Source organism: Triticum urartu, chromosome 2A, assembly GCF_056163025.1.
Source record: "Triticum urartu cultivar PI428250 chromosome 2A, HENAU_Tu73, whole genome shotgun sequence".
Classification (NCBI taxonomy): domain Eukaryota; kingdom Viridiplantae; phylum Streptophyta; class Magnoliopsida; order Poales; family Poaceae; genus Triticum; species Triticum urartu.
Window position 1 is genome coordinate 79,564,915 of NC_141874.1, and position 71,188 is coordinate 79,636,102.

The 71,188-nt window shown below is 47.0% G+C and overlaps 6 protein-coding genes across 7 annotated transcripts; 1 reads left to right on the forward strand and 5 right to left on the reverse strand.

The window, feature by feature from the left end:
• Positions 1-6,452: 6,452 nt before the first annotated feature.
• Positions 6,453-10,469, reverse strand: LOC147983900 (uncharacterized). Its single transcript, XM_087543208.1, has one exon. It carries the CDS (start codon positions 8,942-8,944, stop codon positions 8,255-8,257), a length of 690 nt encoding a protein of 229 aa, XP_087399334.1. The 5' UTR covers positions 8,945-10,469; the 3' UTR covers positions 6,453-8,254.
• A 2,272-nt stretch (positions 10,470-12,741) lies between these two features.
• Positions 12,742-13,884, forward strand: LOC147983901 (uncharacterized). Its single transcript, XM_087540905.1, has one exon. The coding sequence runs from the start codon at positions 12,742-12,744 to the stop codon at positions 13,882-13,884; it is 1,143 nt and encodes a 380-aa protein (XP_087397031.1).
• Positions 13,885-28,155: 14,271 nt separating this feature from the next.
• Positions 28,156-30,606, reverse strand: LOC147983902 (uncharacterized). Its single transcript, XM_087539626.1, has 3 exons — positions 30,226-30,606; positions 29,750-30,059; positions 28,156-28,649 (listed from the first exon to the last, which is right to left on the reverse strand). Exons 1-2 carry the CDS (start codon positions 30,604-30,606, stop codon positions 29,751-29,753), a joined length of 690 nt encoding a protein of 229 aa, XP_087395752.1. The 3' UTR covers positions 28,156-28,649; position 29,750.
• Positions 30,607-34,825: 4,219 nt separating this feature from the next.
• Positions 34,826-38,491, reverse strand: LOC147983903 (uncharacterized). The gene is made up of 3 exons (XM_087539627.1): positions 37,823-38,491; positions 37,370-37,673; positions 34,826-35,005 (listed from the first exon to the last, which is right to left on the reverse strand). Exons 1-2 carry the CDS (start codon positions 38,210-38,212, stop codon positions 37,371-37,373), a joined length of 693 nt encoding a protein of 230 aa, XP_087395753.1. The 5' UTR covers positions 38,213-38,491; the 3' UTR covers positions 34,826-35,005; position 37,370.
• A 354-nt stretch (positions 38,492-38,845) lies between these two features.
• Positions 38,846-41,662, reverse strand: LOC125515810 (uncharacterized). Its single transcript, XM_048681314.2, has 3 exons — positions 41,183-41,662; positions 40,353-40,663; positions 38,846-39,231 (listed from the first exon to the last, which is right to left on the reverse strand). Exons 1-2 carry the CDS (start codon positions 41,549-41,551, stop codon positions 40,406-40,408), a joined length of 627 nt encoding a protein of 208 aa, XP_048537271.1. The 5' UTR covers positions 41,552-41,662; the 3' UTR covers positions 38,846-39,231; positions 40,353-40,405.
• Positions 41,663-43,754: 2,092 nt separating this feature from the next.
• LOC125512320 (uncharacterized) lies at positions 43,755-52,700 on the reverse strand. 2 transcript variants are annotated; one of them, XM_048677409.2, is made up of 3 exons: positions 52,309-52,699; positions 51,754-52,045; positions 43,755-44,050 (listed from the first exon to the last, which is right to left on the reverse strand). In XM_048677409.2, the coding sequence occupies exons 1-2, from the start codon at positions 52,594-52,596 to the stop codon at positions 51,782-51,784; spliced, it is 552 nt and encodes a 183-aa protein (XP_048533366.1). In that variant the 5' UTR covers positions 52,597-52,699; the 3' UTR covers positions 43,755-44,050; positions 51,754-51,781. The 2 variants fall into 2 exon arrangements, with proteins under 2 accessions (XP_048533366.1, XP_087399335.1); XM_087543209.1 differs by lacking the exon at positions 43,755-44,050 and having other exon boundaries at positions 51,523-52,045; positions 52,309-52,700.
• Between the last annotated feature and the right edge of the window lie 18,488 nt (positions 52,701-71,188).

Sequence of the window (71,188 nt, forward strand, 5' to 3'; positions counted from 1 at the left end):
ATGGTGCCTCCGCGTTCAACACACGTACGGAACGGATGACGTCTCCTCCTTTCCTGATCCAGCAAGGGGGGGAAGAGAGGTTGATGAAGATCCAGCAGCACGACGGCGTGGTGGTGGATGCAGGGCGTCACAGTAGCAGGGCTTCGCCTATACTGCGAGAGAGAGACGTAACGGGGAGAGAGGAAGCACCAAAGGCTGAGGTATGAAGTCCCTCCTCTCCCCCACTATATATAGGAGGGCCAAGGGGGGGTGGTGTGCAGCCTAGGAGATCCAATCTCCTAGGTGCGGCGGCCAGGGGAGGTTTCCCTCCCCCCCAAGGCACCTCGGGGTGCCTTCCACCACTTGGACTCCTCCGTGGTGGAAACCCTAGGCGCATGGGCCTAGTAGGGCTGGTGCCCTTGGCCCATATAGGCCAAGGCGCACCCCCTACAGCCCATGTGGCCCCCCGGGACAGGTGGCCCCACCCGGTGGGCCCCCAGGACCCCTCCAGTGGTCCCGGTACAATACCGATAACCCTGAAACTTGTCCCGATGGCCGAAACAGCACTTCCTATATATAATTCTTTACCTCCGGACCATTCCGGAACTCCTCGTGACGTCCGGGATCTCATCCGGGACTCCGAACAACATTCGGATTACTGCATATACATATCTTCATAACCCTAGCGTCACCGAACCTTAAGTGTGTAGACCCTACGGGTTCGGGAGACAAGCAGACATGACCGAGACGACTCTCCGGTCAATAACCAACAGCGGGATCTGGATACCCATGATGGCTCCCACATGCTCCACGATGATCTCATCGGATGAACCACGATGTCGAGGATTAATCAACCCCGTATACAATTCCCTTTGTCAATCGGTATGTTACTTGCCCGAGACTCGATCGTCGGTATCCCAATACCTTGTCCAATCTCGTTACCGGCAAGTCACTTTACTCGTACCGTAATGCATGATCCCGTGATCAACCACTTGGTCACCTTGAGCTCATAATGATGATGCATTACCGAGTGGGCCCAGTGATACCTCTCCGTTATCCGGAGTGACAAATCCCAGTCTCGATCCGTGTCAACCCAACAGACACTTTCGGAGATACCTGTAATGCACCTTTATAGTCACCCAGTTACGTTGTGACGTTTGATACACCCAAGGCACTCCTACGGTATCCGGGAGTTACACGATCTCATGGTCAAAGGAAAAGATACTTGACATTGGAAAAGCTCTAGCAAACGAACTACACGATCTTTGTGCTATGCTTAGGATTGGGTCTTGTCCATCACATCATTCTCCTAATGATGTGATCCCGTTATCAATGACATCCAATGTCCATAGCCAGGAAATCATGACTATCTGTTGATCAACGAGCTAGTCAACTAGAGGCTTACTAGGGACATATTATGGTCTATGTATTCACACGTGTATTACGATTTCCGGATAATACAGTTATAGCATGAATAAACACAATTATCATGAACAAAGAAATATAATAATAATGCTTTTATTATTGCCTCTAGGGCATATTTCCAACAGTCTCCCACTTGCACTAGAGTCAATAATCTAGTTACATTGTGATGAATCGAACACCCATGGAATTCTGGTGTTGATCATGTTTTGCCCTAGGGAGAGGTTTAGTCAACGGATCTGCTATATTTAGGTCCGTATGTACTTTACAAATCTCTATGTCTCCATTTTGAACATTTTCACGAATGGAGTTGAAGCGACGCTTGATGTGCCTTGTCTTCTTGTGAAACCTGGGCTCCTTGGCAAGTGCAATAGCTCCAGTGTTGTCACAAAAGAGTTTGATTGGCCCCGACGCATTGGGTATGACTCCTAGGTCGGTGATGAACTCCTTCACCCATATTGCTTCATGTGCTACCTCCGAGGCTGCCATGTACTCCGCTTCACATGTAGATCCCGCCACGACGCTCTGTTTGCAGCTGCACCAGCTCACTGCTCCACCATTCAACATATACACGTATCCGGTTTGTGACTTAGAGTCATCCAGATCTGTGTCGAAGCTAGCGTCGACGTAACCCTTTATGACGAGCTCTTCGTCACCTCCATAAACGAGAAACATTTCCTTAGTCCTTTTCAGGTACTTCAGGATACTCTTGACCGCTGTCCAGTGTTCCTTGCCGGGATTACTTTGGTACCTTCCTACCAAACTTACGGCAAGGTTTACATCAGGTCTGGTACACAGCATGGCATACATAATAGAACCTATGGCTGATGCATAGGGGATGATACGCATCTCTTCTATCTCTTCTGCCGTGGTCGGGCATTGAGCTGAGCTCAATCTCACACCTTGCAAAACAGGCAAGAACCCTTTCTTGGACTGATCCATTTTGAACTTCTTCAAAATCTTATCAAGGTATGTGCTTTGTGAAAGACCTATGAGGCGTCTTGATCTATCCCTATAGATCTTGATGCCTAATATATAAGCAGCTTCTCCAAGGTCCTTCATTGAAAAACTCTTATTCAAGTAGGCCTTGATGCTGTCCAAGAGTTCTATATCATTTCCCATCAAAAGTATGTCATCTACATATAGTATGAGAAATGCTACAGAGCTCCCACTCACTTTCTTGTAAACGCAGGCTTCTCCATAAGTCTGCGTAAACCCAAACGCTTTGATCATCTCATCAAAGCGAATGTTCCAACTCCGAGATGCTTGCACCAGCCCATAAATCGAGCGTTGGAGCTTGCACACCTTGTCAGCATTCTTAGGATCGACAAAACCTTCCGGCTGCATCATATACAACTCTTCCTTAAGGAAACCATTAAGGAATGCCGTTTTGACGTCCATTTGCCATATCTCATAATCGTAGAATGCGGCAATTTCTAACATGATTCGGACGGACTTTAGCTTCGCTACCGGTGAGAAAGTCTCATCGTAGTCAATTCCTTGAACTTGTCGATAACCCTTAGCGACAAGCCGAGCTTTATAGATGGTCACATTACCATCCGCGTCTGTCTTCTTCTTGAAGATCCATTTATTTTCTATGGCTCGCCGTTCAACGGGCAAGTCAGTCAAAGTCCATACTTTGTTTTCATACATGGATCCTATCTCGGATTTCATGGCTTCTAGCCATTTGTCGGAATCCGGGCCCGCCATCGCTTCTTCATAGTTCGAAGGTTCACTGTTGTCTAACAACATGATTTCCAAGACAGGGTTGTCGTACCACTCTGGTGCGGAACGTGTCCTCGTGGACCTTCGAATTTCAGTAGGAGCTTGATCAGAAGTATCTTGATCATCATCATTAACTTCCTCTCTAGTCAGTGCAGGCACCTCAGGAACATTTTCTTGAGTTGTGCCATTTACCGGTTCAAGAGGTAATACTTCATCAAGCTCTACTTTCCTCCCACTTACTTCTTTCGAGAGAAACTCTTTCTCTAGAAAGAATCCATTCCTGGCAACAAAGATCTTGCCTTCGGATCTGAGGTAGAAGGTATACCCATAAGTTTCTTTAGGGTATCCTATGAAGACGCATTTTTCCGACTTGGGTTCGAGCTTTTCAGGTTGAAGTTTCTTGACATAAGCATCGCATCCCCAAACTTTTAGAAACGACAGCTTAGGTTTCTTCCCAAACCATAATTCATACGGTGTCGTCTCAACGGATTTCGACGGAGCCCTATTTAAAGTGAATGCGGCAGTCTCTAAAGCATAGCCCCAAAAAGATAGCGGTAAATCGGTAAGAGACATCATAGACCGCACCATATCTAATAAAGTGCGATTACGACGTTCGGACACACCATTACGCTGAGGTGTTCCAGGCGGCGTGAGTTGTGAAACTATTCCACATTTTCTTAAGTGTGTGCCAAATTCGTGACTCAAGTACTCTCCTCCACGATCTGATCGTAGAAACTTGATTTTCCTGTCACGTTGATTCTCAACTTCACTCTGAAATTCCTTGAACTTTTCAAAGGTTTCCGACTTGTGTTTCATTAAGTAGACATATCCATATCTACTCAAGTCATCAGTGAGGGTGAGAACATAACGATAGCCACCGCGAGCCTCAACACTCATTGGACCGCACACATCAGTATGTATGATTTCCAATAAGTTGGTTGCTCGCTCCATTGTTCCTGAGAACGAAGTCTTGGTCATTTTTCCCATGAGGCATGGTTCGCACGTGTCAAATGATTCATAATCAAGAGACTCTAAAAGTCCATCTGCATGGAGCTTCTTCATGCGTTTGACACCTATGTGACCAAGGCGGCAGTGCCACAAGTATGTGGGACTATCATTATCAACCTTACATCTTTTGGTACTCACACTATGAACATGTGTAGTAATACGCTCGAGATTCATTAAGAATAAACCATTAACTATCGGAGCATGACCATAAAACATATCTCTCATATAAATAGAACAACCATTATTCTCGAATTTAAATGAGTAGCCATCTCGTATTAAACGAGATCCTGATACAATGTTCATGCTCAATATAGGCACTAAATAACAATTATTGAGGTTTATCACTAATCCCGTAGGTAAATGTAGAGGTAGCGTGCCGACGGCGATCACATCAACCTTGGAACCATTCCCGACGCGCATCGTCACCTCGTCCTTTTCCAGTTTTCGTTTATTCCGCAGCTCCTGCGGTGAGTTACAAATATGAGCAACGGCACCGGTATCAAATACCCAGGAGTTACTACGAGTACTGGTAAGGTACACATCAATCACATGTATATCAAATATACCTTTGGTGTTGCCGGCCTTCTTATCCGCTAAGTATTTGGGGCAGTTCCGCTTCCAGTGACCCTTCCCTTTGCAATAAAAGCACTCTGTCTCAGGCTTGGGTCCATTCTTTGACTTCTTCCCGACAGCTTGCTTGCCGGGCGCAGCAACTTCCTTGCCGTCCTTCTTGAAGTTCTTTTTACCCTTGCCCTTTTTGAACTTAGTGGTTTTATTCATCATCAACACTTGATGTTCCTTCTTGACTTCTACCTCTGCTGATTTCAGCATTGCAAATACTTCAGGAATGGTCTTTACCATCCCCTGCATATTGAAGTTCATCACAAAGCTCTTGTAGCTTGGTGGAAGCGACTGGAGGATTCTGTCAATGACCGCGTCATCCGGGAGATTAACTCCCAGCTGAGTCAAGCGGTTATGTAACCCAGACATAGTGAGTATGTGCTCACTGACAGAACTATTTTCCTCCATCTTACAGCTAAAGAACTTATCGGAGACTTCATATCTCTCGATCCGGGCATGAGCTTGAAAAACCATTTTTAGCTCTTCGAACATCTCATATGCTCCATGTCTCTCAAAACGCTTTTGGAGCCCCGGTTCTAAACTGTAAAGCATGCCGCACTGAACGAGGGAGTAGTCATCAGTACGTGTCTGCCAAGCGTTCATAGCGTCTTGGTTTTGTGGGACGGGTGGATCACCTAGCGGTGCTTCTAGGACATAATCTTTCTTGGCAGCTATGAGGATGATCCTCAGGTTCCGGACCCAGTCCGTATAGTTGCTGCCATCGTCTTTCAGCTTGGTTTTCTCTAGGAACGCGTTGAAATTGAATACAACGTTGGCCATTTGATCTACAGGACATATTGTAAAGATTTTAGACTAAGTTCATGATAGTCAAGTTCATCTAATCAAATTATTAATGAACTCCCACTCAGATTAGACATCCCTCTAGTCATCTAAGTGTTACACGATCCAAGTCAACTAATCCGTGTCCGATTAACACGTGAGACGGACTAGTCATCGTCGGTGAACATCTCCATGTTGATCGTATCTTCCATACGACTCGTGTTCGACCTTTCGGTCTCTGTGTTCCGAGGCCATGTCTTCACATGCTTAGGCTCGTCAAGTTAACCCTAAGTGTTTTTGCATGTGTAAAACTTCTTACACCCATTGTATGTGAACGAAAGGATCTATCACACCCGATTAACACGTGGTGCTTCGAAGCGACGAACTGTAGCAACGGTGCACAGTTAGGGGAGAACACTTCTTGAAATTGTTGTAAGGGATCATCTTATTTACTACCGTCGTTCTAAGTAAACAGGATGCAAAACATGATAAACATCACATGTAATCAAATAATAATAGTGACATGATATGGCCAATATCACACAGCTCCTTTGATCTCCATCTTGGGGCTCCATGATCATCCTTGTAGATCGTCATACTCATCGACATATAAGTCGTGATTCCTTGTACAAGAACATGATCAATCTCATACATCACATATATCATTCATCACATCCTTTTGGCCATATCACATCACATAGCATACCCTGCAAAAACAAGTTAGACGTCCTCTAATTGTTGTTTGCATGTTTTACGTGGCTGCTATGGGTTTCTAGCAAGAACGTTTCTTACCTACGCAATGACCACAACGTGATATGCCAATTGCTATTTACCCTTCATAAGGACCCTTTTCATCGAATCCGATCCGACTAAAGTAGGAGAGACAGACACCCGCTAGCCACCTTATGCAACTAGTGCATGTCAGTCGGTGGAACCTGTCTCACGTAAGAGTACGTGTAAGGTCGGTCCGGGCCGCTTCATCCCACGATGCCGCCGAATCAAGATAAGACTAGTAACGGCAAGCATATTGAACAAAATCAACGCCCACAACTACTTTGTGTTCTACTCGTGCAAGAGAACTACGCATAGACCTAGCTCATGATGCCACTGTTGGGGAACGTTGCAGAAAACAAAAAATTTCCTACGGTTTCACCAAGATCCATCTAGGAGTTCATCTAGCAATGAGTAATTAGATGCATCTACGTACCTTGTAGATCGCGAGCGGAAGCGTTCAAAGAACGGGGATGATGTAGTCGAACATGACGTGATTCAAATCACCGATGATCTTAGCACCGAACGGACGGTGCCTCCGCGTTCAACACACGTACGGAACGGATGACGTCTCCTCCTTTCTTGATCCAGCAAGGGGGGAAGAGAGGTTGATGAAGATCCAGCAGCACGACGGCGTGATGGTGGATGCAGGGCGTCACAGTAGCAGGGCTTCGCCTATACTGCGAGAGAGAGACGTAACGGGGAGAGAGGAAGCACCAAAGGCTGAGGTATGAAGTCCCTCCTCTCCCCCACTATATATAGGAGGGCCAAGGGGGGGTGGTGCGCAGCCTAGGAGATCCAATCTCCTAGGTGCGGCGGCCAGGGGAGGTTTCCCTCCCCCCCAAGGCACCTCGGGGTGCCTTCCACCACTTGGACTCCTCCGTGGTGGAAACCCTAGGCGCATGGGCCTAGTAGGGCTGGTGCCCTTGGCCCATATAGGCCAAGGCGCACCCCCTACAGCCCATGTGGCCCCCCGGGACAGGTGGCCCCACCCGGTGGGCCCCCGGGACCCCTCCGGTGGTCCCGGTACAATACCGATAACCCCGAAACTTGTCCCGATGGCCGAAACAGCACTTCCTATATATAATTCTTTACCTCCGGACCATTCCGGAACTCCTCGTGACGTCCGGGATCTCATCCGGGACTCCGAACAACATTCGGATTACTGCATATACATATCTTCATAACCCTAGCGTCACCGAACCTTAAGTGTGTAGACCCTACGGGTTCGGGAGACAAGCAGACATGACCGAGACGACTCTCCGGTCAATAACCAACAGCGGGATCTGGATACCCATGATAGCTCCCACATGCTCCACGATGATCTCATCAGATGAACCACGATGTCGAGGATTAATCAACCCCGTATACAATTCCCTTTGTCAATCGGTATGTTACTTGCCCGAGACTCGATCGTCGGTATCCCAATACCTTGTTCAATCTCGTTACCGGCAAGTCACTTTACTCGTACCGTAATGCATGATCCCGTGATCAACCACTTGGTCACCTTGAGCTCATAATGATGATGCATTACCGAGTGGGCCCAGTGATACCTCTCCGTTATCCGGAGTGACAAATCCCAGTCTCGATCCGTGTCAACCCAACAGACACTTTCGGAGATACCTGTAATGCACCTTTATAGTCACCCAGTTACGTTGTGACGTTTGATACACCCAAGGCACTCCTACGGTATCCGGGAGTTACACGATCTCATGGTCAAAGGAAAAGATACTTGACATTGGAAAAGCTCTAGCAAACGAACTACACGATCTTTGTGCTATGCTTAGGATTGGGTCTTGTCCATCACATCATTCTCCTAATGATGTGATCCCGTTATCAATGACATCCAATGTCCATAGCCAGGAAATCATGACTATCTGTTGATCAACGAGCTAGTCAACTAGAGGCTTACTAGGGACATATTATGGTCTATGTATTCACACGTGTATTACGATTTCCGGATAATACAGTTATAGCATGAATAAACACAATTATCATGAACAAAGAAATATAATAATAATGCTTTTATTATTGCCTCTAGGGCATATTTCCAACAAATACGGGGGCAGAGGCGGTGGCCGTATCCAGGAGGGATGAAGTGCTCCGGCACTTCGTCTGATGGCGTCGGAGACGGCTTCCGCGGTGGTGCGCCCGTACGCGCTGGGCACGATTCGAACCCATACGGGGGCAGAGGCGGTGGCGCGAGTTCGCAAGGGAACATCTCTTCTTCTCCGAGGAATGGCGCCGATGGACCTCCAAGGAGCCAATCCATCGGAGGGATGGTGAAGACAGATGGCGGCGGAGTCGTTGGTACGATGTAGTCGTCGGCGACGGCCGGAGCCGGAGCCGAAGGCCCAGCATGGTTTGCAGCGGTGGTCGGAGCCGAGGGTCCAGCCTGGTGCACCGTTGGTGCTCGCCCATGGAGCGGGCGGTTGCCTTGGCGTGCGTACCCATGGCGGCGGTTCTGGCGGTGGTTCCAGGCGAAAAAGCGGCGGCGAGGGCCACTCCTTGCGCCAAGTCCTTGACGGCAACGGCGACTTGCAGCACGGTGGCGATGGGTGCATGGACAGCGACGGTTCTCTCTCTGGAGGAAGCGTGCAATGGCGAAAGCAATCGACGGCAGGTCCCTCCCTGCCATTCTTACCTTTCTTGTGATGGCTCTCTGTCGCTCTCGGCAGAGCGAGTACTGATAACGTATAAAGTGAAAAAGTGATTTTTCCAGAAGTAAATGATTCTCATTGATTGGGCACTATATATACAGGGAGCGGTTACAAATTTGTGAGAGTATTTCTAACCGCAAGCAGCGGTTGCTAATGCGTGAGACATAACAGTAACTGCACTAAGCAGTTGCTAACATGAGAGAGGAAGTACAACTGCTTCTAGCAGTTAGAGAATACATAGTCGGTTCCTAAGTCGGTTCCTTAATTAGGACTTGATAATTAGTAAATAATCAAGTGCTCTAATTCTATTCCTAACAGGGCTGATAGAGGGCCCAGTCAACTGCCCAGTCAGCAGTTGACTGGTCAATGTTGACTGGTCAAAGGCCCGTGTGGGACCCATGTGTCATTGACTGAACAGTTAAATGATTTAAATTAATCTAATTAAATCATGGGGCCGAGCTGTTAGTACCTAATAACTCAATTAAATTTAGCTATTAGTTAATTAACTAATAGTGCGGGGTGGGGCCACCTGTCATTAGGCCAACTCTAAGTAATTATAAAAAAAACAGGGGCTAATCCCCATCGAACAGAGCCGGCCCCTTCGAGCGATGGCTCAAAGCCATGGCTGGGACGCGCGGCCGCTACAGAGGAGCACCGGCGGACGGTGCCCAGCGCGCGGGGCGGGGAGCAGCGCACGGCGCCGGGCCGCAACGGCCGGAGGCGGCGAGCAGCACTCGGCGCGGTGTCGCGCGGGAAGCAGTGGGGCGGCGGAGGCGAGAGGCTCGAGCGGCAGAGAGCATGCGGGGGAGGCGCGGCCTGGGGCGCGTGGCCAAGGCAGGGCCTTGCCGTTGCCGGAGCTAGGCGTGGCGCGACGGGCGTCGTCAGGGGAGCAGCAGAAACAAGCGGCAGCAGCAGCAGCAACAGCATCAGGCAGGGCAAGTAGCAACGGCAGTAGCATCGCAGGAACTGCGGGAGCACGTACGCAGACGCTGAACTACGGCCATGGCAGCCACCTGTTCGTACAGGCGATACGACGAGGGATCTGAGACCGGGGTGAGGGGGATTCGGAGGAGCAGCTCACCGGGGAGGCACAAGGGGGCCCGGTGACGGCTTAGTAGCTGCAGGCTCGCCGGAATCGCCGAGATTTGTCGGCGACCCGAGGAAGAAGAGGGCGGCGTCAAGGGCGATGCAGGGGCTCCGGGCTCGAGGTCGTGGACGAAGAGGAAGCAGAAGACGATGGCAATTCTCCTGGTGCATTCCTAGCCAGCGGGGAGGTCAGTGGCCGCGCGATGACGATGGCCATGGCAGCAGCAGCGCTCGGCGTCAAACAAATCGCAAGAACGAAAGAGAGGGAGAGCGATTGGGCGGCTAGGGTTCGTCAAGGGAGGGAGGAGGGCGTCGGGGCGTCCTCTTATCCACAGGGAGAGAGCGGGGATGACCGCCACGGGACCAGGGGCGCCATGGGATGGCCGCCACGACCCCCCCCCCCCCCCCCCCCCCCCCCCCCCCCGCCTCCTGTAGCGAGGTTGGGGATGAGGTGGAGGTGGGCTGCCCAATGTTGTTAGACGGGCCAAAGTGCACAAAGGCACTAGAGCCCATTAACACATAGTAGTTAGGCCTTTCCCTTTTATTTATTTTACACTGATTGCAGAATCCGTTTGTAATGTTTTGAGCTGTTAATTGGTTTTTGTAAAAATGTGGAACTTGGCCACATAAATACATTACAATATTTGGCACTACCACAAAAAGTTTGGTAGGAGATTGAATTGATTTGGATTTTTCACAAATGGAGAAGTATAAGAAAAGGGTGATTTGGAACTATTTTAATTTCCAAGGGAAATTAAATATCTCAAATGATGTTGAATCATTCATGAAAATTAGTTAGCGAATATCTTCAACCCACCGAACATTTTTACTTGACAGTTTGAAGAAATAAAAATTTGACTTGTTTTTGGAATTTGAATTTGACATGTGTTTGAAACAAGTGGGTTTAGCAAGAGTAACAGTGGTGACATGGCATCATTAACAGAGGATTATTGTAGTTTAATTATCCGGGCATCACAGCTACCCCCCCCCCCAGGTACCCCGTCCCGTCTAACCTTGACACAGACGACCGCCGGGTCTAGCCCTTTGACTTTCACCGGACGGAGTTTGACCGGTGGACCTTTTCACCTGGTTGTCATAGCCCAGCCATAGCTACACCCCCCAACACAGTCCCGGCATAACCCACCCCAAGATTCCCTCCGCGTCGGCCCGAGGTGGCCGTTTCCCCCCTACGGGACACGGCGGCAGCGACGCCCGGCCGTGAGGGGGGGCACACCCCGGAGCCACGTGCTGGGTGCCTGCACTGCCACCATGTTTCCACAACCGTAGGAGGGCCCACCGCAACACCTGGCAGCATTGCTAACCCCCCCCCCCACACACACACACACACAGGTACCCCGTCCCGTCTAACCTCTCCGTGACACGACGGAAGCAAGGCCCGTGTGGGGGCAATCGATATATTTTTTCTGTACATTTAAGGCACATTTAAGTTAATGAAATTAGTTTTGGAAAAAATAAAAAATAAAAAGAGAAAATAAATAAAATATTAAAATATTATTAGAAATCTATGCCGACGGCTTAGCTACGGCCATGGAACGGTAGAGCCCTGGATCGATGACGTGGCGTAGGGCGGGGATTGATGACGTGACAAGATCCATGGGCCAAGCCTATGCCAACGGCTAGGCCGTCGGCATAGATATGCCACCCCACGGGACCGGCGAGCGACGCGGATCGATGACGTGGTGGGCGCCGCGGATTGATGACGTTGGCATAGCTATGCCGACGGCCACCGTTAGCCCGTCGGCGTAGCCTGACACCGTCATACGGCCGTCGTCCGCCCGGGTAGACGGGGCCGACGGCCTGCCCTATGCCGACGACCGTCGTAGGCATATTTCTTGCGACGCCGACGGCTGATCTATGCCGACGGGTGCCATTGGCATAGATTGATATACACCGACGGCCTTTCTACGCCGACGGCTTTAGCTGGGTCGTCGGGATATGTCCATCTATGCCGACAGCCCCTGTCGGCATAGGTTTGGCCGTCGGCATCGCAAGTTTTTCTGGTAGTGCACAACTGGGCTAGAGTATAAGTTCTCGATTCATAGCATCAATTACAGCTTGTGCATGCACAATTAGATGGTTTGATGCTCCGATGAAGAAGCCTTTAGAGTCTCGCACAATGGCACCTGTGGGACCGATTAAGGTAGCCTCATCAAAGGAAGTGTTGACATTCAACTTCACCATGTACGTCCTTCAGTGGCCGATCGTAGGCATGTCTTCCAATCCCAGTATTCTTCTTTATTAGAGCCGACTCAAAAATAGTTGTGGGCTCCGTAATTGAGATAGTCGATCTCTCAGGGGACTGAACTCGCTCACCGTTCACTCGTTTCCTTCTTTCCCACCAAACGTTCCAAGTACAAACTACAATCAATAGTTTGAGTTGTTCATGGCCAAGAACAGGCGATTTGTGGTTTGCATCACAAATTAAATGTTTCAGCGACACTTGCCATGCTGTATCAACTTGCAACACTTCCTTAATTAGTGGTTGCAGTCCTAGGGCTTTCCGCGCCCAGAGCGCGTCACGTGTCCTGGGGTCAAGCAGCCCCCCGATGGATGCCTGATGAGAGCCTTATTCTGGAACATCCGCGGTTTCGGCCAAGATGGTCGACGCCGCCAACTCATTGAATACATGCGAACCGAGCGTATTGACATAGTAGCCATCCAAGAAACGATGCGTACTGAATTTTCCCTGTCGGAACTGGAGCACTTGAGTTCCGACCTATTCGCCTGGCACTGGCTCCCTTCTAGTGAGAACGCAGGCCACTCGGGGGGCATCCTCCTAGGTGTGAAGGATGCCACCCTTGAGGTTGGGGGCATGGACCGGGGAGAGTTCTTTGTGAGCATGGAGGTTTTCGAACGGTCCCTAAACTTTAAATGGGAGATCATCGCGGTTTATGGCCCGGCCGACCACCGTAGGTCGGAGACCTTCCTTGCTGAGCTCAGGAGGAAGGTTGCGTCGGCCCAGTTCCCGGTGGTAGTTGGCGGTGACTTCAACCTCATCCGGACGGAGGAAGACAAGAGCAATAACCTAGTGAACTTTCCTCGGATGCAATTATTCAATGATTGCATCGCAGATATGGGGTTGCGGGAACTCGATCGTGTGGGGGCCAGATTCACTTGGACTAACCGCCAAGTCGATCCGACTCGTTGGGTCCTCGATCGGGTTTTCGTCTCCCTTGAGTGGGACATCCGATGTCCCCTAGCAACGCTGCGGGCGATCACGCGGATTGGGTCAGATCATGTACCCCTTCTCCTCTGCTCGGAGAATGAACGTCCTCCGCTGCCGCCCCGCTTCCGTTTTGAGACCTTCTGGTTGCGCCAGCCAGGCTTCACTGCTGCGGTGGTCGGCCGCTGGCGTGAGGCGCGGGACGCCCCCCATAGGGCCATGTCGGCCGTTGACTCTTGGCATTTCTGCGCCAAGCGGTCACGGCAGTTCATGAAAGGATGGGGTGCTAACGTGGGTCGGGACATCCGTGAGAGGAAGAAAGCTCTCCTTGACGACATCCAGGCCCTCGACCTACGGGCTGACACTACTGGTCTCTCGACAGACGAATGGATGCGTAGGCACGACTTGGAAGATCAGCTCACGGTCATCTACACTGACGAGGAAGCCTACTGGCGCATGCGAGGTACACAGAATTGGGTCCTTAAGGGGGACGCCAATACTGCCTACTTCCAGGCTATCGCTAATGGTCGTAGGTGCCGCAATTCCATCCCCCTCTTGTGGGATGGCCCGACCCTCCTCCAGCGCCCGGAGGACATCCGGGCGCATGTTGATGGCTTTTACAGAGACCTATTCTCTGCCTCCCCTTGAGGAGGTCTTGCTCTAGCGCAAGACATTTGGCCTGCTCACTGCTAAGTCTCGCCGGCGGACAATGCGGCCATCACGGCCCCGTTCTCCGAGGAGGAGGTCTGGGCAGCCATTAAGGGCATGAACTCCTCCTCGGCTCCTGGCCCGGATGGCCTTCCAGTGAAGTTTTTTTAGTCCTTCTGGGAGGTGATCAAACCCGAGGTGATGGCCCTATTTGACGAGATCATGGCTGGGACCATTGACCTCGGCCGGCTGAATTATGGGGTAATCACGCTCATTCCTAAGGTGCCGGGTGCCTCGGACATCCGACAATTCCGGCCGATTACGGTGATTAACGTCATCTTCCGCATCCTGGCCAAGGGGTACGCCATTAGGGTGGCCCCTATAGCTGATCGGATCACTCACCCTGATCAGTCAGCTTTCATCCAGGGCCATTATATCCTTGATGGGGTCCTAGTGTTTCACGAAGCTCTCCATGAGGTGCGCTCCAAACACCTCAAGGCAGTCTTCCTGAAACTGGACTTCCACAAGGCATATGACACGGTCAGCTGGGCCTTCCTTCAGGAATGTTTGCTTCGGAAAGGTTTCGACGACAGATGGGTGACCAGAGTTATGCAGTTGGTCTCTTCCGGCCGCACAACGGTGAACATTAATGGGGAGATCGGCCCGTTCTTCCTGTTGGAAATATGCCCTAGAGGCAATAATAAATTGATTATTATTATATTTCCTTGTTCATGATAATCGTTTATTATCCATGCTATAATTGTATTGACAGGAAACTCAGATACATGTGTGGATACATAGACAACACCATGTCCCTAGTGAGCCTCTAGTTGACTAGCTCGTTGATCAATAGATGGTTACTGTTTCCTGACCATGGACATTGGATGTCGTTGATAACGGGATCACATCATTAGGAGAATGATGTGATGGACAAGACCCAATCCTGAGCCTAGCACAAAGGTCGTGTAGTTCGTATGCTAAAGCTTTTCTAATGTCAAGTATCATTTCCTTAGACCATGAGATTGTGCAACTCCCGGATACCGTAGGAATGCTTTGGGTGTATCAAACGTCACAACGTAACTGGGTGACTATAAAGGTGCATTACAGGTATCTCCGAAAGTGTCTGTTGGGTTGGCACGAATCGAGACTGGGATTTGTCACTCCGTGTAAACGGAGAGGTATATCTGGGCCCACTCGGTAGGACATCATCATATGCGCAACGTGACCAAGGAGTTGATCACGGGATGATGTGTTACGGAACGAGTAAAGAGACTTGCCGGTAACGAGATTGAACAAGGTATAGGGATACCGACGATCGAATCTCGGGCAAGTACAATACCGCTAGACAAAGGGAATTGTATACGGGATTGATTAAGTCCTTGACATCGTGGTTCATCCGATGAGATCATCGTGGAACATGTGGGAGCCAACATGGGTATCCAGATCCCGATGTTGGTTATTGACCGGAGAACATCTCGGTCATGTCTGCATGTCTCCCGAACCCGTAGGGTCTACACACTTAAGGTTCGATGACGCTAGGGTTATAAAGGAAGCTTGTATGTGGTTACCGAATGTTGTCGGAGTCCCGGATGAAATCCCGGACGTCACGAGGAGTTCTGGAATGGTCCGGAGGTAAAGATTTATATATAGGAAGTCCTGTTTCGGCCATCGGGACAAGTTTCGGGGTCATCGGTATTGTACCGGGACCACCGGAAGGGTCTCGGGGGCCCACCGGGTGGGGCCACCTGCCCCGGGGGCCACATGGGCTGTAGGGGGTGCACCTTGGCCTACATGGGCCAAGGGCACCAGCCCCAAGAGGCCCATGCGCCTGGGGAAACCCTAAAGGAAGAGTCCCAGAAGGGGAAGGCACCTCTTAGGTGCCTTGGGGGGGAAGGACTCCTCCCCTGGCCGCCGCCCCCTAGGAGATTGGATCTCCTAGGGCTGGCACACACCCCCCCCCCTTGGGCTCCCTATATATAGTGAGGTTAGGAGGGCCTCTTGAGACACCCCCTTATGCCTTTGGTGCAGCCCTCCCTCTCTCCCAAGTTCTTCTCCTCTCCCGTGGTGCTTGGCGAAGCCCTGCAGGATTGCCACGCTCCTCCATCACCACCACGCCATTGTGCTGCTGCTGGATGGAGTCTTCCTCAACCTCTCCCTCTCTCCTTGCTGGATCAAGGCGTGGGAGACGTCACCGGGCTGTACGTGTGTTGAACGCGGAGGTGCCGTCCGTTCGGCACTAGGATCATCGGTGATCTGAATCACGACGAGTACGACTCCATCAACCCCGTTCACTTGAACGCTTCCGCTTAGCGATCTACAAGGGTATGTAGATGCACTCTCCTTCCCCTCGTTGCTGGTCTCTCCATAGATAGATCTTGGTGACACGTAGGAAAAATTTTGAATTTCTGCCACGTTCCCCAACAGTGGCATCATGAGCTAGGTCTATGCGTAGTTTCTATGCACGAGTAGAACACAAAGTAGTTGTGGGCGTTGATTTTGTTCAATATGCTTGCCGTTACTAGTCTTATCTTGATTCGGCGGCATCGTGGGATGAAGCGGCCCGGACCGACCTTACACGTACTCTTACGTGAGACCGGTTCCACCGACTGACATGCACTAGTTGCATAAGGTGGCTAGCGGGTGTCTGTCTCTCCCACTTTAGTCGGATCGGATTCGATGAACAGGGTCCTTATGAAGGGTAAATAGCAATTGGCATATCACGTTGTGGTTTTGCGTAGGTAAGAAACGTTCTTGCTAGAAACCCATAGCAGCCACGTAAAACATGCAAACAACAATTAGAGGACGTCTAACTTGTTTTTGCAGGGTATGCCATGTGATGTGATATGGAAAAAGGATGTGATGAATGATATATGTGATGTATGAGATTGATCATGTTCTTGTCAAGGGAATCACGACTTGCATGTCGATGACGAGACAACTTCAAGAAGACACAATGATGCAGATCATGGTGTCATACCGGTGACAAGATGATCATGGAGCCCCAAGATGGAGATCAAAGGAGCTATATGATATTGGCCATATCATGTCACTATTATTTGATTGCATATGATGTTTATCATATTTATACATCTTATTTGCTTAGAACGACGGTAGTAAATAAGATGATCCCTTACAACAATTTCAAGAAGTGTTCTCCCCTAACTGTGCACCGTTGCTACAGTTCGTCGTTTCTAAGCACCATGTGTTAATCGGGTGTGATGGATCCTTACGTTCACATACAACGGGTGTAAGACAGTTTTACACATGCAAAAACACTTAGGGTTAACTTGACGAGCCTAGCATGTACAGACATGGCCTCGGAACACAGAAGACCGAAAGGTCGAGCATGAGTCGTATAGAAGATACGATCAACATAAAGATGTTCACCGACGTTGACTAGTCCGTCTCACGCACAGATCGGACACGGCCTAGTTGACTCGGATCATGTAATCACTTAGATGACTAGAGGGATGTCTATCTAAGTGGGAGTTCATAAGATGAACTTAATTATCTTGAACATAGTCAAAAGGATTTTGAAAATTATGTCGTAGCTCGCGCTTTAGTTCTACTGTTTAGATATGTTCCTAGAGAAAATTTAGTTGAAAGTTGATAGTAGCAATTATGCGGACTAGGTCCGTAAACCGAGGATTGTCCTCATTGCTTCATAGAAGGCTTATGTCCTTAATGCACCGCTCAGTGTGCTGAACCTCGAACGTCGTCTGTGGATGTTGCGAACATTTGACATACACGTTTTGATGACTACATGATAGTTCAGTGCGTAATGCTAAATGGTTTAGAGTTGAGGCACCGAAGACGGTTTTTGAAACGTCGCAAAACATATGAGATGTTTTGAGGGCTGAAATTGGGATTTCAAGCTCGTACCCACGTCAAGAGGTATAAGACCTCCGACGATTTTCTTAGCCTGCAAACTAAGGGAGAAAAGCTCAATTGTTGAGCTTGTGCTCAGATTGTCTGAGTACAACAATCGCTTGAATCAAGTGGGAGTTGATCTTCCAGATGAGATAGTGATGTTTCTCCGAAGTCATTACCACCAAGCTGCTATAGCTTCGTGATGAACTATAATATATCAGGGACATATATGATGATCCTTGAGATATTCGCGATGTTTGACACCAAAGTAGAAATCAAGAAGGAGCATCAATTGTTGATGGTTGGTGAAACCACTAGTCTCAATAAGGGCAAGGGCAAGAAGGGATACTTCATGAAACGGCAATTCAGCTGCTGCTCTAGTGAAGAGACCCAAGGTTGAACCCAAACCCGAGACTAAGTGCTTCTGTAATAAGGGGAACAACCACTGGAGCAGAATTACCCTAGATACTTGGTAGATTAGAAGGCTGGCAAGGTCGATAGAAGTATATTGGATATACATTGTGTTGATGTGTACTTCACTAATACTCCTAGTAGCACCAGGGTATTAGATACCGGTTCGGTTGCTAAGTGTTAGTAACTCAAAATAAAAGCTACGAAATAAACGGAGACTAGCTAAAGGTGAGCTGATGATATGTGTTGGAAGTGTTTCCAATGTTGATATGATCAAGCAACGCACGCTCCCTCTACCATCGAGATTGGCGTTAAACCTAAATAATTGTTATTTGGTGTTTGCGTTGAGCATAGACATGATTGGATTATGCCTATCGCAATACGGTTATTCATTTAAAGAGAATAATAGTTACTCTGTTTATTTGAATAATACCTTCAATGGTCTTGCACCTGAAATGAATGGTTTATTGAATCTTGATCGTAGTGATACACATGTTCATGCCAAAAGATAGTAATGATAGTACCACGCAAATGTGGCACTGCAATTTGAGTCATATCGGTATAAAACGCATGAAGAACCTCCATGTTGATGGATCTTTGGGCTCACTCGTTTTTGAAAAGTTTGAGGCATGCGAACCATGTCTATTGGTGTATATGCATGAAGAAACTCCATGCAAATGGATCGTTTGGACTCACTTGGTTTTGAATCGCTTGAGACATGCAAATCATACCACATGGGCAAGATGACTGAAAGCCTCGGTTTCAGTAAAATGGAACTAGAAAGCAAATTGTTGGAAGTAATACATTTTGATGTGTGCAGTCCAATGAGTGCTGAGGCATGTAGTGGATATCGTTATGTTCTTTCTTCACAGATGATTTGAGTAGATGTTGAGTACATTTACTTGATGAATCACGAGTCTGAATTATTGAAAGGTTCAAGTAATTTCAGTGTGAAGTTGAAAGATCGTCGTGACAAGAGGATAAAAGATCTATGATATGATCATAGAGATGAATATCTGAATTACGAGTTTGGCACAAAATTAAGACATTGTGGAAATCGTTTCACAACTAATACAGCCTGGAACACCATAGTGTGATGGTGTGTCCGAACATCATAACTGCACCCTATTGGATGTGATGCATACCATGATGTCTCTTATCGAATTACCACAATAGTTTATGGGTTAAGCATTAGAGACAACCACATTCACTTTAAATAGGGCACCACGTAATTCCGATGAGATGACACCGTATGAACTATGGTTTAGAGAAACCTAAGCTGTCATTTCTTAAAAGTTTGGGGCTGCGACGCTTATGTGGAAAAGTTTCAGGCCGATAAGCTCGAACCCAAAGCGGATAAATGCATCTTCATAGGACAACCCAAAAACAGTTGGGTATACCTCCTGTCTCAGATCCGAAAGCAATAAATGATTGTTTCTAGAATCGGGTCCTTTCTCGAGGAAAAGTTTCTCTCGAAAGAATTGAGTGGGAGGATGGTGGAGACTTGATGAGGTTATTGAACCGTCACTTCAACTAGTGTATAGCAGGGCACAAAGAGTTGTTCCTATGGCACCTACACCAATTGAAGTGGAAGCTTATGATATTGATCATGAGACTTCGGATCAAGTCACTCCCAAACCTCGTGGGATGACAAGGATGCGTACTACTTCAGAGTGGTACGTAATCCTGTCTTGGAAGTCATGTTGCTAGACAACAATGAACCTAAGAGCTATGGAGAAGCGATGGTGGGCCTGGATTCTGATAAATGGCTTGAGGCCATATAATCCGAGAGAGGATCCATGTATGAAAACAAAGTGTAGACTTTGGAAGAACTACTTGATGGTCGTAAGGCTGTTGAGTGTAGATGGATTTTAAAAGGAAGACGGACAATGATGGTAAATGTCACCATTAAGAAAGCTCGACTTGTCGTTAAGATGTTTTCCGACAAGTTCAAGGAGTTGACTACGGTGAGATTTTCTCACTCGTAGCGATGCTAAGAGTCTGTTGGAATTATATTAGCGATTACTGCATTATTTATGAAATCTTGCAGATAGGATGTCAAAACATTGTTTCCTCGATGTTTTTCTGAGGAAAGGTTGTATGTGATACAACCGAAAGGTTTTGTCAATCCTGAAAGATGCTAATAAGTATGCAAAGCCCCAGCAATCCTTCTGAGGACTGGAGTAAGCATCTCGGAGTTGGAATGTATGCTTTGATGGGATGATCAAAGATTTTGGGTGTATACAAAGTTTATGAGAAACTTGTATTTCCAAAGAAGTGAGTGGGAGCACTATAGAATTTCTGATAAGTATATGTTGACATATTGTTGATCAGAAATGACGTAGAATTTCTGGAAAGCATATAGGGTTATTTGGAAAGTATTTTTTCAATGGAAAGCCTGGATTAAGCTACTTGAGCATTGAGCATCAAGATCTATAAGGATAGATCAAAACGCTTAAAAGTACTTTCAAATGAGCACATACCTTGACATGATCTTGAAGGTGTTCAAGATGGATCAGTCAAAGAAGGAGTTCTTGCCTGAGTTGTAAGGTATGAAGTTAAGACTTAAAGCTCGACCACGGCAGAATAGAGAGAAAGGACGAAGGTCGTCCCCTATGCTTAAGACGTAGGCTCTACAGTATGCTATGCTGTGTACCGCACCTGAAGTGTGCCTTGCCATGAGTCAGTCAAGGGGTACAAGAGTGATCCAAGTATGGATCACAGGACAGCGGTCAAAGTTATCCTTAGTAACTAGTGGACTAAGGAATTTTCTCGATTATGGAGGTGGTAAAAGAGTTCGTCGTAAAAGGTTACGTCGATGCAAGCTTAACACCTATCCGGATAGCTCTGAGTAGAGATACCGGATACGTATAATGGAGCAACAATTTAGAATAACTCCAAGTAGAACAGTTATTTGAAATGGCTCCAAATAGAACGTGGTAGCTACATCTAGGAGATGACATAGAGATTTGTAAAGCACACACGGATCTGAAAGGTTCAGACCCGTTGACTAAAACCTCTCTCACAAGCAACATGATCAAACCCAGAACTCATTGAGTGTTAATCACATAGTGATGTGAACTAGATTATTGACTCTAGTAAACTCTTTGGATGTTGGTTACATGACGATGTGACCTGTGAGTGTTAATCAGATGGCGATGTGAACTAGATTATTGACTCTAGTGCAAGTGGGAGACTGTTGGAAATATGCCCTAGAGGCAATAATAAATTGATTATTATTATATTTCCTTGTTCATGATAATCGTTTATTATCCATGCTATAATTGTATTGACAGGAAACTCAGATACATGTGTGGATACATAGACAACACCATGTCCCTAGTGAGCCTCTAGTTGACTAGCTCGTTGATCAATAGATGGTTACTGTTTCCTGACCATGGACATTGGATGTCGTTGATAACGGGATCACATCATTAGGAGAATGATGTGATGGACAAGACCCAATCCTGAGCCTAGCACAAAGGTTGTGTAGTTCGTATGCTAAAGCTTTTCTAATGTCAAGTATCATTTCCTTAGACCATGAGATTGTGCAACTCCCGGATACCGTAGGAATGCTTTGGGTGTATCAAATGTCACAACGTAACTGGGTGACTATAAAGGTGCATTACAGGTATCTCCGAAAGTGTCTGTTGGGTTGGCACGAATCGAGACTGGGATTTGTCACTCCGTGTAAACGGAGAGGTATCTCTGGGCCCACTCGGTAGGACATCATCATATGTGCAATGTGACCAAGGAGTTGATCACGGGATGATGTGTTACGGAATGAGTAAAGAGACTTGCCGGTAACGAGATTGAACAAGGTATAGGGATACCGACGATCGAATCTCGGGCAAGTACAATACCGCTAGACAAAGGGAATTGTATACGGGATTGATTAAGTCCTTGACATCGTGGTTCATCCGATGAGATCATCGTGGAACATGTGGGAGCCAACATGGGTATCCAGATCCCGCTTTTGGTTATTGACCGGAGAACGTCTCGGTCATGTCTGCATGTCTCCCGAACCCGTAGGGTCTACACACTTAAGGTTCGATGACGCTAGGGTTATAAAGGAAGCTTGTATGTGGTTACCGAATGTTGTTCGGAGTCTCGGATGAAATCCCGGACGTCACGAGGAGTTCCGTAATGGTCCGGAGGTAAAGATTTATATATAGGAAGTCCTGTTTCGGCCATCGGGACAAGTTTCGGGGTCATCGGTATTGTACCGGGACCACCGGAAGGGTCCCGGGGGCCCACCGGGTGGGGCCACCTGCCTCGGGGGCCACATGGGCTGTAGGGGATGCGCCTTGGCCTACATGGGCCAAGGGCACCAGCCCCAAGAGGCCCATGCACCTGGGGAAACCCTAAAGGAAGAGTCCCAAAAGGGGAAGGCACCTCTTAGGTGCCTTGGGGGGGAAGGACTCCTCCCCTGGCCGCCGCCCCCTAGGAGATTGGATCTCCTAGGGCTGGCGCACCCCCCCTTGGGCTCCCTATATATAGTGAGGGTAGGAGGGCCTCTTGAGACACCCCCTTATGCCTTTGGTGCAGCCCTCCCTCTCTCCCAAGTTCTTCTCCTCTCCCGTGGTGCTTGGCGAAGCCCTGCAAGATTGCCACGCTCCTCCATCACCATCACGCCGTTGTGCTACTGCTGGATGGAGTCTTCCTCAACCTCTCCCTCTCTCCTTGCTGGATCAAGGCGTGGGAGACGTCACCGGGCTGTACGCGTGTTGAACGCGGAGGTGTCGTCCGTTCGGCACTAGGATCATTGGTGATCTGAATCACGACGAGTACGACTCCATCAACCCCGTTCACTTGAACGCTTCCGCTTAGCGATCTACAAGGGTATGTAGATGCACTCTCCTTCCCCTCGTTGTTGGTCTCTCCATAGATAGATCTTGGTGACACGTAGGAAAAATTTTGAATTTCTGCTACGTTCCCCAACACTTCCCCACGTTTTGTGGGGTCCGCCAGGGCGACCCCTTCTCCCCATTCCTGTTCAACATAGTTGTTGATGCGTTGGCGGCCATCCTCGATAAGGCCAAGGCGGCTGGACACATCAAAGGGATTGTCCCGCACCTTGTTGGAGGCAACGGGGTCTCCCTTCTCCAATATGCGGACGACACCATCGTCATGGTGGAGGGCTCCGCGAGTGATATCTCGAACCTCAAGTTCCTCCTCCTGTGCTTCCAACAGATGTCCGGCCTAAGGATCAACTTCGACAAGAGTGAGGTGATGATCTTGGGCTACTCCCAAGACGAGCGGCAGAGCATCGCGGATCGGCTTAACTGCCAGCTTGGGTGCTTCCCCACGACCTATCTTGGTATTCCCATTAGCGACACCAGGCTTACCATGGCCGAGCTACGTCCCACGGTGGGGAAGCTCCAACACCGGATCGAGCCCTGGCAGGGACGGTGGCTTTCTAAAGCGGCCCGTACGGTTCTTATTAACTCGTCCCTCGCCAGCCTCCTCTTATTCATCATGAGCTTCTACAGCCTTCCAGAGACTCTTCATCACGAGATTGCCACCATTCAGGGGCGATTCTACTGGGCCGGCGAGGGTGACAAGCAGAAATACCACATGGTCAAGTGGTCCGAGATCTGTAAACCCCGCGACCAGGGCGGCCTTGGGATCATGTCATCCAAACGCATGAATATAGCCCTTTTGACTCGATGGCTCTGGAGGATTAACAACGGAGATGGTGGCCTGTGGCTGCGCATTATTCAGCAGAAGTACCTCCGCGGACAGCCACTCGCCTTTTGTCAACGCTCTGGAGGCTCCCAATTCTGGCAATCTGTCATCCAGCTCCTTCCGGTCCTTCGGATAGGGACCTCGATTGAGATCGGGTCCGGCACCGCCACGCTGTTCTGGTTTGATCGCTGGACTGGGGACGCACCCTGGCGTCCCGGTTTCCGGTCCTGTTCTCCATTGCGGTGGCCCCCCAGATCTCCGTGGCAGACGCCCTTCTCGACCTTGGGCGCCTTGCGTTCGGCAGGCCTTTTGGTCCTGCGGAGAATGCGGACTGGCAGGATTTGCTTGACTGTGTGGCTCTCCATGCGCCGGACCTCTCGACTGACGATGACCGCGCTAGATGGCGCCTTGAACCATCCGGTCAATTCTCCACCAAATCTCTCTATCCGGCCATCGCCCCCTCGCCCGGTCATGAGGCGCTCTCATCTATTTGGGAGATTCGCCTCCCATTGAAGATTAAGATATTCCTGTGGCAGTGGATTCGTGGCCGCCTTCCATCTGGCGTTGAGGTTCTGAAACGCAATGGCCCTGGGGACGGGCGCTGCCCACTCTGTGGGCCTGAAGAGAACTCGAACCATATCTTCTTCACCTGCGTGTCTGCGCAGTTCCTTTGGAGCTGTTTCCGCGAGATTGTGGGTGGAAGCTGGGATCATACCAACTTCCCTGCTCTCTTTGCCGAACTCCAGGCGATTCCCCCCGCATTACGCCGCACTAGGTGGCTGATCATCGGGGTCCTTGCCTGGACGCTGTGGACTGTTAGGAATAAACTTGTGATTCAGCGTATCCCTCTTCGTCGTGCTACTGACGCTTTGTTCAAATGGTCTGGTTACTTGCAGCTTTGGCGGCCGCTTAGCCGCCCCAGGGAGAGAGATGCCATCACCTCCATCATCACTCAGCTTCGCGCGATGGCTCTCCGACTGGCTCCCCCGCTCCCTCCACCACCACCTGAGCCAGATTAGATATGCGTCTTCGTCGACGTCGCCACCGCCGCTTGTTGTATGTGTGTCCTTGGGTGTTGTGTTGGGCTTGTGGTGCTGTGCCCACAGCTGAACCATTGTTGCGTGTGTGTTGTGTTTTGTGCGTCTGTGTTGGACCTTCGTGCGGTGGCGTTTAGTGTGTTCGTGTTTCGAGTGGTACCTTATGAACTTTGTGCTTGGTGGATGCTTTATTTATAAAGCGGGGCGAAAACCTTTTTCGGTAATAGATGTAGCTCGATATCACAGGTTTAGAACATCACAAATCCCCTACTCCATGCCCGCATACCAGCCATTGAGTGTCGACTTTATTAAGAAGTCAATTCGCTAGGATAGCACGACATGGTAGAGTGCCATATGCAAAGCCTTCCAAACAAATATCTACCCCTTGGATATAGCATGGAAGTTCCACCAACACATGATTATTACGGGTAGATTCGATGTCGGCCATTCTACGAAGCTTATGTCCGTATTGATGCTCCGCTCTACATAATATTACTTTACTGTCAACACTCTAGTCTTGGAGTGGTGCCGAACAAGGAACTCTTTCATCGATTTGGAGAAGGAAAATTTGAATACGCTCGGCGTCTACAGGCCAAAGCACATCTATCTCGTATCAACACTTCATTGCAAATTGTTACTAGCTTGTAGTAGTACTATTCAACATAAGAATAGTGCAAACCGACGGCAGTCATACCAATTCATCACCAGATTAATGTCTCGTGGAATCATTGTCTTCCGATATGGCTATTACAAACAGAGAGCAAGAATTCTACCATCATATACACACCAATACTCTGGTGCAAACTTCTAAGCAAGTAGCCCGGAGTAAAACATCATCACCACACCCATAATGACCCACCAAACTTCACAGCTATAGACAATTACGATCTAGTAATACCAGAAATAAGCAAGTCTGCAAACGTGTTCATGGCTAATGATGATTAGGGTCTACTGATAGTAGAAAGGAGCAAGCCTGCAAAGATTCCTTTTCCTCTGAAAACTTGCATCTGTTGGGATCACTCGTTGTTGGAGTTGTGTCGAATATAGTGTATAAGTTAGGTTACAGTTGGACTCTGAGTTGTATTGTGTTTAGATAGGATATGTAGTCGTGTCCTAGTAGGACACTTGTATCCTAGGCCTCTCTTATATAGCGGGGGTAGACACACGATGTAACCTATGCCAACATAATAGCACCGGAACGCAGGGAAAGCCGGCGGCATGTGCCGGTGTCCAGGGCGACTGGGTGCGGTATTGTGACGGTGTCACGGGGAGGAGCGCCCGTAGTCAAGCCTCGGGGATGTAGCCATATCGGTGAACCTCGTTAACAAATCTCGGTGCCGTGCCTTGTGTGGTTGCTTGGTCCTCGGATGATCGACTGTATGCCTCGGATTTATTCTAACAAGTGGTATCATGAGCGAGGTTGAAGAGGTCCGGGAGGCGATTGAGGTTGATCTAGAGGAGGAGGGAAGCATCGACAGAAATCTGCAGGAGCGATCGCGATACGGGAGTGATCCTCGGCGAGTTGTGATCAAAGATGCAGAGTTGGTCGTGTTTTTATCTTCAAGAAGCAATTGGACGCAGCAGGTCGGCGACTCGTGGCACGCAGGCACGAAACCTCAGACGAGATCGATCTGGAAGCGGGTAGCCGCGGAAACTGCTACGGTTGCATGGCTACGAACTGCGGTCGGTAGGCAGGACGTGCGGTGATCGACCCGCTAATCGATCGGGCGTGCGTCAAGCGACGAACGCGAGTTGCGGCAGCAGCAACGTGGCACGTGGCAGATGGTGGCCCAAGGCCCTGGCGTGGATGGCTGAGCAGCCGTGTAGAGGCCAGATGCATACGGTGCGAGGAGTACGTACGAGATTTGTTATTGGAAAAAGGGACCGAGTCCCTGGAGGAGACGCGTTCTCTTGGAGGCCGAGACACGGACGTGCAAACATCAATGGAAAGTACTCCATCGTAAAGGAAAAGGATTGGCAAGGCAAAGCTAGCATCGGAGTTGAGCCACGGGAGCCACTCTACGTGAAGACCAGAAGCAATCTTGTTGGATTTGCAACTAGTATACTCGGTGTACTTGGGATCACGAAAAAAGTGCTCGATATTTTTCACAGGTCAGTTATACAAAGAACCATGGAGCCAACGGGTACTAGGTTTGAGGTGGAGAAGTTCGACGGAACCGAAAACCTTGGGTTATGACAGATAAGTGTAAAAATTGTTGGCACAACAGGGATGCTTGAAGGTGTTGCGGGATGTCAAGCCAGACGGACGATGAGGACTGTGAGGAGTTGCAGATGATTGCAGTCGGGATAGTTCGGCTGGGTCAGACTTGTTAGTCTGACGGGTCAGACTTGTCAGTCTGACGGATCGACGCAAGTCGGTTGGTACAGAAGACGGTGGTGGAATCAGCGACGACGACATAGGTGCGCGATGCTGATAGTGACCGACTTCTGGGGCGTGGAAACACGTGGGGCAGGCCCGAGGGCTTGTGTGGCTTCGACAAGACTATGGCGCGAGGTTGAGTCAAGGTGGTATATACACGGAGCTTGATGTCGACGAGGCGCGGGGTGGCACGTACAACCACCATGGAGTCATGTTGAAGGTGGAGCTGGATTGAGAGGCTACGGCGTAAGTCGACAGAGAGTCGAAGCCTATTCAGCAAGGGAAAAGCGAGTGACATGCAGTTTGGACTGGAGCCCAGTGGTCTGATAGAAGCATGAAACTCGTCATTGATCGGTGATGATCGGTGGTACTCTGCAACGGGGGTTGAGTGGTGTGGGTTCATGACCCTTGAGACTCGACCGGGACAGCGGAGGCTCGACGCGGTAATAGCGGCGAGGCGTGCGGTAGCACGGGACATGGAGACGTGCCAGGGCTCTGGTGGTCATACATGTGGTGAGACAACTGCGAATTTGACTCCGGGTGATTACAAGCAATTGTGAAATTCTTTCAAGTTTCAGACAGACGGTCAAGAAAGAAGCGGTGATGTTGAGTTCAGGTAACTCTTACGTGTGACACCCAATATGTGAGTTGTTCACTTTCACGCAGGTAAGTGATCAGTGTGTGATGGTGTTGGACTGGTGCTCTGGAAGTTGGGAGCGCAAACTAGAGTAATGTGGAACTTAATTTTGCTCGAGTGTTGACTGTGGTCAAGAAAAGAAGGGACTACAAGTTGCAGGTGGAGTCATATGGAGTCTTTGGAGTAGTAGCGGTGCTCATGGGATAAGCTCAAGTTCAATGTACATGGAAGTTTGACGCATCGACGAATTCAAGGTGGTGGAGAATATTCGCCAAGGTGGAGTTTGTTGGAGTTGTGTCGAATATAGTGTACAAGTTAGGTTACAGTTGGACTCTGAGTTGTATTGTGTTTAGATAGGATATGTAGTCGTGTCCTAGTAGGACACTTGTATCCTAGGCCTCTCTTATATAGCGGGGGTAGACACACGATGTAACCTATGCCAACATAATAGCACCGGAACGCAGGGGAAGCCGGCGGCATGTGCCGGTGTCCAGGGCGACCGGGTGCGGTATTGTGACGGTGTCACGGGGAGGAGCGCTCGTAGTCAAGCCCCGGGGATGTAGCCATATCGGTGAACCTCGTTAACAAATCTCGGTGCCGTGCCTTGTGTGGTTGCTTGGTCCTCGGATGATCGACTGTATGCCTCGGATTTATTCTAACACTCGTAAGTCACAACCATCAGCGGAATGGGAACCGTGGCTCCTTGCCACATTCCCTGGACACCTTCTCTTCTTAGCTTCATCTGCAAATTACCCAACGCAAGATTTGATCATATATTCATATTGCCACATTCTCATATCAACGTTAAGCATCCAATAGGATAGTTTCAAGTACTGTAAATCTAATCTAAAGACCATGCCACTCATTTTCCATATGATTGTTCTTTTATGAGTATGAATCTTTCTTCTCCTTTCAATTGGTAGTGCTAACAAACACACAACTGATGACATGAACTTGCAATGTTGGAATTTAACTGTTCTCAAAGGCACGTCTACCAAAATGTAGTGGCATAGCACCAGCTTAAAGTACTAGATGAGCGTCCAGGTACTACTGCCATGTAATTTATTTACATGATCAAACAGTTTACTTCTTTTTATTTTACTAAAGTATAAAAGCATTAAACCGAGTCACAGAACAGGAGACAGAGGCACGATGACACTTCTACCAAAATGTAGTGGCACAGCGCCACATAGAAGTTGATAACTGTTAAAGGAGGTGAGCCATTATACTGACATGTTATTTATTTACATGATCAAACAGTTTACTTCTATTTACCAGCAACAGAACAATGGCACAAGTCACAATCGACAAAAACAGGTAAGTAGAGTAGGCTCATATATGTCATAGCCAAAACTTGAAAACTTTGGATCTTTCCATGGAGTAAATATCGATGACAGGAGTTCACAAGAAAGGTGCTTGCAAACCGTTTGGAGGCATGCAAATATTGTTATAATCTCACTCGCTGCAAAGATATATCGATTACAAGGGATGATGGAGCAAAGGCAATTAAGATTATTTTATTCTAATACGTGGAATTGACCAATTGTGTTTTCACTACTTCGTAACAAAAGCATATGGTAGAACTGCATGCATCAGTTGGCTACTCACAAATTTAAGATCCATAATAACACTCCCAATTTTATAATGAATGCCAATATGCAGTGATTAGAGGAAATAGAAGAATCCTTTTTGGTTTAATATACGACAATACTCCATGTTAACAAATATCAACACCAGTAGGCAGTAAACTAAGATATATGAGTCCATGTACATGTGAGCCATATGATCTTTTGAATTGATATGCATATTTCAAAGCAAAGGGGAAGAGATATATGTATATACCTCAACAAAACTGCGATGGTGCTTTGCTGTCCGCCCGGTCCTCCCTCCAGGCACCCAGTGCTTGAGCTGGAAGGATAAAAAAGCAGGATATTGCGTTGAAACCAATTATCCCCACATCCTTGAGTACAGAACCGACCATTTCTCCATGAGATAACGATCCCTCCACATGCGACAACGCAGGCGTCGCTAACAGAAGACCGGCGCCAAATAGGAGGAAGAATGACACATCTGTGATCAATCCAAGCACCACAACGCGGGGTAGCCTGTACGAGTCTGGGGCAAACTCGCTCTTGATTGCTCCCAAGGCACCCTAAGGACGACAATTTCAGCAAAGCCACGTGGATGGGCATGAGCATTCATGCAGATGAAGTGATGAACTCAAATGGAACACTAGTACTACTGCTACTCATCTGATCTACTAGTGTTGTAATTCGGCCAGAATACATGTTACTAGATTGAGTTAATTTGCATGATACCTTCTTGAATTCTGACCCGGATCCAGAGAGAACTGCCATCGCGTACGCCACGCAGAGGACGCACAAGAGCAGCGCGGCAAGCGCGAGCGAGACAAGGGAGCTGCAGGCCAAGACCAGGAAAGCCCAGTCCGTGAGCGTCTTGAGGAAGAGGAAGGAGGCGGAGCCCTCGCCCCAGGCGCGGTGCGCCACCACCTTGGCAGCCTCGGCCGCAGAGAGAATCCACGCAACGGTGAAGCAAAGGTAGCGGAGAACCCCCGCCACGACGGGGAGGGCGCGCCCGAGCGCCGGCAGCGGGTCGAGGACGAAGCGCACGAGCGCCAGCACCGCGACGACGATCCGCGGCGGCGGCGGCGAGGGCAGCACCGCGTCGGCGACGGCCATCGGTCGGTACGGAAAACCCTAGCTCCTGGAAGCTTCCGGCCTTCGATGGGGGCGGAGTGGGAGTGGACTGTGGTGTGGACAGTGGAGTGGGAGTGGGAGTGGCTGGGTACTTGGGTTGGCGCAGCGAGGTGGCCGGGGGTTTGTAGGAAACGGGGACTCGCGACTTGCTCGGAATTTTTTTTTTCCGCGAGCTCTTCCGTTTGCGGGTTCTTTTCTAAGTTCTAACAGCATCTCTAGCACGCCCCGCAAAATCCCGACCCGCATAAGTCTTTTGCAGTTTGTGGAAAAGGATATATGTAGGCCGGCGTGGGTGAGGACAGACTCAGACCCCGTATAATCAACCCGTAAAAAGAAATATTCTCCGAATATACTGAACAGACCCATAGCTAGCTCTTTTTTTAATCGTCCTTTTCCTCGCGTCAATCCGACGGACAGGCGGACGAGGGAAAACAAGAGACAAGCGCGACGCGGGCGGATACTAGGGTGGCCGGGCGAGCGCGACGCGCGCGGATCGAATGGCCGGCGCCATCGGATTGAGCTAGCTAGCTAGCTCCGTTCGAGAGCCGCAGAGCCACGGGCGAGCGCAGCGGCCTGGACGGAGGACGGCCGGCTATCGGCCGGCCGGCGGGCGAGCGCCATGGCGGGGGCGGCGGCCTGGTGAGCTTCATGGCGTTGGCGGGAGCAAAGATTTCTCAACCGCCAACGTTGATCGGTATGCACGGCTCTGACAAAGTTGCTCTTAAAACTGTATATACGAGGGTTTCGCGTTCGCATTTACAGGACCCTTTAAAAAATTTAAGGATCGGACGATTTTGCGGGGTCTGTTCGGTCTCGTTTTTTCTCGGCTGAAACTGCAAAATACGGTTATTTTGTGGGTTTGATCATTTATGCGGGGTTTACTAGAGATGCTCTAACCCATTTTCTCGGGTTCGGGTTGTAACCGGGTATACGACGATGGTGTTTGCTATTATACACCCGCCTATCTAAAAGTTCTAACCGGGTATGCTGCGATGGATAGTTTCAATTTTTTGCAGGTTCAGTTAAATGCTGGAGAAGAAGCAGAGCAGCGAGGTCAAGGTGGGGTAACACGGCCAACTGTGGCGTCTCTGCGTGGCCTCAGGGGGTACAGTTGTCCCAAGTTCTTTGTTCGTACCAATGGTAAGAATGTCAAGCAATTCTCATGTGTCCATAATCGACTATTGTTCACATCATCATTTTTTGAGTACATTACATTGAAGTATTGAACTGCAACACTATTTGAATATAGTTCCTGAAACTGGGTTATCCCCAACAAGACGGTAGGAAAATTATAACAAACATGTTCCAGGCCACACTTTCCACACATTCTAATCTTCACCTCATGACCTGGACTCCAAGCTATATTCATGTTCATGATGAAACCCTCGGCCGTAAAGTGGTTATGGGTATGAACCCGCTACCACCGCCATCCACTTGACTCCATGTGGCACAAAAATCTCATCTTCAAAAACAAGTAATCCAATTAATGTTCCTCCAATCTCATTAGCTTGAGATATCCAATGATATGATCATCCTTTCTTCTTCGGATTACCGCTACCCCTGCCTCTAGATGAGGAACTCGCCGCCACAAAGGTCATGTCACACACCAAAACCATAATCGTAACACATAATGTCTCGGTCTCCGGAGCACCACCAAGGTCTCACATGGGAGATCGGAACTCACATCGGGAGGACAGAAACCATACTCGCAGGGGACACATGAGGAAAACAATTCGCCCAGCCTTAAAACATAAATTAATTATTATTCTATTACACATGCCTAATGGTGAATTGGTAATGCTTGTCTATGCCATAGTAATAATGGCACATCCACGGGGAGTGAAGGCAGGTGTCAGCCTAGTTTGTCCTAGCCGAAATATGTTCCACTGATTTCTTCTATTGTTATCCACCGGAATGTAAAAAGGAATAGTTGTGGTTGACGAGTGATGCATTGAGCTTACAATCCATCATGGAAAATATATATGCATGAAGCATAGAAGAGTTGGGTAACAAAATAACACAATTTGTATTTAGACAAGCAAGATTATAGTAACACAATTAGTGCAATGCCAAATGTATAATCTGCTTGTGTTCTCCCACGCTTTTTATTTAGATGTGGACATGGTAGGATTTCTTTTTCTTGACATCTAGATTTGGATAATGTTTCTTCTTATTCAAAAATAATAACCAGAACAAGAGCACCCCCACTCGTTGTTGTCGACAACATCATGCTTCTCGGTTACATAGCAGGTAGTCACAGTAGTAGCAGGTTTCCCAGCCAACTGTCTCAACTCTTTTTCCCACGTGCGGCTCCAATTAGGGTTTCCGCCTCCTACCGGTACAACGGCCCATCTGCCTCGTATTTTTTGGCCTTAGGGCCATGGAAGCGTGTGGATCTCGATCCTCGTCGGGGGAGGGTTCCTGCTTCCTTTTAGGTGTTTTTTTCTGTTTGACTAGGCTTTGTGTCCTGCTCGGGAAGGCGAGGCGGCGATGGCTCCCTGGAGATGGAATGAGGTTCTCCCTGACTAGCCACGTCCCGGTGGTGCGCCTAGCATCATCGAAGGGCGTATGGAGGTGTGTCTCCAGCAGATCTCAAGAGATTTGTCGGTGTTTGTCTTCAGTGGATCTGTTTGGATTCGGTCTTCATTGTTTGCATACATATGTCTACATGTCGATGGTACTCACTATCTAGAGGATCAAACTAGGCTAGAAGCTCGAATCCATGGCTATGTAGACGAACTAGTTGTATTATCAGATAAATTCCTCCCAACCTCCCCCACCTTTTGTTATAGTACTGAATTACAAGCCGGCCGAAAGGCCAATTCCTTCTTCGCCAAGTTGATCCCTACGACTAGACTAGTATATAAGGAACGGGCTTTAATGGACCCATTCTCAGCCTGCAATCCGGGCTGGTAGTTTAGCTTTGCGTCTGGGCTGGGCCGCCAGCCCAATATTTCAATTAGAGTTGGCGCCGTTGACAACCCCCTCTTCTTGAGCACCGGTTTGACCCCATGCCACTGATCGAGAAATTTGTTCGCTCAACGAATCCAAATCTTCCCAAATAGCATCTGATGCATCCCTCCCACACCATTGGATGAGAACTTGTGGGACAGTACAGTGACCTGGACGAACACGGCGATGCAAGACTATGATAGGAACCTACAGTAGAGTACATGAGGAGGCCAATTGTACCTGATTTTGACACTAGTGCAGAAATACTTACACACAATCATAATTGGTGGCGCGCCATTTTTTATCCACGACATTGCTATTTTTGAAATGATGATGGCATGGGTATATTTCGTACGCCACCATTATCTCATTACTGGTGGCGTGCAAGCAGGAGACTACACCACAAACGTGTGGGCCCAATAGCCTGCCTATTCGCGAACATAATTGGTGGTGCGTCACGTTACACGGAACGCCACAGATCTAATTGTGCATGCCCAACCGATTTAGCCCGCGCCAAAACACATCTCGTATCAAGGCCAAAGCACATCTCGTATCAACACTATTTCATTCCACTACTTATCTCGTGTCAACAGTACTTCATTCTACTACTTACCTCTGGATTAGGGTTTTGGAGGCACAGCGGATGGAATTGGATCGGGGTCCTTCAAGAAAGTGGCTTGGTTTGACTTAGACGGAGCTTACCGCTGGTTCAGGTTTTTGGTTTCCATCGACTCACCTAAGTGGCATACCCATTTGTATATCCAACGCCAAATTGTTTACTCCCTCCGGGTGTGAACAAGTTAGACACAAGTGTGTAAGTCTTTGGTTCGATTAGCAAAAAATTGGTTTGTCATTAAAAAAATAAAAACAGTTTTACATTCATCGTTGAGTGAAGTTTCTAAACATACTTCTTTTGGCATATTATATATGTTCCACTTGTTAAATTGACCACCTAAGTTCCCGTGCCCATAATGACCAAACATATATTCCCATCCAGAGGGACTAGCTAAATATTAAATACAATTACAAAAGCTAATCATATCTTCTTTCTTTTTATTTAAACTGAAAGCTAATCATTACACCAATACTTCACGGGGTAGCATCAACCATCATCACCAGACCCATAATGACCCAACAAACTTCATGACTATTGACGGTTACGATCTACTCCCTCCGTTCCAAATTACTCGTCTAAAACCACGACGAGTAATTTGGAACGGAGGGAGTAGTAATAGCAGAAATAAGCAAGTCAACAAAAGTTTCATGGCTAATGACGATTAGGATCTACTAATAGTAGAAAGAAGTAGGTTTGCAAAGACTCTTTTTCCTTTCAAAACTTGTGTCTGTTGGGACCACTCACAACCATCAGCGGAATGGGCACTGTAGCTCCTTGGCACATTCTCCGGGCATATTCTCTTCTTAGCTTCGTCTGCCAATATATAACCCAACCAAAGATTTGATCAAATTATACCACATAAAAGAGCATTGACATATCAACATTAAGCATCCAATAGTATAGTTTCAAGTACTATAATCTTAAGGTTATGCCACTCATTTTCCAGCAATGAAGTAACTTCTACCTTGTGAAATGTTATTGAATTTGATTTGTTCTTGTCCTTTCAGTCGGTAGTGCTAAAAAACACACAACTGATGACACGAACTTGCAACGCCAGAAATTAGTTCTCAAAGGAACGTCTACCAAAATGTAGTGGCATGGCACCACCTTGAAGTACTAGATGTGTGTCCATTTACTATCATGTTATTTATTTACACGATCAAACAGTTTACTTCGTTTTACTAAACTGTAAAAAAACATTAAACTGAGTCATAGAACAGGGGACAGAGACATATTGGCACTTGAACCAAAATGTAGTGGGCATAGCGCCAAATGGAAGTTGATAGTCGTTAAAAGGACTAGAGGTGTGCCATTTTACTGTCACGTTATCTATTTACATGATCAAACAGTACACTTATGTTTACCGGACTCACAGAACATGGCACAAAGTCACAATTGCCAAAAGAAGCCAAGTAGAGTATACTCATATGCCATAGGCAAAACTTGAAAACATTGGGTCTTTCCATTACGGTTTCAATGGAGTAATTATCAATGACGAGAGCTCTCAAGAAAGGTGTTCGCAACAATTTGGAGGCATGCAAACATTGCTATAATCTCACTCGCTGCAAAGATACACCTATCACAGGGGGCGATGGGGCGTAAGAAATTAATATTACTTTTTTCTAATAGATGGAAATGATCATTTATATTATCGTTACTTTGTAACAAATTAAAAGCATATGGTAGAGTAAATTGCACAAAACCACCACTTTGAAGGCTAGGTTTGCGAAAAACACTACAATACATTTTTTTTACAAAAAACACCACGTCTACGGTAATCTTTTTGCAAAAAACACTAATCGGCGGATCTGGCTCAGTTAATTGAGTTTATGACAAATGGGGCCCGCTAGTCAGGCTGACGTGGCACCAGTTTCTCACACCGTTACATGAAAACGTTTGCTGAATGTGGGGCCCGCTTGTCAGCCTATCAAGCCTCTCTTTGGCATTCCATCGAACAGTTTGAGTGCAGTGCACACGCCGGCGGACAAAGGCCGGCGTCGCGAGTCTCGGCCAGGCGAGGAAGGTCAAGGACGGCAAGGACCGTGGCGCCGGGATGCGGCGGCCGTGCTCAAGGATGGAATCCGTGGGGGAGCACTGGTGGCGGGGAGGCCTCTGCCTCGGCCGAGGGCAGACGAACGGCGGCATCTGCCTCGATACGGCAACGACGATGGCAGGCTCTGCCTCGACGCAGACCTCGCGTGGCTCGCGAGGGCGCAGGGATCCCGTTGCCCCCTCGCAGTCCTCAACTCCTTCCCCAAGCCTCAGAGCTCCTCCCCCCTCCAATGGCCGAGGTGTCGCCGCCCGTCCCGTCGGCCAAATTCCTTGCCAGCAGCCCTCCCCTCCCTTTCCTTTGGCGTAACCGACTCCTTTGGATGCCCTCGAACTGCTGCCGCCCCCGAGTTCCTCCGGGGAAGCCCTGTGGGCACCGCCATCGCAGCTCTTCAGCCGTCGCGGCTTGGCCCATGGTGGCAACGCTGCAGGCTGTCCCATGCGACCCCGCAGCCACCCCCCGGACGCGGTGCGGAGCGCCTATTCCAGAGCCGTCACCGGCGAGCTCCCTCGGGCCCCAGTCGACTCCAGCGCCGGCGGCCACAGCGCTCCTCTGTCCAGCGACGGGAGGTTGAAGAGCACGGACCACCAGCTTTTTTTCTTTTTTCTTTCGATGACAGGTGGACCCCACAGGGCCACACGGCCACACGGGATGATAACGTTTGCCAACGTCGCAATTACTTAGCCGGTGCCACGTCAGCCTGACTAGCAGGCCCAATCTGTCATAAACATGCTCAATTGAGTCAAATCCGCCGATCAGTGTTTTTTGCAAAAAGATTACCGTAGACGTGATGTTTTCTGCAAAAAAATGTATTGTAGTGTTTTTCGCAAACCTAGCCTTCAAAATGGTGGTTTTGTGGAATTTACTCCATATGGTAGAACTACATCAGCTGGCTACTCTCAAATATAAGATCCATGACAATCCAAATTTTATCATGAATGCTAATATGCAACGACCGAGGAATAGCAAAATCCTCATCGATCGGTTTTACATACAACAACAATCCATCTTAACAAACATCAACACAAGTAGTCAGTAAACTAAGATAAATGACTCCATGTATCTGTCAGCCAAATGATCTTTCCAACTGACGTGCATATTTCAAGGCAAATGGGAAGAAGAGGTACCTCAGCAAGACTGCGACTGTGCTTTCCTGTCAGCCTGGTCGAACCTCCAGGCGCCAAGTGCTAGAGCTGGGATGATAAGAATGCAAGACGTCGCGTGCATTCCAAAAAACCCCACATCCACGATTACGAAGCCGGCCATTTCTCCCCGAGACACCGATCCCTCCACATGCGACATCATCGCCAACAGAAGGCCGGCGACAACTAGCACGAAGAAGGGCACGACTGTGATGAATCCGAGCACCGCCATGCGGGGAAGCCTAAACGAGTTCGCAACCGAGTCCCACGTGATCGCTCCCAGGGCACGCTGAGGAGCACAACGATTTCAACAAAAACACATGGGTGGGCATGAGTATATATTGCAGATGAAGTGATGAACTCATCGACTAGCCTATATACTGCTGTAATTCGGCCAGAATAAATGTCATAGGGGAGGAGTTGATTTGCATGAGATACCTTCTTGAATTCTGTACCGCGTCCGGATAGAAGTGCGATCACGTACGCCACGCACAGGCCGCACAGCAGCAGGACGGCGAGCACGAGCAGGACGAGGAAGCCGTAGGTGCAGACCTTGCAGGCAGCGGACGTGAGCGCCCGGAGGAAGAGGAAGGGGGCGGAGCCCTCGCCCCAGGCGCGGCGCGCCACGATCTTGGCAGCCGAGGCCGCGGAGATGGCCCACGCGAGCGCGAATGCCACGTAGGGGAAGACCCTGGCGGCGACGCGGAGGGCGCGCCGGACCGCCAGCATCGGCACGAGGGCGGAGCGCGTGAGCGCCAGCGCCGCGACGACGATCCGCGGCGGCGGCGGCGGCGACGGCGAGGGCGGCACATTTTCGGCGACGGCCATCGATCGGTATGGGAAACGCTAGCTCCTGGAAGCTCCTCGCCCTGGGCTCGATGGGGGCGGAGTGGTTGGGCTGCGCGGCGAGGGGCAGACGGGTTTGTGGGAAATGGGAGTTAAACTGAATGCGTGCACGGTTACAAGCATATATGCGCGCGAGAGAAGGAGAGGAGTGCATACGTGAGATCCTACAAACCAGGAGAGGAGTGCATGCGTGAGACTAGGCAAAATGTCCTTCAGGACCCTGATTTCCATGGAGACTTCCTGGACGCGCAGTTGGGCAATGCTCCGTCTCAGGTTTGGCCGGGTATTGTAGAGAACTAGATTTTTTTTTTTTTTTTTGCAGAGGCCCATATGTGCTCGTTGCCCCAACCCGACTGATCGCGTGATGAGCTTATTAACCCCGCCACAAGGACGTGGAATTCCGCGTAGGATGCTTAAATTGAAGGCTACAACTACAATCCAGGGACGGAGGGAGTGCAATACGACATGCCAGCAGGTAGAGCCACATTAGATGACCACCCCTGATAAAGGATATTCGAAATGGCAACGCATACATAACCCACCTGCAGAACGTTCTTACCGTGCAGGTGCATACAACATACAAGTACGCAAACCGACGGCAGTGAATTCACGAGATTAATGTCTCACGGAATCATTTTCTTCCAATAGGGCAGTACAAAGAGATCGCTAACGAATTCCACCATCATATATACACCAATACTCTAGTGCAAGCCTAGTGAGGAGTACCAAATATCACCAACAGACTCATAATTAATGACCCAAGAAACATCATGGGCATTGACGATTAGGATCTACCAATAGCAGAAATAAGCACGTCTACAAAAGTTTTGATGGCTAATGACGATTAGATAGAGTCTACTAATGGTACAAAGAAGCAAGTCTGCAGAAACTTTCTTTTTCCTCTGAAAACTTGCATCTGTTGGGATCACTCACAACCATCAGCAGAATGAGTACTGTAGCTCTTGCAGAATTCTCCGGACACCTTCTCTTCTTAGCTTCGTCTGCCAATAACACAACCCAAAATTTGATCAGATTACCACATATAAGAACATTGTCATATCAACATTTCCAACAGTACAGTTTCAAGTAGTATAAGTCCAAAGGCAATGCCACTCATTTTCCAGCAATGAAGTAACTTCTATCTTGTGAGATATTACAGAATTCGAATCTTTCTCGTCCTTTCAATTGGTAGTGCTAACAAACACAGAACTAATGATATGAAAATGCAACTCCAGAAATCAACTGTTCTCAAAGGCACGTCTGCCAACATGTAGTGGCATAGCACCACATTAAAGTACTAGATGTGCGTCCATTTACTGTCATGTTATCTATTTACATGATCAAACAATTTACTTCTTCTTACTAATAAAGTATAAAAGCATTAAACTGTGTCACAGAACAGCGGAAAGCCACAATGGTAATCCTACCAAAATGTATTGGGCATAGCGCCACATAAAAGTGATAACTGTTAAAGAACTAGAGGTGTGCCATTTTACCGTCATGTTACTTATTTACATGATCAAACAGTTTACTTATTTTTACCAGAGTCACGAAACAAGGCACAAAGTCACAATTGCCAAATGCAGCTAAGAAGAGTAGACTCGTATGCCATAGACAAAACTTGAAAACTTTGGGTCCTCCCATTGGTTTCAACGGGGCAAGTATCAGTGACAAGAGTTCTCAAACAATGTTACAATCTCACTCGCTGCAAAGATACAACAGTCACAGCGGACCATGGAGCGTAAACAGTTAATATTACTTTTTTCTAATACGTTGAATCGATCATTTTAATGAGCATCACTTGGTAACAAAGGCATACATACAGTAGAAGTGTAGAACTGCATCAGTTGGCATCCTGCGCAATTTAAAATCGATGCCAAACCCAATTTTATCATGAATGCTAATATGCAATGACCAGAGGAAATAGCAAAATCTTTATTGGTTTTATATAGAACAATGCTCCATCTTAACAAATATCAACACCAGCAGTCACTAAGTTAAGATAAATGATGGCAAACTAACAACAGTGACTGTTTTCATGCTATTAAGAGACTACAGAAAATATGCAGATTATATAATTGAAAAAGAACTGGGGAGCAAAGCAAAGGGGGAGGAGGTATACCTCAACAGAACTGTGATGGTGCTTTCCTGACCGCCTGGTACTCCCTCCAGAGACTAAGAAAGAGAGCTGGGATCACAACGCAAGCTGTCGCGTCTCGCGTGTATACCAAATGTCCCCACATCCTCGATTACAGAACCAACCATTTCCCCCTGAGATATCGATCCCTCCACATGTGGCGACATCATTGCTACCAGAAGACCAGCGAGCGCTAGCAGGAAGAAGGCCACATCCGCGACCAATCCAAGCACCGCAGGGCGCAGAAGCCTAAACAAGCCTGCAACCGACTCCCGCGTGATTGGTCCGGAGGCGCTCTGAGGAGGACAACAATTTCAATAAGACCATACGGATGAACAGTATATATGGAATGGTTCGGAAATAGTAGGATGCAAATGAAGTGATGAACACACATGCAAGTAAACTAGTACTACTGCTGCTGCTGCTACTACACATCAGGACAACCTGAACTACGAAATTACTACTCCCTCCATTCCACAATGTAGTGCTTCCTCTATCCCCGTGCTTCAATTTTGACCGTAAATTTAACTACCAAGACCGATTGCGGCGGGAGCAAAAGTTATATCAGTGAATTCATATTCGAAATAAGTTTTTAATTATGTAACTTTTTCTCCCGCCGCAGTCGGTCTTGTAAGTTAAATTTATGGTCAAAGTTCGACCTCGGAAAGCGCGGGCGCACTATATTTTTTAGAATGGAGGGAGTAACTACTAAGTACTAACGTAATATATATGGCAACTTAATTAGAACATAATGGCCTATGTACTGCTGTAATTCGACCGGAATAATGGTCACAGGGAGTTAATTTGCGCGATACCTTCTTGAATCCCGGAGTGGATCCAGATACAAGTGCAATCACGCAGGCCACGCACGCCCACAGGACGGCAAGCGCGACGAACACAAGGAAGCTGCAGACGCAGACCTTGAGAGCCCCGTACGTGAGCACCTGGAGGAAGAGGAAGGGGGCGGAGCCCTCGCCCCAGGAGCGGCGCGCCACGATCTGTGCAGCCGCGGCCACGGAGGTGACCCACGCAGCGGCGAAGCACAGGCAGGCGAGGGCTCCCCCCGCGACGCAGAGGACGCGCCCGAGCGCCAGCATCGGGGTGAGGGCGAAGCGCACGACGACGACGATCCGCGCCGGCGGTGGCGGCGGCGGCGAGGGCAGCACCGCGTCGGCGACGGCCATCGGTACGGGAAACCCTAGCTCCTCGTCCTTGAAGGAGCGGAGTGGTTGGGTCGCGCAGCAAGGGGGCGGAGTAGGAGTGTTGGGTTGGGGGTTTGTGGGAAATGGGGATAAGCGACGAACACGGGAGGCAAAATTAACAAATTTAACCTTAAAGCAAAAGTATTTCACAAACTAAACTGCTTTTTTGTGTAGCGCCCGACAACAAGGCACTGCACTCTACTGTGCAACTCCTTACAGTTAGACGCTGCACAGTGTAGTGCAACTCCTTAGAGCTAGACGCTGCACAGTGTGACGCCTAAGTGTTAGGCGTTGCACAGTAGAGTGCAGCGCCTTGCTGTCAAACGTTGTACATTAAAAGTCAGCCGAGTGAAATACTTTCAAGAACAATTTAGTTTGTGAAATAATTTCGATCTAAGGTCAAATTTGTGTCTTTTGCCAACACGGGAAGGGGTTTTGTGGCTAGCTGTTCGGTTTTTGGGTTCTGCTCTAACCCATTTCCTCTACTAGTGGATTCGGGTTCTAAATAGGTATGCGGAAATGATGAGTGCCCGATTCTATTCTCTTTAAGGTACTCCCACACTACACTGGTGACGGAGGGAGTATCTCTGGTTTATTAAATGAGATGTTTTTTGTAGCAAGAAATATCTTGGCCTCTGCATCAAAGCGATGCATATAGTCATTTTATTATATTATTTCACACAATTCAAAAAAAAATCTGAAGCCACCTTTCTGGCAACTACTGTTGCTATACCTATAATCTTGATGACGTGCCCTGACCGCATATCAACACACTACATCTATTACGGTGACCTCAACAAGCCACCCGCTAGCAGGCCGAGAGAACCAACGAGTCTAGCTAGACCCTCTATACGCACCGCATGCGCACGCTGTAGGATCAGCTACCGCCATCTCCCATCGTCTCACCTTCAAGAGTGATCAATGTATCCACCTCGCCAGGCCATACTGTCGTCGATGTCACCACGATGCCAGACAATACCACCATCCTCCATCCACACGCGTCCGCCGATACTCCGGCCGAGATCCTCCATCCCCTCATTGGACCCCTCATCGCGCCGCCGGCCATCCACGTGAAGAACCGACAACGAATCTGTGTGGGATCCAGATCCACGGCCGCCGCCATGCCCACCATCCCCAGAGAACCCGCCGGTCCCCGGCAGCCATGGGGGCTAGCACCACCTCTTGTTGGAATTTTGAAATCTCTAGCTATAAACTAGGTTATATATTAACTTCATGACAATCGCAATGGGGATTCTAGAAGATCACACTTCCAGAGAAAAAAGGTTGGAATTCAAATTGTTTAGTTCAAACAACATATAACTCGAATTATTTAGTTCAAACTACGTAGGAATTCAAATTGTTTATTCCAAACTACATACTAATTTATATAGTTAAAACTTAGATGATAGAAGTTTGTAGTTAGCGAGAAAAGGGTTTTTCAAGTAAACAACACCGATTTTTTTAGACGGGTAGAATTATTATGATGTTGTAGATCAAAATATTTCTGCGAAAAATGACAAATTATGGTTGAGTGTATTTTTGTACAAATCTTTATTTCAAAAGGGTGCCATACAACACATTTGGTCTAATCTACCTTACCCTCTTGGTGGGCTACAATCTCAAGAAATAAATTCACATTAGTGTTACGGTTCAATGTAATTTGTTAAAAAAAACATTAGTGATGTGAACAGCCAATCATGTATATTGGAGAACTACATTCACGTGTTGCCATCGTTTGGAAAGAAGAAAAACCCTGGAAGAACTACATAAAAATGCCCTGCCTATAGGCCATGTTGAAGCACCACCCACACTAGGCCATGTTCAAGTACTTCTAGGCTCTAATTTGAGTGCATTCTTTCGATGCAAGCAATCCGAAGAACGATAGAGAACTGCTTCCCAACATGAATCAAAGGCAAGATAAAGAAAATACTTACACAGGTAAATCCTTCAATCTAAACATCTGTAGTAATAGACCTCATGGTCACCATCGCTTATTTTAAAGAGGCCACCTAAGATATGAGCTCCGCCTACGAAATATCCACAAGACAAAAAAAAGAACATACTCCACAAATCTGTAGATCTGTAACATCCATGGTCGCTACAAATATAACATGCCACTGGGCCAACCACTTGCGAAGAAATGGTTGTCATGGAACATAGCACTGCCAACATAGCAAAAAACATATGCTTAAAAAAGCACTGTCCTCGGAGAGGGTGCTACCCTGACTTGTCTGGTCATGTATTCCAGGCTTCCCAGCAGCAAATAAACACTTCAACACCACAATGTCAAATTACTAGAGCTCCTGGCACATGGAGTATTCGATACTAGCAGTGAATACATGTCGTGTTACCGTCAAATTGCAGTCGTGATTACATGTAACTAACTATAATCCGGTACTTATCCGCGGCCACAAACTTCAGCAAAGAGCCAGATCTTGTATTTGTCTTGCCCATCTTAATACCATCCATTCATGGTTATGTCTGTTAACAAACAAAAAAGATTAGCAGAATATACAAGCACTTGAATGAGGATATGGCACTACTAGAAAAAGGGCTATAGATGGGATTGACACTAATGGCGCACCAGACAAGCGGTGCGCCATTAGTACCACCTTCTGATACGCCATTAGAGCTGAAACTACTGATGGCGCACCTGGCCCAGGATGCGCCATTAGTATCAAATTTTTTTTTGAACTAGTGCGCCTGTCCAAACATACTAATGGCGCATCCAGACACAGTGCGCCATTACTAGTTGTAACTAGTAATGGCGCACCTGTCGGAAAATGCGCCACTAATGTTGTTTTTTTTATTATATTTTTTATTCCTTTTTTTGCAAAACTAGTAATGGCGCACTGTGGAACAATGCGCCATTAGTATGTTTTTTTTTTTGCAAAACTACTAATGGCGCACCACCAGAAGGTGCGCCATTAGTAACCTGGATTACTAATGGCGTATTTAGAGTTGGTGCGCCATTAGTAAGTGGGCAGCAACAAGATATTTTGGACATCCATCCATCCATCCATCCATCTCTCTCTCTCTCGAACCCACCCAAACCCTCGTCGCCTCCTCTCTTCCCCCCGAACCCCTCTCTCCCTCGCCGCCGTCGCCACCCACGCCGCCCGGTTCCGACGAGCTCCGGCCGCGCGCAGCACGCCGGCGAGATCCCCTTGGTCCGCATCTGGCTTACCTCCATGCAGATCCGCGGCTCCCCCACTGGCTAGGGTTTTGCATCCCCTTTTGTTCGCCGGGATCCGCCATGGCAGGCCACGGCGAGGCCATAGGTGACCGGATCCAGCACTGGTAAGCCCCTCCCCCTCCTTCTTCGCCCACCATCTCCTCCTCACCTCACCTCATCTTCTCTTCCTTCTCTGCAGGTCGCCATGGGCGTGCCGACGACGACGGCAGGAGGGGCGCACCTCCGTGGGGCGGGACGCCGCCATGGAGATGGATTCCCTTGTCCGCCACCACGCAGCGGCACCATGGAGCCTCCCAGCGCCCCAAACCCTAGCGGAGAGAGAGGAGCTGCTCCTAGTACAGCACGCCATGGAAGGGATTTTTTTGGTATTTTTGTTGTTGTTTCTCTTCCCGATCTAATCATGTGGAAGGCCCTTTTCCTCACCATGATTTATTCATCTCCCCTTCCTCTGTTTTGTGCAGGTTGCTCTAATGGCGAAGCTTCTTCTGCAGGACACCCTCCACCCCTTCCCTGCATCCACCTCCTACCCCCATACATGGTGAGCTACAACCTCTCTTTCTAGCCCTTGCAAATCTGATCTGGAGTGGACATGAATTGCAATTGTCATGGACACTACATAACAGCAAGTATTGGTTCAGTTTTTGTGTGAAATTCGATTGTCATTGTGCTTTTTGATGCTTGCTTCAGAAAAATAAAATCATGGATAGATAGAAGATGGAAACAGTGAGCTTCCTTTCAAGTTAGTAATACTAAAAATCATTTGGCTCATCAATTTTTCATGTCTTGTGTTAAATCCACTCCATTGCAATCTGGCTATGTATGGATGGTTTGGTACAATTTGCCATGGATGAGTATAGTAGTTACGTACACATGTGCTCTGTAGTTTTAGTCCTTCTTGTGTTGCTGCACTTAGTCTAGAGGTACAACAACATTAGTTAGGTCATGGATGGATGGATCAATACATACAGCTAGCACTGCTAGCAACAACAACAAAATAACCTTGTGATTGATTCTGTTGACGCTAGCATGCTCTATTAGTTTTGGAGCCCAACCATGGACTGTACGTACTAAGCTAGCTCAAGCACACACACATGCAGCTTGATTTATTTCTGTAGATACTAGCAGCAGCACGCGTGTCTCCTATACTAGCTTGCTTAATTTCTGTACTAGATCAACGACACTAGCACTTACTTGTTTGTTAGATTCGGAGCAGCAGGCATCCTCCGTGGACGATGACGACAACCAGGTCATCCACCGCCACGACGACACCCCGCACATGGTCCAACTCGACTACAACATCCACCGCGTGATGGCGACGTGGTCGTGTGCGGCATCGACCAACCTCCTCTCCTGTGAATCCGTCTCCTACCTGTAGCTCCCGCTCTTGTGCTGCTATATTAGTACCTTGCTCTGTTTCATGCGTATGGGTGATTTTGTTTGTGCTTGTGTCATGGAAAAGATCATTCCTATTTATTTGTGCTCTGTTTTCTTTATTATCACGAGTTGCAAAATTAGTAGTGGGAAGTAAACTCTTGTTAACTTGTTGGTTGAACCAATGGAACTACTGTTATATTTGATTTGTTGCTCAACTAGTGCTGCAATGATGGGATCGAATGATTGCATGACCCTAATGTTGGCCTATCATTTCAATTATCTTGGTCTTATAGATGTTATTATTCCTGTCATATAGCACATGCTAGTTTCTTTATTGGTTGGCTGCTGGTTCTGTTTGTTCATATGCATAAGTGCTACTGTTTCTTTGTTATCTTATAAAGGATATAGTCCTTCATTTGTATATAGCCGTAACTCTCTTATTGATCAACATATACTGATTCATCTCTTTACTGCAATTACTCTGTGCACTTCATGATTTGCTCCTGTAGTGGTATAAAATTATAGTTTCTCTTTCAAGCTGGTATCTGTGTTTGATATATACTAGTCTTTATCTAAATACCATGTATTGGTATTTCTTGTATGGTTTAGTACATCATCTACTGGTGGTTTAGTTGTATATTGTACAGGACATAGTCCTGACGGTTGCATGTAGTGATAATTCTTTCTTTGCATTAGCTATTTCATATGTTTCAGATAATTTAGATGCATGCTTATACTCCTATCTATACCAGGTGCATGTGTTGTGCTTGTGTACCTATATACAGAATAGTACCCATGTGTAAGTGGGTGTATGTGTTCTGCTTATAGCAGATGTTTAGTAAATGTGCTATCAATGGCCTATTTCTTCTTGCAGGTTATGGACTATATCTTTCCTTGCCAATTCCCTCTCTCTTAAATCTGATTTGAACAGATGCTGCACTGGTCTCTTCACTTTCTTTCTTTCTCTCCTACTCTCACTGATAAGAACATGTGCTCCTTAATCTTGCCATGCCAATGATGGTGTCCTGAGGCTCTCATCGTTACTTAAAGATGTTGCACTACTTGATCCAATGATGCAATAGTCCTAGCACAACTAGGCTGCCTGAGGACAATCCCTACTTCAAACCCTACCTCTGGGCTAGTTGATTAGTAGTGGGTTTGTTGGATTTCATCTGAAAACTAACCCAAGCTTAATTGAGGGATCCCCTAATCATGGAGTTAGTTCTAGTTTGAGTTGATCTTTGGGTTTGGCTTTGATCTATACTTTGCTAGCTCTACTTCTGTCTTTTGGGTTATTGGCTCCATTTATGCAGTGTTGGCTCTCTTCTACTGTTTCTTTGATCAACTTAATCTGATTAGGGTTTGACTAATGTTTCCAAACTCGTAAGTGCTAGCTCCTACAGCAAAGGCATTTTGCTAAGGGGAATGCTACATTTAAACCTTGATCAAGTTTTTCATGTTTGTTGTTTCTTGTTTTGCAAGTTGATGAACTGGAAGAAAGAAGCAGAAGATTAAGAACTAGATAGTTTAGTATAGGTTTAGTTTAGGACTTTTTCTAGATACGCCCGCTATCTAGCGGGAGAGGGGAGGGAGCGTTGGAGGAACCGGATGAAGACGAGTTTCATCGTGATGATGCTCATCGTGATGACCGCAGCTCTCTTCTATGTGATGATAGTTTAGATGATCGATATCGACTTGTAATGTGAAGACAAACTCGCTACTCGCGGTCTCGAGACTTGTAATATAATGTTCTATCTTTGTTCGGTCTTTTTAATTCGAAGACTAATATGATGAATTGTATTCGGAGACTAATATGATGAATTGTATTCAGAGACTAATCTTCTATTGTATTCGATGAATCTGTTGTTGATGTGTGCTGTTTATATTTTGTCCAATTATACATTTTGTAACCTGTGCAAAAAACAGAAAATAAAAAAATAAAAAAACCTAATATTCATACTAATGGCGCATCACATCACAGTGCGCCATTAGTATGCCAAAGGATACTAATGGCGCATCATTAAACAGTGCGCCATTAGTATGCCGAAGTTACTAATGGCGCATCTTGTTGTTGTGCGCCATTAGTATGCCAAAGCACCTGGGTATACATGGCCCCCGGGAGGCATACTAATGGCGCACTGTTGTATATACTAATGGCGCATCTGAGGTGCGCCATTAGTGTACCAGATACTAATGGCGCACCTGTGGTGCGCCATTAGTAAAATATACTAATGGCGTGGCACTAATGGCGCACCACTAATGCGCCATTAATGGCCAAATTAGGTGCGCCATTAGTAGGCCTTTTCCTAGTAGTGTGGAGATGTTTCTCAATATTAAGCAACCAATATTATGAATATGCATGTAGTGATATATGTAGAGTAGTATTATGCCAATATGTTAAGGGTCACTACCTTGCCACGCGCCCACGCAACTGGACCAGCGAGAGGGATTTCAAATAAACACTTCAACGCCACAATCTCAAATTACGAGAGCTCCTAGCACATGGGGTATTCGATACTAGCAGCGGATCAATCAACAGTCGTGAATACATGTATCAAACTAACTATAATCCAGTACTTATAAGCGGCCACAAACTTCGCAAAGAGTCGACTATTCTATTTGTCTTGCCCATATTAACACCATCTGTTCAGCGTTATGTCTGTAACCCATAAAAATGCCAAAATGAAGAAGAAGCACTTGAATGCGAATATGTAGATGTTTAGCAAAATGAAGCAACCAGTATTATGAACTCGTCTGTATCGTTATGTGTAGAGTAGTATTATGCTAATATGGTAAGGGTCAGTACCATGCAACTGCAAGTACACCAGCTAGAGAGATTTTGAAGATCAAGAGTGGGAAGGGTTATGTGCAACCTCAGACCTGATGGAGAATACAACGATCAAAACTCGGCATATAGAGCGTAATTTTTCTTGCTTTGTAAAACAACCTAATTTGGAAAGGCTACCTAAAGGTGCAAATTCAATGTATAAGGTAGCTAGCTCAAAATGAACTCTGAATTTCAGTACAATCAATGGTACAAAATGGCCTAGATGGGCTGCGCGTCGGTGGTGCCTGGCCCGATCCAGGATACGATTGGTGCGGGCTGGCTGTGGCGGTGGTGGTGGATTCAACCTTCCTCTCCTTTGCTGGTGCAGCAGGTACGTGGCTCGGCGGCCGGGGCAGATCGATGGGCTGGTCTGGTGGGTCATCTCGCGGCTCGTGGGGGCTGGCCGGAGGTGGCAGGAGCTCTTTGGGGAAGGAGGCAGGGGGGTCCCCGTCCTCGACGTCGACATGGTCTGGAGGCGTGATGGGCAACTGCAACATGGCTTGGGGCTGCCAGAGCTTCCTTGCCCAGATCTGGCCGGCGAGGCCCCAATCTTGCCAAGGTGCCTTTTTCGGGCAGATGGGGGGGGGGGGGGGGGGGGGGGGTTGTGTGTGGAGAGGATCTTCTGCCCCTTACCGGTCAATGAGGGGCGGTCTCGGATGCCCTGTGGTGGGAGTCGAGGTGCTCGTGGCTCAGGTGTTGTCTGGTAGCCATGGTCGTGTGGGCAGCGTGGTTACCGGGGTGCGATGTTCGGTGGTGGTTGTGTGCCAGGTTGTACCTCATTTCAGTGGCGGTGAGTGCTGGCTGGGGTGAAAACCCGTTCTGACTTCGGTCAGGACGGCGATGGCGGCGTTTCAGCATCATACTCTTCTTGAAGGTGTTGTTGCGGTCACTTGTTATCTGGATCCGAGGGATACCTTGATCATTGGATCGGGCGGTGGCGGCGCTCCGGTGTCATGACCTTCCTCAAGGCGCTGCCTTGGAGTTCACGGTTCGTCATGTGCGGCTTCATCTCATTTTCGTTCAGGGTTGAGGGCCCCAACGGCAGCGCCAGGAAAAATACTCTGTGGGGTCAAAGCTTTACACTAACTTGTGAAGGTCTCCTTTCCCCTCCTCTTGCTACAATGTTTGCTACAGTGGACACATAGGCCAGCTGCTTTGGCGGCAGCGGGAGGGGCGCTGGGCCAGCGAGGCGACCTGACTTGGTGGGAAGCGGTTAGCGAGCTCTGGCTCCTCTCCTCCAAGCTCGTTGTAGCCTCCATGTCCACGGCTCTGGCAACGCAATCAGCAGCCGCCTACTCGGCTCCTGGAAGTAGCATCCCCTTCTCTTCTTAGCTTGACAGAGATTAAATATTTGGGGAATAAAAAAGGGGGATTGAGCCTTGCACTGGAAGAGGGATTAGAGATTCGATGGTTTGGACAGATAGAGCACGTGAGATGGGATGGCTTTCTTGATAGATGGCCAACCGTATGAGTGAATGACAGTGGGGTCAGCTGCTTTGACCTGTGGGTTCAGAGGAGCTACTCATAGCTGGGGTTCAATCGACAGCCAAGAACCTGTGGGGCTAGAGCTGTGGGGTCAGCTGACCCCGCAGCTATAATGTGGCTTCACCGTTGGTGGGCCCTAGTAACTCCATAGTAATGCTTATTGTCCACCTGATGTTTGCTTGGAGTTGTATGGGGTGGTGTTGCTGATTTCAGTGCCTGTGTATCCGGCCTTGGGTGGGTGTGTGTGTTATGGTGCCGTGTGTTTGAATCGGGTTGCATGATGGTTGATACGGCCAAAGCCTTTTTCTGTATATGGAAACCATCTTAAGATCATGAACCCTATATATTCACATGCATTACACTGTGAAGACTGGTGGACAGAACAGCAATCCACGCTCCACAGGGCACAAAAGAATGGTATAAACAAAGGAATAGGGTTTTTTCGATGAAGTGGCATTTCAGCGTTAGTCTTTATTGAATTGACTCCCCAACAGTGGTATTTTTCAGTTTTATTGCACAAGAAGCACCACTATAATTAACAAATAATCATATAAACTATCAAAAATATTTGTTGCAAATTGCTCTTGCGATACAAGTTGCTTTTGGGGAAACAAAGGGGCTCAAGTTACTTTGGGGAAATAAAGAGGCACTGATAACCCATGAAAGAGAAGAAAATCTTACTACAACATTGACATGTGTTTTCGAATGCACTTCGACAAAAATGTCATGGAACAACACCACATGCAAGTATATATTAGCTGTGGATTAAATGAAGGGTGTGTTCTATAATATTAACATCATGGATTACTTGAGTAGTCCAGTTAAATTTCTATTTGTATCTTCACTAAAGCAATGCAATAAGTTTATATGTAACAGAAAATAAAGGCAGATAAATAACAATTCAAAGCTGCCTGATCGTAATAAGCATGGGAATGACTGAACATGGAGAATGCATACTAGGTTTCCACTAATGATCTCTCCATATGGATTTGATTGGTCAAACAGCAACGTGTACCAAACAAGATCAGTGTTAACTGCAAATACTTTTAAGAAAGCTAACATCTATCAACAAGCCAAGAAACCAAACTTTCTTGTATGTCTAACTGGGATGTACGACAAAATGGTTTGGTACAAAGTTATCAACACCAATAAGTGTTAATCATTTACATTTATAAATGATAGGGGCACAAATGAAAAACTCACAAGTTATCAGGATTATTCACCAAACTAGAAACAGTAGGCTTATCAAAAAACATATAATGTGACGCCAATAGGAGAACAGAGAAGAGAGCAGGTATATACCTCAACAGCACATCAACATAACCCTCTACTACTTCATCCTCCACTGCCTCAGCACCGTAGTGGGCAACATGATGAAACAAAATACTGCGCTGACACCCAATGACCCTACATCCCTCAATACTGAACGAACATGTTCCCTCTGAGATTCTTTCACAGGCAACAGACCGACCACCAAATCTTCATGACTTATGAGCGGGAGGAAGACCAGCAAAACAAGCGCTCCAACAATGACAGGATCCTTGAGCATCATCTGCGCAACCTGGTGAAGAGTTTTCGGGGGCTCTTTGATATCCTTGATAAGAATTGACATAAAAAAGGTCAGAACGAGGTCCTATTATATGCACTTAAGCTAGACGGATGCAGAGACATTTAAATAAAGTAAATGCCAGTTTTGAATTCATGAAAATGATGGATCTTAATTTCCAACTGGGAATTGGCAACTTATTTAAACCGCATACATTGCAAAATCCTATTTCAACTGCTGTAAAATCTGTCCGGTTTGAAGCAAATCGGATCTATTGAAAAAGGCAACAGAGGAACATTTTCCGCGATTACCTTCCTGGTGTTGTACGCGGAGCGCACTCCGGTGGCGCCGACGAGAATCAAGGCAACGGGGGTGAACACGGCAGCGAAGATAAGGGAGTGGTGGGAGAGCCAGGACGCCGCCGCGAGCACGGCGGAACCCTCGACCTCGCCCAGAGCGCCGCGCGCGATGACCTTGGCGAGGGACGCCGCGGTGCCGACCCACACGATCCCGTAGTACAGGAAGATGAGCGCGTCCCACCTGGCGAGGGCCACGAGCCTGCGCTCCGACGCCGGCATCTCCGGCTCGGCGACGGTCATGGGGGCGGAACCCTAGGCGCAGGTGGCAGAGTTTTTTTTCTTAGATGCGGGAGCCTGGGTAGTGTAAAGTTGGGTTTAGCGGGAGCGAGAGGAGGGGGACGGCGGAAAACCTATTCGCCGCTCGCTGCGGCGAATTGTGGGACGGGGGATTCTCACAGGGCCGGCCCACTTCTACCTTTATTTCCAATAATATTTTTGCTGCCGCGAATTGTGGGACGGCGAATTACGGAAAACCTATTCGCCACGGTTTTGGGTACCTTCCAGAACATTCCCTGAACCGGGTTTTCGTGTGTTGTTTCTTTTCTGGTTTTCATTTGGTTTTTGTTTCTCTTTTTTTGGTTTTTTTTTCTGCTTCATTTTCTGTTTCTCCTTTTCTTTTCTTTTCAATTTTTAATGTTTTTCTTTTAACTTTTTCACTTTTTTCTCTTCCCAAAAATGTTCAGAAATTCAAAAATGCATTTTCCAACACTTTTTCCAAATATAAAGAAATGTACTTTTTTAAAAAAAATCGTAAAAATAAAAAATGTTCAAAATAAAAAAAATAGAACTTCAAAAATCTTTTGCTTATTTCAAAAATGTGTTCGTAAGTTTCAGAAAAGTTTAAAATTTTGAAAATTGTTTAACATATGAGAAAATGTGCACATTTTTAAAATTTTGCTCACAAATTCAAAAAATGTTCAGGAATTTCCAAAAAATGTTCTAGTTTGAAAATAAAATCACAAATTCAAAAACTATTCGGTAATTTCAGAAATTGTTCTTGTTTTCTAAGTTTGTTCATGTTTTAAAATTTTGTTAACAAATTCAAAATGTGTACCGGGAATTTTAAAAGAATGTTCGCATTTTACCAAAAAATGCTCGTATTTCAGAAAATTTCCGTCCTTTAAAACTTAGCTCTTTTTCGGAAAATGTTCGGGATTTCCAAAGTCTTTGGGGTTTTATGAAAGATGTATTAGAATTTTGAAATTTTGTTCCCATTTCCTTTCTTCATAAAACTGTATGTGTTTCCATAATATTTTTAAATAATTTAGAAATCTATCCGGTACAACAAACAAGGTGCTACTATGAATCTGGCGGTCACGAGTTATACTCACTTCTTAAATTTTTTGAGATGCAAAAAGAAGTCTGTAGTAGCTGATGGTTGTAGTGGCTAGTAGCATTCATGGACAATCTGGCGGTCACGAGTTCAATTCCTTCCTCCATCTCATTTCCTTTTTTCGCACTAGCTAGCTTCGGTGCCCTGGAGTGGGCCGGCTCAGTCATGGCGCCCCCTGTACATCGGCGTGTCATTGGACGCAACGAACGTCCAATAGGAGCTCCCGCAGACGGGGTCAGTTTGAGGGTTTGGGAGGGGAAAGAGAAGTGGTCGACCGGGTTCCAACCAGAGCTGGCCATCTGGCCGTGCTAGTTGGGCCGACCCGTTAGCATGCCAGCACAACACGGGTTAAATAGGCGTGCCCGGCATGTGGCATGCCAGGGGGCTATGTCTGGGCTGCTAGTCTGGGAACACGGGTTGGCATGGCACGACCGGTTTGTCTTTTTGATCATCACATGGCGGGCCCTCCCGATTCCACAGCTATGGGGGTGGCGCTCGCCATGGGAACCTCTCCTCTAGCCGAGGATGACGAGCGAGATGAAAGGGGGTGTGTGGAGGAGAGAGCTTCGTAAGAGATAAGGTTGGGGGAACATCGGCTCGACACAGGATTTCAATAGAACGAAAATCATCGTAAGTAGTAGAGGGATAAGTACTTATTCCTGGCTAGTTGTATGACGGGACCTTCGGTCTAGCCTTTGTTTGGGTATGGGATCGACCTGGGATTCTTCCATCCGAGTGAGTACCACCCTTCTGATTTGATTTGAGTACGAGACCGACCTTCTCTTTTGTTTGTAAATGGGCTTGCCTGAAACAAAGGAACCTTGGTGTGAGAACCCACCCAAGAGTTGGTAACCCAACGTTTTCACCTACGATTTCTCCGTTGTCTTCTTTGCCTAGCCTTAGCATCTTTCTTGTCTGATCTTAGATTTCACTGTTAGAAAATAAGGCATTACCTGTCACTTTGCCTTTCTAAGAAGGCCTTTTCGCTTAGTTGTCCTTTCTACTAGAACTTTTCTTTAGCAGTTCTGGAACATCTATAGTATGCTTGAATGTCGTCATTTTTTGTATATTCTTTTCCTCCTCGTTCATTAGTTTAGTTCCTTGCCTTAGAATTACAAGGTTCGAATCAAGTGAAAACGGCTGAGGCGCAAGCCCTTTTCTTGCCACTATTCTATGTACCCAAAGTCAACAACCTTTTTGGCATGTTGGGCTAGCAAGTTCATTGCTTCAATGACATGAATTTCATTAAGTGGACAAATCCTATCCCGAAAAATATGAGCAATCAGCTGGAGTACTGCCTTTACTTCATCTGCCATGAACAGAGCCAAGAGGCTTGCGTTCATTTCTTCAGTTACTCGCCTATTTACTTTTCCCATTAGCATAGGATGAGGAGCTAGGACTTCTGAGGTGAACAGTGGTTGGCGGGCCCCAAAGAAGGCGGTTGACGGGGAGTAAAAATCGGTCGGGTGTTTCAAAGAGTTTTCCAAAATCTCCACGGGGTGCATCTAGCAAATTGAGCTGATTTGGGTCCGCGGTCACTTCCCGAAGCCCCCCAAAGCGACCCCCGTCTTCCTCCTCTCTCCCGCTAAACCCAACTCCGCCCACCGCCACCTGCGCCTAGGGTTCCGCCCCCCATGACCGTCGCCGAGCCGGAGATGCCGGCGTCGGAGCGCAGGCCCGCGCCCCTCGCCGGGTGGGACGGGCTCATCTTCCTGCATTGCGGGGTTTACGGGGTCCTCTGCGCGGTGTGCCTCGCGTCGGCCATCGCGCGCCTTGCCCTGGGTCAGGCCGAGATTCCCCCGTGGTCCTGGCGGCGTCCTGGATGTCCGTTATCTTCATTCTGACCTTCACCCCCTTTCCCGCGTTCGTCGCCGGCGTGCGCCCCGACGCCAAGGTACGCGGAAAAGCTCCCCTTGCGCCTTCGAATATGTCTGATCCGATTTGCTTCAAAAATAAATAAATAAATAACCGACCGATTTTATAGCAGCTGAAATGGGGTTTTACATGTGCGCGGTTTAAATTAAGTTGCCAATTCCAAATTAGAAATTGAGATCCGTTGTTTTCCTGAATTCAGAAGCGGCTTCCCTGTATGTAAATGCCTCTGCGCCGGGCTGTCTAGCTTCAGAGCATATAATATGATCTCGTACTGAATTTTCTTTTTTGTCGATGCTCAAGGACCCTGTCAGGATTGGATGCCTCGTTTCGATGGCCTTCATGGTGCTCGGAACTAAATACGATTTGGTGTTGGATCTGTTGCGTGTGGAAGGATGTCAGAGGGAACGGATTGGTTCAATGGCGAGGGGTGTTGGGATAATGGGTGCTGGTGCAACATGCTGCTTTGTCATCATACCCACTATGCTACTGAGGCAATGGAGGATCAAGATGAAGTAGAGGGCTATGTGGTTGTGTTGCTCAGGTATATACCCGCCTTCTTCTCTGTCCACCTATTGGTGCCACGTTATATGTTTTTATGAGCATGCTGTTTCTAGTTTCATGAATCCTGATAACTCGTGAGTTTTTATTCGCGTCGTGACCATTTGTACATGTAACCGAGTGATACTTTTGATGTTGATAACTTTATTCCAAACAATTTTGTCGTACATCCCAGTTAGACCCACAAGAAACTTTGGTTACTCGGCTTGTTGATAGATGTTAGCTTTCCTAAAAGTATTTGCATTTAACATTGAGATTCTTTGGTAAAAGAAGTTGCCATTTGACCAATCAGATCCATACGGAGAGATGATCAGTGGAAACCTAGCATGCATTGTCCATGTTCAGTCATTGCCATGATTATTATGACCGGGAAGCTTGAATTTATCATTCAAAACCCACCACAACACACCGTAAGTGGTAGTCCTCAAATTTCAAAGGGCAGGGCTGTGGGGTATCTCTTATTTAATTGCATTATCTTTTTATTTATCATTTTATCTGTTACATATAAATTTATTGTCTTGTTTTATCTCCATGTTTATCTGTTTCATTTTAACTTATTGTCTTATTTTAGTCAAGATAGAAAATAGAAATTTAATTGGCTTGTTCCAGTAAACTATGATGGTATTATTAATTTATTATAGAACATACCTTCATTTAATTCACAGCTAATATATACTTGCATGTGGTGTTGTGCCATGGCATTTTTATTGAAGTGCATTCACACATGTTGATGTTGTAGTAAGATTTTTGTCCCTTCCTTTGTACTCAAAGTAACTTGTTTCGCAAGTGCAATCTGTAGCAATTTTTTTGATAGTTTATAAATGATTATTTGTGAATTATATTGGTGCTTCTTGTGCAATAAAACTGAAGAATACCACTCTCAGGGAGTCGATTCCATCATGACAAATGCCATTAGTTCCACTGTTCATACAATTCTTTTGTGCCCTGTGGAGTGTGGATTGTCATGCTTTGTTCTTTCCACCGGTATTCATAGTCTAATGCATGCGAATGGATGGGTTAGTGATCTGAAGATGGTCTCCATATATGGGATAATTACTGATTAGGTCATCTTTTACCATCGATTGTCCTGAAATTCAGAGTCCATTTGGGCAGTCATTTATAAATGTAACTGCGTAACACTTAAGATAGCTCCAAATGTTGAGTTTCAAGTTAGGCTGTTAGACGGGGCAAGAAGAATTACGCTTTATTTGTTGAGTTTCAATTGTTCTATTCTCCATCAGGTCTGAGGTTCCACACAGCCCTTCCCACTCTTCATCTTCAAAATCCCTCTCGCTGGTCTAGTTGCAGTGGCATGGCAGTGACCCTTAACATATTGGCATAATACTACTCTACATATATCAATACATGCATGTTCATAATATTGGTTGCTTAATATTGAGAAATATCTCCATATCCTCATTCAAATGCTTGTATATTCTACTAATCTATATTTTTTATTGTTAACAGACATAACCCTGAATGGATGGTGTTAAGATTGGCAAGACAAATACAAGAGTCGACTTTTTGCTGAAGTTTGTGGTCGCGTATAAGTACCGGATTATAGTTAGTTAGTTACATGTATTCACGACTATAGATTGATCCACTGCTGGTATCGAATACTCCATGTGCCAGGAGCTCTCGTAATTTGACATTGTGGTGTTGAAATGTTTACTTGCTGCTGGGAAACCTGGAAATCATGACCAGACAGTGAGGGGTAGCACCCTCTCCGAGGACAATGCTTTTCTAGGCATATAGAATTTACCATGTTGGTAGTGTTATGTTCGATGACTACCATTTCTTCACAAGCGGTTGGCCTGTGACAGTTATTGTAGAATGTTATGTAGTGATCACCGAGAGGTGGACCTCATATCTTAGGTGGCTTCGTTAAAATCAGCAATGGTGATCATGAATCTATTACTATAGAGATGTTTAAAGGGTTTACCTGTGTAAGTACTCCCTCTGTAAAGAAATATAAGAGCGTTTAGGTCACTACTTTAATGATCTAAACGCTCTTATATTTCTTTAAGGTGGGTGTACTATTTTTATCTTGCCTTTGATTCCTGTTGGCAGGCAGTTCTCTGTATTGTTCTTCCGATTTCTTGCATGGAAAGAATGCACTCAAACTAGAGCCCAGAAGTACTTGAACATGGCCTAAGTGTGTGTCGTGCTCAAACATGGCCTATAGGCATTGTTATGTGGTTCTTGCAGGGGTTTTCTTATTTGCCTACGACGGTAACACGTGAATGCAATTCTCCAATATGCATGATCGTTTATAACACTTTTTTTTCCGTATAAATTATGTTTAACTGCAACACTGATGTGAATTTATTTCTTAAAATTGCGCTATTCCACTAAAAGGGTAGGTAGATTAGACCAAATTTGTTGTAGGGCGCCTCAGAAACTCTTGACATAATCTAGCTTTCCCAACTAACAGTAAAATCAACCATAGTTGTCATTTTTCCGCAAGACAGTATTGATCTGCAGCATCATAATATCTAGAAGGGTTTGAGCGCGCTTTGTTGCGTTGTTGATGTTGTTGGGTTTTCATTTTTTTTACTTCAGCTGTTTCAAAATTTCCGGTCATTAGTTCTAGACCTCTTTAAGTTTGACCAAATTTGTAGAGAAATATACCCACATCCATAATATCCAAATCAGTGTCATTAGATTCATCATGAAATGAATTTTCATATGTTATTAATTAGTATTGTGGATGTTGGTATTTTTGGCTCTAAACTTGGTCGAAGTTAAAGAAAAATGACTTCAAAAAACTAATACACCTTATATTTTGAATCTGAGGGGATATTTGGTTTGGCGAGTGAGGGAAGATGATGGAGTGTTTTTATTTATTTATAATGCGGTGTTTTGGTGGGTCTTTTGCGGTGAGATTATGTGTTATCTGCTAATCAACCCATATTTATGAGGGGGATTTTCGCTGTATGTACTATATTTGTGCTACAATATCACATGTTGGTGTTTCTTTTTTTTATGTGATGAGAGGGTGTGTGGGATCGATATGTTTTTATCAGCTGGTTGTTGTCGATTGATTTGAAAAATCATTGACTCAGTAAAAATGTGAACCAATTTCCAAAATTAATTAAATACCTCAATCAATTAAGAGAGCATGGTAAGTTAAAAGAATTGATGAGATTACCTTGAGAAATTGTTGACCCGATCAAAATCGAGTGATCCAATTCTAAACCGAAGACCTCAATTGACTGTAAGACCTTAAAAATTAGGGAGCATGGTGTAATTAATAGATATATCCAACCTATCTGTCGTGGAATTAACACGTCAGATGTCCTTAGTGTGAGGACTTAGTCGTGAGGCCAACGCATCTATGTGGTAGCTTGAGAGGGGTTGAGCGGAATCGAGAGACGCAACACAAGACAAGGATTTAGACAGCTTCGGGCCCCGGAAAACATCATCCGGTAACAACCCTACATGCTATTTGAGGCTAGGTCTCATTATCATCATGAGGGAGTCGCCGTAAACCGGCTCTCCTCTTTGTGTCTAGCCCTAAGATTGTTTCTTCTTCCTTCCCCCCTTTGGGGAGCCCCGTGTTGGAAATATGCCCTAGAGGCAATAATAAAAGCATTATTATTATATTTCCTTGTTCATGATAATGGTCTTTTATTCATGCTATAATTGTGTTATCCGGAAATCGTAATACATGTGTGAATAAATAGACACCAACATGTCCCTAGTAAGCCTCTAGTTGACTAGCTCGTTGATCAACAGATAGTCATGGTTTCCTGACTATGGACATTGGATGTCATTGATAACGAGATCACATCATTAGGAGAATGATGTGATGGAAAAGACCCAATCCTAAACATAGCACAAGATCGTATAGTTCGTTTGCTAGAGTTTTCCAATGTCAAGTATCTTTTCCTTAGACCATGAGATCGTGTAACTCCCGGATACTGTAGGAGTGATTTGGGTATACCAAACGTCACAACGTAACTGGGTGACTATAAAGGTATACTACGGGTATCTCCGAAAGTGTCTGTTGGGTTGACACGGATCAAGACTGGGATTTGTCACTCCATATAACGGAGAGGTATCACTGGGCCCACTCGGTAATGCATCATCATTATGAGCTCAAAGTGACCAAGTGTCTGGTCACGAGATCATGCATTACGGTACGAGTAAAGTGACTTGCCGGTAACGAGATTGAACGAGGTATTGGGATACCGACGATCGAATCTCGGGCAAGTAACATACCGATTGACGAAGGGAATTGTATACGGGGTTGCTTGAATCCTCGACATCGTGGTTCATCCGATGAGATCATTGAGGAGCATGTGGGAGCCAACATGGGTATCCAGATCCTGCTGTTGGTTATTGACCGGAGAGCGATCTCGGTCATGTCTACATGTCTCCCGAACCCGTAGGGTCTACACACTTAAGGTTTGGTGATGCTAGGGTTGTAGGGATATGTATATACAGTAACCCGAATGTTGTTCGGAGTCCCGAATGAGATCCCGGACGTCACGAAGAGTTCTGGAATGGTCCGGAGGTAAAGAATTATATATAGAAAGTGCTATTTCGGCTATCGGGACAAGTTTCGGGGTCACCGGTATTGTACCGGGACCACCGGAAGGGTCCCGGGGGTCCACCGGGTGGGGCCACCTATCCCGGAGGGCCCCATGGGCTGAAGTGGGAAGGGATCCAGCCCAAAGTGGGCTGGGGCGCCACTTCCCCTAGGGCCCATGCGCCTAGGGTGGGGGAAACCCTAAAGGGGGGCGCCCCCTTGCTTGGGGGGCAAGCCCCCCACCCCTTGGCCGCCGCCGCCCCTAGGAGATTGCATCTCCTAGGGCCGGCGCCCCCCCTAGGCCCCCTATATATAGTGGGGGGGAGGGAGGGCCTCTACCCTACGCCATTGGTGCCTCCCTTTCCCTCTCCAACACATCCTCCTTCTCCATAGAGCTTGGCAAAGCCCTGCCGGAGTACTGCAGCTCCATCACCACCACGCCGTCGTGCTGCTGCTGGAGCAATCTTCCTCAACCTCTCCTTCCCCTTGCTGGATCAAGAAGGAGGAGACATTACGATGACCGTACGTGTGTTGAACGCGGAGGTGCCGTCCGTTCGGCGCTAGGATCTCCGGTGATTTGGATCACGTCGAGTACGACTCCCTCATCCCCGTTCTTTGAACGCTTCCGCTCGCGATCTACAAGGTACGTAGATGCATCCAACCACTCGTTGCTAGATGAACTCATAGATGGATCTTGGTGAAACCATAGGAAAAGTTTTGTTTTCTGCAACGTTCCCCAACACCCCGCCCCTCCTTATATATGTTGAAGGGGCGGGTTATATGTGAAGTCCAACTCGGACTTTAACTTAAACTATTTTGACTTTCCTTCCTGGGCTTCTTAACGTCTGCCGGTTTAACATTGTCTGCCAGTTTAACATTGTCTGTCGGGTTAACATTGGCTGCCGGTTTAACATTGTCTGCCGGTTTAACATTGTCCCAGCCGGTTTATCGTCTTTCTCAGCCATCTGTTTTGACTGTCTTAACTGTCTGCCGGTTTACCAAGTCCCAGCCGGGTTACGACTCCGGCCGGGTCATACCGTGGGGTATATCCCCAACATTAGCCCCCAGTTTAATTTGGATTTATCCATGTTAAACTGACTCTGATCATCCTTAAGTCCTTGTCACTTCCTTCTTCTAGAAAATCCGGGTCAATAGGCCAGCTTCATAATCAATTTGCTGACATTGGTTTGTCACAGAGAAATATTGTGAAGAATAACTTCTTTGACTCAGCTCCCAACGCTTAACAAAAATATTGGTCTTTGAAATACTCATCTGATCTTCAGCCGGTTTAAGAATGTAGAACTTTCCGGTTTACAAATATTGATGGCACCGGATCATAACTGTTTGTTAACATCAGCTTTTGAAAATATACCTCTTATACGCCTATCACTTGTAACCCCCAAATCTTAAGAAGGTAACGTAGTAACGGCTTAAGATTTTCTTCAATATGAATGTCACAAGCTTGAAGAAATCCAGGTTGTTCATCTCAATCACTAATCAGAACTGAGTATTCCATATATGTAGCCCCCAAGTGCCGGGTTGTCATGCTTGCAGCAACCTGGGACTTGTAACTTCCTGATGCTCATAAAAACTTCAACCAGTGTAGCCCCCAAGGGCCGGCTCAGTAAGATAATATTGAGCTGGGACTTTATATACACTTCATTGAGAATAACATCATATGATGTAACCCCCATCATGGGGCTTGAATTCACGTCCACAACGTTAAGAGCCTTTGTGCTTTACCAACTGAGCAGTGGACCCTTCAATATAATGAATAAAAAGCTGTGTACCTTGAATTGTTGACATGAGCAATTGGTAGCCCCCAAGGGCCGGTTCATTATAATGTGATGAGTCGGGTCTTCAATAAGGTGAGCAAAAAATGACTTTGCATTAGCCCCCAAGTGTCATGGTGCATGCTTGCAGCGACATGAGACTTGCATATTTGATGTAATCCCAACTTGAATAATGTAGCCCCCAAGTGCCGGGTCGTAAGCCTGCAGCGACTCGGGACTATTCCTTCATTGTAGAATAAATCATATCCATTGACAATATGATAGCCATTGCGCTAAAGTGACTTTGAAAATCTTAATCATAATACTGGTTATTGATAACCATAATAAAAATCCAGCCATGTTGGCTATTTGAATAATATACCCTATGATTTATAAGCGCATAATTCCAATGGCGCAATCCAAATATATATTGGCGACTTATAGTCGAAAGTCAGGCCGGGTCAATAAACACCGGATTATAAGTGATTATGTACTGACAACTTGTAGTTGAAAGTCGAGCCGGGTTAATGAACACCAGGTTAATTTGATGACTGATAGTCATGCCGGGTCGAGAGACGCCGGTTCAAAATAAAATTTATCAAAAAAGAAAAATCTTGATAAAGGCAAATAAAACCATGTAGTCGAGGCTTTTCAAGGGCTGCCAGGCCCAAATTCGAGGCTTTTCATGGGCTGCCAGGCCCAAATTCGAGGCTTTTCATGGGCTGCCAGGCCGCTGAGTTAAACCATTTGACAAAGCCTTTTAAGATGGGCCTCCAACTAACCAATCGTCGTTTTAACTTTGACAAGTTCAGGGTCTCAGTGAGAGTAACTGTCAAACGTTCGGCGGGTCATGCCAGGATTACCTGGATAGGAGTGGCTTACTTGATGAAGGCAGGTTAACCCGGGGTTTTAGGTGAATACACCAGGCTTCCAAGCCGTGGGTCGATACCCGGTTACAAGGGTCCTTTCAAACTCTTTGGTATTTGACACAAAGAGCCCCCAAGTAACTTTGTAAGCTGTGCTCAATGGGTGCCTATGTTTGAGTTGTGCGTAGCAACAAGACTCTCTCTGGCCCCTTGGGTGTGAAGCTCCCAACATTTGTTGTGGCGTGATAGCCGGATTAATGGACAAAACTCCGCTTTGTAAGCTGAAGCCCCCATGTAACCAATAATATGATAAGCCAATAAAGCGGGATACCCATGTTTGAACCGTACATCATGGCAACAGGTCCTCTTCGGCAACCTTTAACTTTTTACAAGAGATAAATTCTTCTTGAACCGGGATTTTGAACCGGATATTGAGAGCTTCAAAGCTTTATGGGAGAACAAACTTCCCTTAAACCGGATTGCAAACCGGAATCTTCATTTTCAGCCGGAAATTTTCTGACGGCCTTTCAACTCAAACTTGCGAGAAATTAATTCCTTTTTTAAACCGGACATTTTGAAACCGGATTTGAGCGCTTCAGAGCTTTGTGGGAGATAGATTTCCCTTTCTGATGACCCAGAACTTCTTCACTGAGCCGGAAATTCTCCGACGGCCTTTAAATTTTCATCAATATAGCAGTAGCCTCCAGGACCGGGTTATCTTTCCCTCCATCGTCCTGGGCTGAAACTGGCAAGATTTGCCGAGTTATGTCATCGTAGCCCCCGAGTCTCAAGGTGACTCGAGGAGTTGGCTTGAGATTCTCCATATTGAACCGTGATATAAACCGACATAAGTTGGAGATCATTGGTGTTAATAGCACGATGTGAATCCAAAGAAGGTTGAGGTGACTGCCGCGGGTTATAAATGGTCCCGTATGAGCCGTGTCAGCAACTCGGCCAATGGTTCCTTCCAACTGGTTGTTTAAAGATAACCAAACTGTAGTGGCGGCGACTTGTGCACATGTACATTGAGCCATCCAGAGCAGACGGCGGTTGATGATAATTTGCCTCCAATTTGTTGGAAGAAAACCGGGCTACCCAAGCAGTGACTTGCTCATACTCAAAAAACAACTCACGCAGATAGGTGCGGCCTGATGTGTTGACGTAGACCAGACCGCAAGGTCGGCAGCATAAGCGCTTCTCGGCAGTGAATAATTGTCCCAATGTACCTGGATGACAGATGATCTTGTCGTCTCTGCCATCAACATGAAATAAAAAATATTTAAAGAGAGTATAATAGTTCTCGGAGGAATTTAAAGTACATTGAAAAAATAAATACGGTGGATAGCACCTGATATTCAGCCCCCAAGGTTGATGATGATTTCTGGATCCTTACGTAAGAAGCAGTACTGATAGTACTATACAATGCCCCACTAACAATAGCCTTTGTAGTCTGCGTTTTTTTTTTGTCGAGCTTGATGAGCAGACCGAACATAGCTTTGGCCATTTGGGGAATAATCAATCAGCCTATCCTTTCACGTGAGGTGAATTTGTAGGCAATAATGAGCCTGGGAACCTGTGCCTTTGCCGGTTTTCCTCTCCTTGTAGCAAACACATACTCCTTGGTTTTGCTTGCCACCGCCGCTGGGAATTTACTCTGGGCTTTGTGCGTATACACAACCATATGTAGTTGAATGAGCCTAGCTGATGATCACAGAACGGCAAGTTGACTTGAGAAGACAGTTGTGACTTGCTCAAAGCGCAATGAAAAATGGCGGCCAGCAAAGCGGAAAAAGGCCTGAAGGTGCAGGGGCGAGACTGCGAAACGGATGCCCCCTCTTGGCGACTCAAACCGAAGGCCAGGCCGACTCACTGAAGATCAAAACCGGCCACGGAGGCAACGACCCTGCGGGGCGAGCCAAGGCGATTCTGTAAAAGAGATAAGTAGCGACGGGTTGTGGCAGAAGCACCCACGGGGGCTGCTCAATCAGCAGAGGGCGCAACAGCTTTGTGGCGGCAGAGTTCGTGCTCGGAGATAGAATGGTGAACCGGCGCCGCGGAGGCAAAGTGGCTTGAAGCTGGCTCGAGGCGCAAGGCAACGACGGCAGCTAAACAGCGCAGGGCGGAAACGCGACCGCAGGCTGAACGATGTGCGGGAAAAACTGCGACTCAAGCGAAGGCCACGGCAGCTTGAGACCGTACCAGTGGAGGCGCTAGAAGGAGGGCGGCCGGCTCTGAGTGTAGGTGGCTCGGCGGTTGAGCTAGGTGGCCGGTCGTGGCCGCGGTGGCCGCAGCAATGGGTCGGGGCGGAGGTGAACCGGCAATGGCGACTTGGCAGAGGCGCGGGTCGAGTCCGCAACGAACGAGGCGGTGATCCGCGGTGATGAAGGCGACCGGATCGCGCGATGACAGCGGGTCATGGCAGGCCCATGCCATGACGGCGGTTTTGTCAGAGATGACTCGGCACGGGGACGGCTCACGGAGGTGTGACAGCCGGCTTGAAACGGAGGAAGTGATCATGGCGACCCGGCGGAGACGGCGGCCTGGCGGAAGCCAGTGGAAGTGGTGGTTCGAGGCCAGCAGCAGTGACTCGGGGCCGGCTCGAGGCGGGCTGAACCGGGCACAGCGCGGTTCAGAGGACGGCAAAACCGGCTCAACTCCGCAAACAGAGATTAGTAGATGCGTCAAGTCAATCCGTAACTGAATCAATCCAAGTGAGTACAATCCGGCGTTTCAAGACAACAACAGCGGCGGTCGACGGAGATGGACGGTGACCCGGCGTTGTGGCGGTTCAGAAGTGGAGGGACTGCAGGCGCGATGGCCCGGCTGCGAGGCATAGGGGCGGCTGACGTCCGCAGGTGAAGAGGGAGCTGCAGTGTGGGACAGAGGACTCGGTGCGGGGCCGTGCCTGAAGCGAAGCCGGCAAAGATAACCCGGCGGCGGGGTCAGGCGACTTGGTAGCTCGAGGCTGGCGATTCAACAGTTGAGAAGGAAAAAACCCAACCCGACGTGCGCAATCAAAGCGCAAGGCCGGTTCAAAGCCGCGATGGATGAGGTGGCGAGGTGAATCGGAAGCGACGTGGCTTGACCAGGGCAGCTCCGCTTCGGCCGCGGGCGCAAGGCGAGTCACTCCGCGGCGATTCCTGCGGGGACGGTTTGATAAGCCGTGACTACCGCGCCCCTTGGTGACCGAAGGCAAGGGTGTAAGGCGGCGACGGTCTGCTGGTACGGCGGCGTGAGGCCACTCGTGATGGAGGCGAGGTGGAGGCCTGGTGCAGAGGGGAACTCAGGGTGACGGCTGCTTGATACGGAACCCCGGCCACGGCACAGGTCAACAGCTCAGCACAGCCGTGCTGTGGACCAGCGGGCATGATCCGGCAGGTCGGCTTACAGCGACATGTCACAACGACGGGCGAGGCCGCACGGCAGTTCAAAGCAGAGGCAGTGTGGTGACTCGGATGCAGTAGACGGCCGATGGGAGCCGCGGACGCAGGGCCGTGTGGATTGGAGCCTGCGGCGTCGGAGCCGGGCGGTTTTACGTGCGGTAGGTCGCAGAATGGGTTATGAAGTTTAGCGGCTCGAAGGAAAACCGGGAGCTTGCCAATGAAGCGACGGCTGTGGCTTTAGAGGAGACCGGGTTATGGTTGTTGATTCCGAATTGGGCTGGCACGAGACCAAGTCGTGATCGTATGGTCCCTGTTTGCTTGCCCACCCACAGGTGTTTTGACATGGACTAATCTGACGCAACGTTCAGCGTCTGCAGCAAGATTCTTGCCTGTCTCAGTGACCCGCAATAGCACAGGCGAATATTGACCTCCTCCATGTTGTAGTAGCAATCCACGCCGGATCATGGTGGTCTCCTACTCAAGAAACACACACTTAAAAATTCCTTCTTTGACACTTCTGGTGTTCCAGGATACTGCTGACTCGCCCGAAAAAGTTTGTCTCGGCTCTCGTGGCGGCCACTGTAACCGATATTGACTCGTCTCCAGATTCGACGAATCGCCGGATCACGTATATCACGCGTAACCCTAATTTTCTCTTGACCTCAAATCTCAAAGATTGCAAATTTAGACTGATGAATTTGAAGCTGAGGCAGATTCTTCCAGACGGGAATTTTCTCCTTCAAAAAATTGCGAATTTCTCGATCCTTAGAAGAGATCCCTTCAAGAACTCCTCACCACCGTGCATCTGCCCCGCGGTGGGCGCCAACTGTCGTGGAATTAACACGTCAGATGTTCTTAGTGTGAGGACTTAGTCGTGAGGCCAACGCATCTATGTGGTAGCTTGAGAGGGGTTGAGCGGAATCGAGAGACGCAACACAAGACAAGGATTTAGACAGCTGTTTGAGGCTAGGTCTCATTATCATCATCCGGTAACAACCCTACATGCTGTTTGAGGCTAGGTCTCATTATCATCACGAGGGAGTCGCCGTAAACCGGCTCTCCCATTTGTGTCTAGCCCTAAGATTGTTTCTTCTTTCTTCCCCCCTTTGGGGAGCCCTGCCCCTCCTTATATATGTTGAAGGGGCGGGTTACATGTGGAGTCCAACTCGGACTTTAACTTAAACTATTTTGACTTCCCTTCCTGGGCTTCTTAACGTCTGCCGGTTTAACATTGTCTGCCGGTTTAACATTGTCTGCCGGTTTAACATTGTCCCAGCCGGTTTAACATTGTCCCAGCCGGTTTACCGTCTTTCTCAGCCATCTGTTTTGACTGTCTTAACTGTCCGCCGGTTTACCATCCGCCGGTTTACCAAGTCCCAGACGGGTTACGACTCCGGCCGGGTCATACCGCGGGGTATATCCCCGACACTATCCAAACAAATTGGTGTTCTTAACTTGCAAAACTCTTTTATCACAAACTTTTGTCATCTAATTTTCAACACTACAAACCAATATACAATTTGGAACAAATAATTCAAGGTTATATGTTGTTTGAACTAAATAATTCGAGTTCCTATGTTTTTTGGACTAAACCATTCAAATACCAATGTTTTTGTCTGAAAGTTCCAACTTTGATTTCAGAATCTCTATTGCAATTGTTATAAAGATACTTTACAACCGAGTTTATAGCCAGGAATTTCAAAATTCCTAAAGGAAGTCGCGCAACGTTCAAAAAAAAATTTGGGGGCGGGGGAGGATTTGCAACAATTACAAACATTTCATCGGTTTGCTCGACTGTGAACAGTAAGTGTTAAAGTGGTTAGGATAATTTCTAACCGAAATTGTTTCCGAATCCACTTTAATAGGGCACTGCAAGATATTCTTTTGACATCAATACACAATTGATACGATACGATACGGTATAGGAATTGGTATTACTAATAGATGACATTGTAGGTGCTTCTAGCCGGATAACCCGACCTTTTAAATATAGATATACAGTTTATATGTAAAGTTTGAAGTATTAACTAGCAAAGAGCGAATGCTAACTTTGCTTATGAGACAATACTAAGTTTGTTACTAATTTATTTGGCTTATTTTAGTACTTTCTAGTGCTTTATGTATGTTTAAAGTGTACAAGTATTAATACTTGCCTATTGTTTTTGTATAATTTTACTTTAAAGTATTTAGAGCAACTCTAGGAGATCCTCTATATCCTCGCCGGCCCGTAAAAGATTGGTTCTGTGATTGTGGATGTGGGGATATTTGGCCGCGGTACCTTGCTTTTTTGTCATTGTCAAAGAAAAACATGACTCACGTTGCAGAATGTTGAGCTATATACCTTTCCCCAGGGGCCATATTATTTTCAGCTAATGTGTATAGTTTGTGAACAATATTAGTCTCCTAATAACCTGAATTCAGTGTGCCCCAATGTTGTGAATTTGCAACCGTTTTTCTTGGATGTAGGATTCTTGGTTGTTGTTTGTTAACATGAATACTTTTATATGTTAAACCAATGAGGGTTTTCCAATTCCCTCAGGTAGCTGCATGTTTGCATTTATGACAAACATTAGGGTTAGCCTCAACCTTCATTTGTGTTGAGTGGCCAACTGTTGCAATTCTAAGGTATTTCTTTATTGCGAAATGATCATCAAGATGATTTTATGTTGCATTGTTTTTATATGTGCAGACAGTGAGATTAAAACAAAAGATGTTTGCTTCTTCTGAACTATTTGCACGCACCTTTCTTATAAGCACGAGGTTTGTAGTTTCATGAATCCTGATAAGCTATTCATTTCTGTGTTGCAATCATTTATAAATGTAACCGAGCAACACTTAAGGAGCTTACAACTTTATATCAAATCATTCGACCATGCATCCTAGTTAGTCCTACAAAGTTTTTTTCTCAATTGTTGATAGATGTTAGATATTACATTTAGTACTAATCTTCCTTGGTTCAAATCGTGAGTTGACCAATTAGATGCCTACTGATAGATCACCAGCGAAAACCTAGTATGCGTTGTTCATGTTCTCTCATTCCCGTGATTATTGTTATTGGGTAGCAATTCATTCATCGAAATCCACCGTAAGTGGTAGGCCTCAGATTTCAAAGGGTTGGGTTGTCGGGCATCTTCTACTTAATTGCATGATCTTATTATTTACCTGCCTTGTTTATCTGTTTTTTTGCGGGTGACCTTGTTTTATCTGTTATGATCAACTTAGTGCTTACTACTTTGTTTTAGTGACGATAACAAACAAAATCTCAATCCAGTTATTCAAGTCAGTAAACTATGATTGTAGCATGATTGTGATATGTAGAGTAGTCGACACTTCGCTTAACCTGTAGCTATTGTATCTACTTGCGTGTGGTGTTGCTCCATGTCATTTTGTGGAAGTGGCTTTGGGGAACACATGTTGATGTTCTAGCGAGATATTCTCCCCTTTCATGGGGGTTCAGTGACCCTTTAGCTAATCGTAGAAAGTGATTCATTTGGCAAAATCATTTTTCAAGAAATATTGTTGATAGTTCCTTATTTCTAATTACACTAGCATGATGCTTGTGCGTTGCCACAGAACCACTAGCTTAGAGGTGGTGAAATAACGTTAGTGTCCTGTTTGACGGCCACATGATTTATGATTAGAAAAGATAGCAAAAACGTCAGAAAATTTTAAATGACCATAGTTTGGGAAGAGAGCTAAAACCAAGATCCATTTTGAGTTGAAGTCACATATTTATATTTGTTACTTGTGCCTTTTACAAAAAAGTTGGTCTCACATGAAAGTACTGTATTTGTTTATTTATGATAGATCCCACATGTAAGTAAAATACATTTGTTTATACTAGTTGAGTGCCCGTGCGTTGCCACGGGACAGACATATACCTTTTTCTCTATGTGAGCACACCGAACCACTTCTTGTCCTTTCTGTAGATGAGATGAATCCGTCGTCACGTCCTCGAGTTATGCACTGGCCCTCCCCCCTACATACTATCTATTCTTGTCGTCTTCTTCCTTACATGCTATCGCCAATGACTATTTCATCATGCCAACCTCTTTGCGACATCATCTCCTCTTGTCATCGTCGCTTACCAACATCCACCCGTTGTCGTCTCCTCCTATACCAGGTTGGGGCTGTGGATCCCCTCCACATTTATGAGGATAACACCGGATGCCATGTCACATCAACGCTCACCCATCAATTAGGTCATAAAGAGTAAGGGTAGGGCTAGCTATATATATCCATGTGTTGTAATGGATCACTAATTTTGCTTTTCTAGACATGTGGAATAATTACCTTTGCACATCAAGCCACACCCTTTGTTTCATCATGACACTCCACTGATCTTCGTGATGAAATAAATTTAAATGATAGACCTGACACACCCCAAATTCCATTTTCAACTACTTCCTTTCTCGAACAATCGTCATGCTAATCAGTGTCAATGAAGCATGACCGTGTCAATGGTGACATTCCGACCCCCGCAAGAATACAAGGCGTTGTCTGCTTCCTTT

Coding starts and splice junctions, on each gene's coding strand:
- LOC147983900 (XM_087543208.1), bottom strand. CDS start 8,944: ATGGCAGGGAGGGACCTGCCGTCGATTGCTTTCGCCATTGCACGCTTC.
- LOC147983901 (XM_087540905.1), top strand. CDS start 12,742: ATGCGTACTGAATTTTCCCTGTCGGAACTGGAGCACTTGAGTTCCGAC.
- LOC147983902 (XM_087539626.1), bottom strand. CDS start 30,606: ATGGCCGTCGCCGACGCGGTGCTGCCCTCGCCGCCGCCGCCGCGGATC. Junction 30,060..30,225: donor CCGGGTCAGAATTCAAGAAG/GTATCATGCAAA, acceptor TGTCGTCCTTAG/GGTGCCTTGGGAGCAATCAA.
- LOC147983903 (XM_087539627.1), bottom strand. CDS start 38,212: ATGGCCGTCGCCGAAAATGTGCCGCCCTCGCCGTCGCCGCCGCCGCCG. Junction 37,674..37,822: donor GCGGTACAGAATTCAAGAAG/GTATCTCATGCA, acceptor TGTGCTCCTCAG/CGTGCCCTGGGAGCGATCAC.
- LOC125515810 (XM_048681314.2), bottom strand. CDS start 41,551: ATGGCCGTCGCCGACGCGGTGCTGCCCTCGCCGCCGCCGCCACCGCCG. Junction 40,664..41,182: donor CCACTCCGGGATTCAAGAAG/GTATCGCGCAAA, acceptor TGTCCTCCTCAG/AGCGCCTCCGGACCAATCAC.
- LOC125512320 (XM_048677409.2), bottom strand. CDS start 52,596: ATGACCGTCGCCGAGCCGGAGATGCCGGCGTCGGAGCGCAGGCTCGTG. Junction 52,046..52,308: donor CCGCGTACAACACCAGGAAG/GTAATCGCGGAA, acceptor ATTCTTATCAAG/GATATCAAAGAGCCCCCGAA.